At 35.5% G+C, this 72,089-nt stretch overlaps 4 protein-coding genes, 1 non-coding gene and 1 pseudogene across 5 annotated transcripts in view; all 6 read left to right on the top strand.

The window, feature by feature from the left end:
- The first annotated feature begins 15,958 nt into the window (after positions 1-15,958).
- Positions 15,959-18,772, top strand: LOC133879812 (succinate dehydrogenase assembly factor 2, mitochondrial-like). Its single transcript, XM_062318587.1, has 3 exons — positions 15,959-16,460; positions 18,187-18,255; positions 18,358-18,772. Exons 1-3 carry the CDS (start codon positions 16,131-16,133, stop codon positions 18,502-18,504), a joined length of 546 nt encoding a protein of 181 aa, XP_062174571.1. The 5' UTR covers positions 15,959-16,130; the 3' UTR covers positions 18,505-18,772.
- Positions 18,773-18,896: 124 nt separating this feature from the next.
- LOC133879811 (probable beta-1,4-xylosyltransferase IRX10L) lies at positions 18,897-22,750 on the top strand (annotated as a pseudogene).
- A 3,342-nt stretch (positions 22,751-26,092) lies between these two features.
- Positions 26,093-36,460, top strand: LOC133878976 (LRR receptor-like serine/threonine-protein kinase EFR). Its single transcript, XM_062317534.1, has 8 exons — positions 26,093-26,262; positions 27,167-27,239; positions 27,359-27,433; positions 27,676-27,937; positions 28,218-28,337; positions 28,981-29,036; positions 32,286-35,136; positions 36,084-36,460. The coding sequence occupies exons 1-8, from the start codon at positions 26,093-26,095 to the stop codon at positions 36,458-36,460; spliced, it is 3,984 nt and encodes a 1,327-aa protein (XP_062173518.1).
- Positions 36,461-50,689: 14,229 nt separating this feature from the next.
- Positions 50,690-55,921, top strand: LOC133880560 (chloroplast envelope quinone oxidoreductase homolog). Its single transcript, XM_062319514.1, has 4 exons — positions 50,690-50,948; positions 52,598-52,739; positions 53,060-53,151; positions 55,046-55,921. Exons 1-4 carry the CDS (start codon positions 50,883-50,885, stop codon positions 55,733-55,735), a joined length of 990 nt encoding a protein of 329 aa, XP_062175498.1. The 5' UTR covers positions 50,690-50,882; the 3' UTR covers positions 55,736-55,921.
- A 2,827-nt stretch (positions 55,922-58,748) lies between these two features.
- Positions 58,749-58,827, top strand: LOC133880785 (small nucleolar RNA R160). The gene has a single exon (XR_009902404.1). It is a non-coding gene; the product is annotated as a small nucleolar RNA R160 (small nucleolar RNA).
- Positions 58,828-71,773: 12,946 nt separating this feature from the next.
- The window catches only part of LOC133880403 (non-functional NADPH-dependent codeinone reductase 2-like), a 2,445-nt gene continuing 2,129 nt past the window's right edge, over positions 71,774-72,089 (top strand). Inside the window, exon 1 of the mRNA XM_062319351.1 lies at positions 71,774-72,089. This exon is cut by the window's right edge and continues 104 nt beyond it. Within this exon, the coding sequence (XP_062175335.1) occupies positions 71,853-72,089 (237 nt within the window). The 5' untranslated portion in view covers positions 71,774-71,852.

The following is a 72,089-nucleotide window of genomic DNA, read 5'->3' on the forward strand; positions in this document are numbered from 1 at the left end:
ATTTTTGTTATTATTTTTTATTTTTGTCTTTCTCCATCATCATGTGTCAAATGTTACTCTATCATATTCTTAATATTTTTTTTTTTAATTTAGGATTAATATAAGAGAGTACCTTCTATTATGATGGGCTGTAAAACCCTCTTTTACAGCATCCAATTATAAGAAGACAGCTCATTAAAACTCACAAAAATGCAATAAACATGGAATCACCCGATTCTTTTCGAAACAAATTAAAAACTCACCTGATTTAAGCGTTGCCCCGCCAGCCTTTGAAACAAGCCACCTACAGCTGCCTCCTCCGCCGAACGTTGCCACCGTACCGCCCCGCCAGCATAAGCGGAGAACCGGCACTTCGAGCTGTTCAAGCGGAGGTACGAGAAGTCGTACAGGTCGTAGGATGACCCGTCGGCGATCCACGGCGTGACCCAGTTCTCGGACCTTATCCGATCTTGCCAACCGAAGATCTTCCGGCCGATTTTGATTGGAGAGATCATGGAGCTGTTTCCGCCGTCAAAAATCAGGTACCCATTTCTTAAAAAAAAAAAAAAGATAAAAGGTTTTATTTTATTTTATTTTTGTTTGTGAACTAGTTTTGGTGTGGAAATGTTTGGATTTGATTTGTTTTTAAATTTATATTGGAAGTTGGTTTTGGTGGTTAATTTGTGGGGTAACATGTGTATTGGCGTTGATTGTGAATGAATTAGTGGTTGTTTTGTTTGTAGGGTTCGTGCGGATCATGTTGGAATTTCAGTACAATTGGGGCCATGGAAGGTGCTAACTTCCCTGCCGTCGAGAAGCTTGTTAGTCTTAGCGAGCAACAGCTTGTGGACAGTGATCATGAGGTTTGATTATTTTGCTCTCCCTGTCTCTCTCTGTTCCTGCAATATGCTTAATGTAGAAGTTGATGTTGGTTGATTTGTGTTCATTTCTCAAACCCACATAAATGTGCATTTGGGTATTTTAGGTGTGAATATCTAATTGCTATGTAATTGACAAGTGGTTTCGTAGATCTTGGTGTTACTCGCTTCGGAAATTGTGAGAAAAATTTGACATAGAAAGTAGTTTATTTGCACTACTAAATCTACTTTTATCTCAACTGGACTTGTTGGATTACTGGTGCTGAAGAACAATGATGTATTCGGGAGTGATGAATTGGAAACTATTTAATTTTTTATGTTCTGTTTCATGGTATTTAATTTAATTTTTTTTTTTTTTTTTTTTTTTTTTTTTTTTTTTTTATCATTATTCAATTTTCAGGTGTAGCTCTTGTTGTGTCTTGTTATTTTTCAAAGTTGTCTACTAAACATATGAATAAAGGTCATTCTTTATTTCTTTGCATTATAGAGCAAGAAAAGAGAGGCGAGAAAGAGTGGGGGACAAAGCAAGGCAAATGTTCAGTATTGTGCTGGTCTTTGTGCGTGTGTGTGCGTGTGTGTATTTATATGAGGTTGGTTGGTATTGTCTTTATTTTGGGAATTTATTATGACTAAACCATTTGCTCTACATATTGAGCCATGCTGATTTTCTTATGGGAGATTAATATCTTTCTTTTGACAATGTTGCTTGATGGGTACCCTTTAGTTGGGCGAGATTCAGAGTTTAAATATTGCACTTGTTTTGAACAAAGAGTCCCCTTTTTTTCTTCACCAAAAAGAAAAAGTACCGCAGCTATAGGATTAATGAGAATATAGTGAATTGCTTTAAGTTACTGCTGTTTTGCAATTACCTTGCTTGCATTGAACTGAGTCATTGTATGTACTATCTGTTGTAGGATCCTGAGTATTATGTTCTTAAAGAAGATACCCCCCCATGCATTTTTGGTTCTATTGAGAAACAGAGATGGTCCTATGCATGTGCAAAGCAATTGATTGAGAGGTTGATTTATGGTTAGCTATCTTTTCCATTGGCCGGGCTGCTTATGATCAGTATTTATAATGTATATTCTAACTTCTTGTCTTATTAATTACAGTTGAGGGTGTAGAGAATGGTCTCGAGTTCACAATTGTGAGACCCTTTAACTGGATTGGACCCATAATGGATTTCATACCCGGCATTGACGGTCCAACTGAGGGTGTTCCAAGGGTTCTAGCATGCTTTAGTAATGTATGATCAGTTTTTGTCATATCGTTAGTGAATTTCGAGATTTTAGATTTCTTTTTTTCTCTTTTGTTTTGTATTTTTGTTGTAATCATGTCATTTCTTCTTCATGTTACAGAATCTCCTGCGGTGTGAGCCACTCAACCTTGTGGATGAGGGTGAATCCCAGAGAACTTTTGTTTATATAAAGGATGCAATTGAAGCTGTTTTGTTGATGATTGTGAGTTCCGATATACTACTTTTCATTTTAAATTAATGTTTGGCATTGTGAGGAAATTTAATGGATTATGAATACCAGGTTGGGACCCCAAGACTTCGCTTTGGGACTTGCTTGAATCGACATTGACCTATCAACATAGGACATACTCTGAGGCTGTTAAGCAGGCCATTGCAAAACCGGCTGCCAACTAAAGCCAAAGGGGATTCTTGCTTATGTTGCTGCTGTTTAGCAATTCTTTCTAAAGAGGTCGTATAATATATGTTGCAACTAGTTGTGGTGAAGACAAAAAATGGCAAATGGAATGATTTCATTTCAAAACTGGCTGAAGCCACCGTGGCCTTGTAACTTCAAAAATTTATTTCTAACATCTGACAAATAAATTTTAAGAATACCTTGCTTGCTTATGTGACGAACAATTGCTTCTCATATGCCCTGTTTTTTTGCAAGTGCTACAAGTCCTTGTGGAGGCTGCTTTTTTTTTCTTTCTTTTGGATTTTTTGTCTTAAAGATTTGTGTCGTCCTCTATAAGGAACATGTACAGGATCTTGCAACCTGAATGTAATGTTTGACCATACTTGGCTGTTTAATACAAGACCATCGGCACTTCCTACATCACCATCTTCTATATCTTTATCACAATCATCATCCATTGCCAAAAGCTCATGACAAAGCTTTTGTAAACCAATGCCAAAATGTTTATACTTTTTTTTCAAATGGGACCCCAATTCTGCAACATCATCGAATTGCAACTTTAAGCTATTTCTCATCAAGGTGGAAGAATTTTGTGTCTCTACTTGTATTTCATCACTAGATATGCCATGTATAACGCGACTCTTGGCATTGATCGTCCATCTCTCTAAAACATAATATTGAGGAAGAATGTCCACCAAATATTTCTTCAAAAAAACTTGAAGAATGTGCTTACATAGTATTCCAACAAATTCAAACATATGACATGTACATGTAGCTTTCTTTTCAAGAACATCAAGTGCAACTTCGTAAAATAGACTTTGTCTCTCATGATGGTTCACTCTATATATCTTCTTCCCGACGTTTAGATGAATTGTATTTTTGACTTTTAAATAGCTCTTCTTGAAACATAAAAAATGACTTTCTTGTGTAAACCTTTGCTGCCTCGGCTTCCATCTTATAACATGTTTTTAAAATTGGTCAAGAAGTTTTGTCTTGACATCTTTTACTTTCTCTTTAAGATAACGTGCATTCAATGCTTTGTCATACCGATGGACAAAGTCACGCACCATTGTGCTCGAACGAACATAATCTTTAAAAAACTTATTCATACTCTCACTTCGTTGAGTTGTGGACATGCCGGCACAAAATGTGTTCCACAAGTAAGCTGGTACCCACTTTTCACGATGCATATATAGTTTATTCAACCAATCATTCTCTCTCAACTCATACTTGCTTACAAGAAGACTCCATTCCGACTCAAACTCTTCAATAATGAGTGTGTCATGAATACAATGATGAAAATCTACTTGGAAAGATGGATATTTATTATATATATGAGCAAAGTGTTCTGGAACTTTTTGTAAAATATGCCATAAACACAATCTATGACTAGTATTTGGTAGTACCTTTGCAATTGCCTTACCCATAGCCTTGTCATCATCTGTGATAATTGTAGAAGGAGCACGTCCGAGCATTGCCGTAAGCCATGTTTTCAACAACCATGTATAAGATTAAGCCGTCTCATTTACGAGTAAAGCACATCCAAACATTTGAGATTGATGATGATGGTTAACTCCAGTAAAGGGAACAAAAGGCATCTTATAACGATTTGTCAAGTAGGTAGCATCAAAAGTGACAACGTCTCCAAAATACTGGTATGCAGCTCGTGATCTAGCATCTGCCCAAAAATAATTTCCCATGCATCCATTTTCATCTACTTCGATTGAGAAAAAAAACTTGGGTTTTTTCATTGGCTCTCAAGAAAATAATTATACATTCTTTGTGCATCTCCCTTTTCCAATAAGATCTCTTCTTCTATTGCCCAAATAATTTTCAACATCTTTAGCAACACACCCAACATTGTAGTCACCACCGGATTCTTTACTTAACACCGACATTATCTTCCTTGAAGGTACACCGGACTCATTAAGCGTATCTATAAGATTTTTATTGGGCACATGTCACCACTCTATGTCCACAAAGAAAACGTGTACTTTTAGGTGTAAGGAGCTCATGATTATGTTTAATTGCGAACTTACTTACAGTCCATCTTAAACCTACTTTCTTTATACCCATCATTGTTTTACATCCTACACTTGTTTCTGCGGGCTCCGAATTTATATGGATTTTTTTTTTTTTATAACTCTTATGACGAAATCCTTCCCTTGAGCAAGAATAATCTACCCCAATCAATAACTTGTCATCTCCCTTCGATAGTCGAGTATGATTTTTTCTAATGCTAAAACCCTTTTTTCCTTGCATAAGCATTATAAAATATACGAGCATCTTCTACCTCATCGAATTCCAAACCAAGGCATGGTTCCAAATGACCATTATATGAAGAAGAATTGGCAGTTGACTGCTTCAAATCATTCCCAAGCAAGTTTATATCATTTTGATCTTCTATCATTTCATCATCAGGATGTAAATCTTCAATAAATTCATCACCACATGAGTTTATTTGCTCACAAATTGGTTGATTTTGTTGCTCCTCAACTTCATCCATTCTTCACCTAAAATGAAGTAATGTACCAGTACTTTTTGGAATTTAGCCTTACTAAATTGTACAGTGATAATATTGTAAATGGAGACTATGTGTCAATTATGGAGTGTTATTCCAATTTCATGAACTATATTTACCTCCTAGAAGAAGCATCAAAGAAAAAGTAATAAAGATGGTAACGGTAAGAGAGAAAGAAAGTAAAAAAAAAAAAAAAAATGATATTAATAAAAATTATCTTTGTTCACGAGAAGAGGACAAAACTGAAAGAAACAAAAGCAATAGCTAGGTTTATTCTGTTCATGTCATCTAATCAACCATTAGAAATCCTTGTTCATCAATAATTAAGATTTGTTATATGTTATAATAAAAAGAATTCTTATCTTTTAAGATTACCCATAGATCTTTATTTAATTTGTATTAGCAATTCTAATAATCTTTAGATTTGAATTTATAGCCTATACAAACTTGTTTTTATTATCTTTAATTGAATAATTTATGGAAGAAATTAGAATTGCTTGCCCGCATTATCTGTGAAGCAAAAAGCCAAGATTTATTTATATACAACTTGGGAACAGAGGAACATTTCAAACTTTTATCAAATCTCTCTTTGAATCTCCAATGCGTTTAGTCCATGTGAAAACAAATGAGAGAGAAATAATTTATTTCAAAAGAATACATATTTGACAAAGCTCCACCCACACCTTCAAAAAGCCAAGATTTTTTTTTTGTCTTTACTATGAAACCTTCAGCAGATTAAAACCTTCAGCACGAAAACCTTCAGCAGATTTTTTTTTTGTCTCCACCCACTAAAACCTTCGGCAGATTCACAGCTTCGGCGCAGATTCACAGATTCACTAGCAAGCGCTGTGGGTCTTCTTTGTAAAATATAAAATTCAAAAAGTTCTATTTTGTCCTTGGTTTTGTTTTTGTTTACAAATTTGGTGTTTTTATGTTTAATGTGTATTGCATATTTAAGTGATGTGTCAATTTATTATTGGAGGCTGTAAACCTCAAGTTTTACTGCTCATCTTTATCAAAAGGGCTCTCCTAATCTAAAGGTGAGTTGAGAATGCCTTTTCTAAAAAGAAAATACATAAATAAAAAATTAGCATACTCGGTAAACATATGGTCAATATTTGACTTTCACTTGAAAAGTGAAGACCCAAGAAGCAAAGAGTTAAGTTTCCTCGTGAAATGTGAAATCCATTTACGGGGTACTTTGGTCAATTCAACACCTGCGAATGGCACATGATTCCCTGGTGCTGACTGCTGAGGGAGAGTGAGGTACAACATCAATGAAAGACAGCATAAATCAGGCGTGTTTGGAGAGATTATTGAATGGTGTGAATTGTCGAAAGATCGGTGGGTAGTAAGGATTGGGGGACAAAAATTAGCAACAAATTTGTTTGTAACATTTATTTAATAAGTTGGTAAGTGTCTTAAAACATATTAGATGCACATGTGATTAAAATTTTGAATAAGCTTTAACAGTATTAACTTCTCGTTTGTTTTATTTGTTTATTTTTTCTTAAACCTCTCTTAGTGGTCAGGGAATCCTCTTCCAGCTGCCTCCCCCGACTGTGAGACAGTTGGTCCTTGGGTGGCCAGCGACCCTCCTTTGTCTGTTAAAGGAGGGAATTTATCCACATCTAGGCACCCCCCCAACCGTGAAACGGTCGGGTCCTTGGATGACCAGCGACCCCCTTTTGCCTGTAAAGGGGGGAATTTATCCTCATTCGGGCACCCCCAACCGTGAAACGGTCAGGTCTTCAGGCGTTCTGCGACCTGCCGAAGGCAGGATTTGTCCTTTACTCCTCTGCCTGGTCGTTTTCTGAATCAAAAAAGGTAATCTTCATGCATATCTTCAAGGAAGTAGAATCGTTAGCTATTTCTCTCTTTCAAATAAACTTGACATTTAATTCTATTAATCCCTCCTCCTCCTCCTTCTTCTTCTTCTTCTTTTTTTTTTTTTTTAATTTTTTTTTTCTCTCTCTCTCTCTCTCTAACCCTTTTTCTTCGTTTCTTTTATATCGTTCCGTTTAGGAAAAAAAAAAAAATTGGTCCGTTTACCAAAACTTTTTGGCTACTTGGCGAGCATTCTTTAAGACCTCCAAAAGGACACGCAATAAGCACCGGCAAAACTTTATTTGATTGAATCTACAGGAGGCAAAAACACTTAAAAGAGGAAATTTAACCATTGGTTAAAAACCATCCACATCCAATAATAAGAACAAGAAGCAATTCTCAGCATATCAAGTATTATATAGTGCCCTCTTTACCAAGTTTAAAAAAATCAATTTAGAGGCTAATACTTGTCTATCTATACCTATCTCAGTTGGGCAAATTGCTTCAACTATGTCTGATCTTCTCCAAACAGAACACCCACCAATCAAAATCCACCATTTAAGTTCCATTAAACAGAATCAATTCTATAAAACTTGAATCCTAAAAATTCTAACTCAAAAGCAACCAAAAGAAGCCCAAATTTTAATCAATAAACACAACCTAAACAATAACCTATCTTTTCAATTTAATCTGTGAAAATGAGGTTATAACTAAAAAACCAATGTTGAATCACATAGCCCTTTCCATGTTATAACAAAAAATATTATTTAAATAGAATAGTTAATAGTAAAATGTTGAGGTTGTTAGGGCTGCATTAAAAAAGTGACTCACCAGAATAAATAAAAGTAGTTTTTATCTATTTTAGCTAGTGAAATTTGGTGAAACTAATAAGAATACTCTTATAACACTCAGGATAAACTCTTCATATATAGTTTTTTTTTTTTTGTTTTTTTTTTTTTTACATTTTTAATAAAAACTACAAAAGTGTCCAAATAACATAGTCTTTAGCAAATGTTAAACTTAACATTTTTCAGATTTTCTTTTTATATTTAAAGAGCCAAAAACACAATGTTATAATTTTTTTAATAATACTTTTTTTTTTGGCAAACCGTGCCATTGTTCTCTCTTTTCCTAATAAATAAAAACAAATTCATGTTGCATTGTTATTATGCATGATTAAAAAATAGTAAGATGAGAGAAGAGAGATGATAGAAAAATTTTACATTAAGATAATATATAGGATGCTAAAGTGCTCCCAATTCATTGGTACCAAATATTTTTTTTATTCTATAAATTTATGTAATGTAATGATTTGATTGTGACCTGCCCTAAAAAATTTAACATGAAAAGCAGTTAGGGAAAAAAAATAAAAAATAAAAAATTGATGGTACAGAGGAGGCATCCAAACTTTTTTCACGTGGATGGAGGCATCACACTAGGACTGGCTCTCTTAAAAAAAAAAAAAAAAAAAAAAAAAAAAAAAAAAAAAAAAAAAAAACTGGTTTTCTATGGCGTCCAATTCAATAAAGCTCTCAAATTTTTTTTTTTTTTAACAAATAATATGTGCAATCATATATAACTAAAGAAAGTGCAAGGACAAATTATAAAGAATAGAGGGGCAAGACTGATAAATTTGATTTAAAACAGCAATTTAAACAAAATACAAACATTACATGAACAGCATTGAACCACTTTTTACATTTAAGCACAATCAACAAATAAAATATGGCAGATCTAGCACCTATGCCGACAAACAGTCCCGTAACATTTGGGCATCACAAAGGCAAATTATGAACAGAAAAAATAAAAACAAAACAGCTCAAAAACAGAAGTCAAAATAAAACCGGCGTCGGGAAACGCCGTCACCAGCAACAGTGCGTGTAGAACACGTGCCACCACTAGGGCCCATCCTCTGCAGCAGTTGACCACCGGAACCACCAAATAACCACCATTCACGCCTTGGAAGATAAGTTGTAACCTTCACGCGCTAGTCCAAGGAGTGACCTCCCTAGCGCGTGTTGGCTACGCGCCGGGCGGGAAAGGCCAACACGACCGTGGCTGGGGGCTGTTAGACCGAAAGAAGCCGACAACCACTGTGGAGAGACGCGTGTCTTGAAAGACCCAGCCGAAGTTTGTAGATCTGATCCCAATTAATAAATATTAATAAGAAGCTTTTTTATAAAAAAATAAAAAATAAAATAAAAAAAAATAAAAAATAAAATATTTGAAGGCATAATTATAATAAATATTCTTTAATTAAGGCCCTTAATTTTAATAATAAGTAATTAAGAATGCATTAATATCATTTAATTCTCCAACATTTCATATTTGAAATAAGTCTTAAAAAGTTGATAGTATTAAATAAGATAATCAAATAATATTAAAGACATTTTTAAATAAACACATTTTCTAACTTTAAATGTTATATTATTAGAAATAATAGAGGGAATGAAAATAATAATAATATTCAATTATGTTGTGAGTATAAATTTTTTGAGTTTTGTGATGAGCATTGAGCAGCCAAAATTTCAATAAGAATTTAAAGAGACAACAATTTTGCATTACAAAATATGATAAAATTAATTTTTAGATAAATATATATATATATATATATATATATATTTTAAAAAAAATGTCTCACTTAACCTAATCGCTTCAGGCCTCGTAAAATTAATCCCCCTCCCACACCTCCACCCGTCTATTTTTATTCAGGATTAAAAGATGAATTTTACAAGTAATATAATAATAATAATAATAATAAAGTAACTTAAATAGGGATGGCGATATATTTGATAACGTGGGGCTGAAAGAGACGCAAGACCTGAGTAACAAGTCTAACGGTCCGTTTGGGTTTGCAATTTCAAAAAGTGCGATTTGAAAAAAGTGATTTTTAATAACGCAGTTAAGCGTTTGGCAAAATTGCAGTTTAGCATTTAAAATTGCAAATTAGCCTTTAAAATTCGGCGTTTTCAAAAAAGCATCATCTTACCTGCAATTTGAAAAAGCAGATTTTCTCCGTTTTCAAATCGCAATTTTTAAAAGCGCAGTTCTCAAACGATTTATGTTTTACGATTTGGTTTAAAATCGCACTTATTGTCTACGAAATCGCAATTCCAAACGCACCCTAAGTCTAGTTTCATTTTGTCTTCCAGGAATGAGGAATCTTAAATAAAGCTTATACATATCATGTGATGTCCCAAATATTATTGGCTATTTTGGGAATAAAATTTATTAGGATAGACAATTAAAATTAACTAGACAACTAGAAAATGCAATGGGACGCGCAGAGAATGTTTTATGAACCAAAGAATAAATTATAAAATGAGAAAATGTGTGAGAATGAAGGAGAAATTGAATAAATGAAAAAATGGATTAAATAAATAAAATTAATGTGGCGCGTCCGGACTGCTCAACAGGCTCGTCCGGACGATACCTTATCACCACGTGGCAGACGCCTCATTCCACGTGTGTCCGAATGTCTGCTTTTATAGTGTCCGCAATGAGCGGTGCACGGTCTTCTTAAACAACGCGCGTCCAGACGGTAGTCGTCGTTTGACAAGATGGTCTGCTGTGCGGCGCACGTCTTCTTAAATGGCGCGCGTCCGGACGGTGATATATGCCCGTCCAGACGGTCTGTCTAAAATGGCGCGCGTCCAGACGATTTGAGATGCCCGTTCGGACGGGATTCGAATTAAAAGGGGCAGTATGCTCGTTTCTTTCTTTTTCTATGGTTTTCTTCACTGTTTCTCCACGGGTTTTCACTCAAAAACTGTGATATCTTGAAATCCAACCGTCCAATCTTAGATCCGATTTCGATAACGTAATCCTTGAAGCCCGATCTACGTTCTGACCGAACGTTTTGAGGTAAACAGTTAAACTCGCATCTTTTAGAGGTTTTTGTTAAATCTTGTAGAAATGAGTTTAACTTGGTATTTTCTCTAGGTTTAGTGTGGTTTGGAGTTGCCAGGAGCATCTCGAGCATTTGGTCACTGCTTGGTGAATTTGTGGTAAGTTTTCCATAGGCCTTAGTTTTTGGGTATTTTATTAAAATGCTATATTATTGTGGTTAACCCTAAGTTGTGCTTATAGGTTAGCAATGTTGGGATTAATAAAATACTTAGGAACGTTAGAGCTATATGGGTAAATTAATAAAATGGCTTTTGAGCGATTCAAAATGCCACTAGGTGTAATTACTAGTTGAAATACTAATTAATGCAATGTATTGTGTTTTAGCAGCACATTGCGGTTGAGCTTAGAGTTGTCTGGATATTGGGAGTACAGACGATCCAAGGTGGGTACCACTCACTGAGAAAAATATATATTTTTATATGTATTAGATTGATAAAAATATATATAATGTTTATGAAACCGAACTAACCATATGATAAATTATATGTTTTGAGATGATTTGATTAATTTCGATTATGTTCAAATGATATCAATGATGTTTAAGAAATAGTGTAAGAGTGAAAAGTATTGAATTGATTTAAAGTGTTATGTTCTACAGTTGGGATTTAAATTATGCAAATTGTTGAGAATATGTCATGCTGAAACTGTTTACGTTTTATGAAACTATGTTTTGAGTTTGAGAACATGTCATGTTGAAACTGTTCAAGTTTTATGAAGAAACTATGTTTTGAATGTCTTCAAAGTGTTGCATAAAATGTTGGATTTGTTTAGTTTTAAGGGAATGCAATTTATCAATTGCATGATTTCAGCATGATACAGTAGTAAAATATATACTGGTCAAGCACGGAACATAGAGCATGTAGTATAGAGCATACATACCCCACCAGTAACAGTATCAGCAGCATATCAGATTCAGCAGTATAATAGTATCAGCAATATATCAGTATCAGCAGCATATCAGTATCAGCAGCATTATTAGCCCATGTTCATGCATGTTATGTATAGCATAGTTTTACGAGTGATGTTTTTATGCTATAAGTAGGTTTGCTAGATGTATTAGTATGCATAAGAGTTTTAATGGAAAAGAGCTTATGCATATTTCTATCGGATAGTCATGTGTTAAGATGTCATACATTGAACTTGAAAGTATATGGATACATGACTGCCCAGGCGCGAGTAATGACATGTCTATGAGTAAAAAGGTTGACTGTTCTTGTTCTTCAAGAAAGACGTGTTAGCATGATTAAGTTTAACTCTAGTGGTCTCATGATCTACTGACGTTCAAAGCACAAAGCTGGAATACGATTAGAGATGGTGTTGCGAGTGTTTTGTTGAAGGATGTTATCCTAGTATGGAAGAGTAAGATGCCATGTTCTTTGCTTAAGACTTGTATGTATACGTGATATCTGTGATGGAGTGATCATGTGCACATATGTCTGAGCGACCAATGAAAAGTATTATAATAGAGGGGTCGGTATGTGGAAACTTCCAAGGAGAGATGACTGGAACTTCTACATATTTTCCCAGCTATTTAGTAGGTTTTAAATGGTTACTGAATAGTCGGTGTTTGCTGCATTAGCTATTGGTAAATTGTAGCTAATATAGTGCTCGCACGACTAAAAATAAAATAAAGGTTGGTTCTTTACGAAAACTCAGTTAGTCTTATACCACTGAAGTCTTAGTGTGTTTCATGCTAAGGCTGTGAACTCATCATGTTGCCTATGCGGATGTGGATACCACCACAACCGTGTAGATGATATTCCTGTGATTGCAGGTACTCATGAGGCGGAAGATGATCCGATAGCACACTACTTGGGTTACTACGATTGATGCACGTAGCGACGATCGTAGTGGGGTAGGACTATAGTGTCCATATTTTTGGGTACTTTTGTATATGGCTTGACGTTTGTGTCACACATTATTTTGTATAAGTCATTCTTTTGTAATAGTTATATGTAGTTAAACTTTAAACAGATAGACTTGTGTTATGGCTCGCCTTTGTTTAGATAACAAGTGTGATTATAGTTATGCTTTTCCGCTTTATTGATGGTATTATGATTTCTTCTGCTGTAGATGTAACTCTTTATATCAGGTGCATGTTATGGGCATGTGCCTATGTTGGCTGAGCGACATATAGTTAGGGTTGGCAATTTTTGACACGACCCATGAACCCGGCACGAAAAAACCGGGTTTAAGTTTAACATAATCGGGTTCGGGTCATAATCGGGTCAACCCGATTATGACCCGTTTATAAATCGTGTTCACGGGTCAACCCGTGAACACGATTATGACCCGGCTACTTAAAAAAAATAAAAAAATAAAATTGAAATGTAAACAGAGAACTGAGAACCCTAGCCGCACAATTCTGAGTTTTGGCCCTTATACTTTTCCTCATTTCTGCCTTCACAAAATCACAGCTTCATTCGTTCCCTGTTCACGCAGCCGGCAACGGCAGTCAATCAGTCACGGCCTACGACGCCTCACCGGCTTCAGCCTTCACGCGGCGCCCTTCACGCTTCAGTTCACCAGTTCGCGGCCATGGCTTGGATGCGATGCGATGGGCGTCAAAGACTCACAGTTCACGCTCGTCTTCTTCAGACGAAGACGAAGCTTCTTCAGTTCTTCTTCAGAGCTTCTTCAGGTTTGTGGGTTTAATTGGAGCGTTTGGTGTGAAGGACGCCAAGGAGACCGTGCAAGATTGCATCTCTGAGTTCATAAGATTCATACCCAGTGAGTAAGAGTACGAGATCGATATTTATTTTTGGTTTTATTTTTAGTTTTCTTGTTTTGTGGGTTTAATTGGAGGGTTTGAACTTTGAAGACTACATCGATCCGCTGGGCGTTGAGAAAAAACAATGAAATGCTTATCCTACATCATCTTTTAGTTTCTGGGTTGTTTAGACATTTGATTTGTGATGTAAATTCTTCCTGTTTGAATGTTTGATTTGATATTTGTGTTGTGGAATATTTGTGTGTTGTAGAATAAGAAATGATTGATGTGATATAAAATTTGAGAATGTTTTATAGAAAAGTGAAAAAGTTTTGTTTTGTAGTGAGTTTTTTTATTTGAATAATAATAAAATATAGTTGATGTGATATAAAAAGTGTAAAAAAGTTAGAATGTTTTTGATTTGATATTTTTGAAAGAAGTGAAAAGAAATAGAGGGAGAATGACAATGGGTTGCCAAACTAGCCCTTATTAACTCAAGTTAAAAAAACTACGAAGCTAAACTAGCCTCCAACACTATATTAACCATTCCAAACTTCTTATCTTTTGACATGAACACTAATAGCTTAATGAAGTAAGAAGCCTAGTTATTCGACAATAAACTTAGAATAGCTAATAACACTATTTTTTTTTTCATTATATATATATATTACCATGCCAAGGTACTCATCCGACACATCAACCAATTAAACTTTAAAACATAAAAAACAAACATATTTAGTTTCACATTTCGTGTCCCACAGCTGTATACTAGTATGCTTATGCTTAGTTTAAGGTAAAACAAGTGATATCATCACTTATCCAAAAATAAATAACCAATTCAACGTTCTTAATCAAATGATCATGTTTTCATTAGTTTAAACTTGCTAATGAGATGCAAATCACAATTAAAATTTCACCGCATTCTTAGAAATAACATTATGGTTTTTTATTTTAATATTTCAACACCAAAAAAAGAAAAAAGAAGTTGTTTTTTTTTTTCCTTTATTTATTTATTTATTTATTAAGATATCAAGAAAAACATGAAGTCGGAAAACAGAGAACAAGAAAAATACAAAGACAGAAAAACATTAATTGCAAAACAATTCTATCTTCATCTTTAGAGGGAAATTGTCTTTCACTTATGCTCCGTTTGTTTCGACGTAAAATGGTTTCCGTCGTAAAATATTTTCGACGAAATCAATTTCAAAAGAAATTATTTTCTCGAAAATATTTTTCGGCGTTTGGTTCGCACGAAAAAAATTACGAAAAGTGAAAATGCAACTATCGCCGGTATCCGGCAACGACCGGTCGCCGTCGCCGGAATCCGGCGAACATGTTTGGCCGGATCCGGCCAAAATTGCCGGATTCCGGCAGGAAACCACCGGGTCCGGTCAGATCCGGCCGGATCCGGTCATTTTGGCCGGATCTCGGCAGGATCAGTGGCCGGATCGGGCTAGATCCGGCCGGATCAGTGTCCGGATCCGGCTAGATCCGGCCGGATCAGTGTCCGGATCCGGTCATATCCGGCCGGATTCCGGCCATTTAGGCCAGATCCGGTCATATCCGGTCGGATTCCGGCCATTTAGGCCAGATCCGTCCGGGTCTGTGTCCGGATCCGGTCATATCCGGCCGGATTCCGGCCATTTTGGCCAGATCCGGCCTGGTCTGTGTCCGGATCCGGTCATATCCGGCCGGATCCCGGCCATTTTGGCCAGATCCGGCCGGATCAGTGGCCGGATCCGGTCAAATCAGGCGGGATTCCGGCCGGTTTCTGTCCATGGCCAGATTCCGGCCAGATTCCGCCGGCATTCGGCGCAGTTGCCGGATGTCGCCGGATTCCGGCGGCCGGCAGTATTCCGGCTGCCGGCAGTATTCCGGTGGTCGAATTCCGACGCCGGCATTATTCTAGTGACTTGATGATGCCGGATTCCGGTGCTGCCTATTTTCGAACGACCGACTATTGTCGGATTCGGACAGTCAAATATTAAACGTGCGTATAAGGACGAAGAATATAATTTTGGAAAACGATTTACGGTTTTAGAAACCGTAAATCGTTTTCCAAAAATTAAAGAAGGTTTTACGGTCAAACCGAAAATGATTTTCGTTGACCGTTATTTTCGCCCCTACCAAACACCGTAAAATACCGAAATCATTTTCAGGAAATCATTTTACGCCGAAACAAACGGAGCATTACTATTTTTTGGAAAATGTTAGATTTACAACACCAATACAACAACTGTACAACAATCTCTCACATGAGGGTGGATCCTACATACTGGGGCCCACCCTCATGTGAGGGGTTGTTGTACAATTGTTGTATTGGTGTTGTACAAGAATCAAATCCCCTATTTTTTATTTATTTTACCATTCCGTTAAATTTTTTGCTTGAATATTAATTTTTTTTTTTCAAAATATCTTCTTTTTTTTTTTTTCTTTAAAAAAGAGAGAATAATCTATCATCCATCAAAGTTTGCTCTTTGACCCCCACCACAGGCACCCTGACGTTAGCATAGAAGGACTCTCATGCGGACGAAGAACGGCCACGGTGTCCCCTAAAAGGAGAGACCCGGGCAGGCAAGAAGGCAAGACCTTCATTCTATCAAGCCATACGATTCTCGACGTCCTCAGTCACGCATCTGATTTTCTGGAGTGAAATGGCGAGTTTGAGAAGAAGTCTGATTAGCGTGCACCGAATCCTCAATTCCAGCCGGAGCTTTGCCGCAGCCGCATCGTCTCAGGCCCGTTTCAGAACTCAATATCGTTGGGTTTCTGGTTTTTCTCCGATTGCCAACAATAATACTCAGTCTCTAGATATCGATCTCTCCAACGAAGAGAGCAAGAGACGCTTATTTAACAGGCTGTTATATAGGAGCAAACAACGAGGGTTTCTGGAGCTGGATTTGGTTCTTGGGAAATGGGTGGAGAAGCATATTCATTCCATGGATGAGGACGGTGTTAAAGCTCTCGTTCACGTCCTTGACCTGGTATTCTTTATCTTTCTCTCTTCTATTCTCATGTTTTAGCTTTGATCATAAGCCCTTTTTTACATGAATTGTCTTTCTTATCACCCCAAGAGGACACGCCTTTAATAATTCAATATCGGTTCTTTATCTTTATTATTTGAAAAAACTGCCATTGTTGTATGCCTCCATGCGTCGATTGTTATTTGTCCAAAATTATGCTGTATGTATCCTCAAGTTAGAGAATTATGTGTGAAATTGTTGTCCTTTGAATATTCATAACATGGCTGGTAGAATCCTTCAGTTTAGCAAAGTGGTTCTTTTGATGGTGGCTGCAAGATAAATAATTATAATATTCATTGGATATTTGACATCTATATGTGTGTGTGTTGGAATGTTGCAGTTTGTGGCCTTAAACTGTCTGCGAAGTATGCATTTGCCTTCTTTCTATCTGTTGTGGAGAAGATTTGAATCATAAATTTGCATGTCTCTGATCTTACAGTCCTCCATCACCAAGTGGAAGACCTTGAAGAATTTTTGTGTACACCAATGTGCCAGTTTTAACCTCAAAGACAATTATACGAAGTTAGGCTTCTTCTTCAACTGTTTCCAATATCTAGGTTAACCAGGGTATTCCGTGAATAAATAGGATATTCATTGCTATATGGCAGCCAAAGTTTTGTTCAATGTAATTTGATAAGGTGTTTGTAGTTTTAGGAGATTTAGTCAATAATGAGTTGATCACGGGCCATATGTTTTACCAGTTTTGACCATTCCAATTTACATACTTCTAGTTCATGATAAAGTTTGGGAGACTCTCTGTAAGTTTTGTGCATCATGTTAAATGTTAATTCTAACAGCTACCTGAATCTGATAGAGACATGATCAAGTTACTGGTATTACACAATCCTAAACTAATTAAAATATGTTTCCTAACTAACAGTGAGCTAAAAGCATATGAATGCTGATTGTAAAAAGAGATTGCCATGTGTTTAATGACATTGGCTTGAAATGTTATAAAGACATTGGAAGCTGATCTTAGGGATTTAGTTGCTTTTGATAATGGTTTTTAGGTAAGTGACACTACGGAAGTTTGCTGGGTCATTTCTGTTTCTGGGGTAGTAGCTTTCTTCTTCAGCAATCTTCCTGAAGTTGTCTCCTTCATTTGCAAAAGACAATGCGTTAGTATTATTTTGAGTCTCTTTTTTGCTTGTGCACAATATCAGCTTCTTGCTGAATTAAGTAATCCCCATGTCCAATCTGAACTGGGTTTACTTTTAGGGGAAATGAGTTGAATCTTTGCTATGTTCTCCTTTCTTTTAAGTTCAAGTTACATAATTCCTAAGTGAGGAGATGCATGCAAGGTTTTTTTAGTTGAGTGTCAGTTTAGAAGAAACTGAAATATTTCTCATCTCTGAAGATCAATTAAAAATTTCTTAAGTGAGGGGAGGTATGCAATTTTCATTAGTTGAGTGCAGTTTAGGAAAAACAAATTGACGTATTTCTCAGTATTTATCATATGGATTTGACTGGACATTAGAATCTCAAAAAGTGAACAGAGCCCTACTTTTTCTTAAGGGAAATTGGGAATGCCTCCGGTACACAAGGAGGAAGCGGCTCATTTAGTGAGGTTAAAAGGCTTACTGGTTTCATTGGAGAGCTTATTTTGCAATTTCTATTGGAAAATGAATTACTCCCTGCGGAAGAGAGACTAATTACTCAATATTAATTTGGCATTTCTGTTTTTCAGGAAAACCCAGATCTCTGGAAGTGGCTTACAGGCCAGGAGCAACCCCCTGAAGCAGTGAAAATAAATCCGGTAAGATATGATCAAGAGTTGAAAGTCCAATTTAATAGTTTTCCTTTGCTTTTCTTATTTTTTGGAGTTCCATTTTCACTCTCAAGGTATCCAATGTTATAGGTGTTTACTTCAATGCGTGACAAGGTTATAAACAACCTCAACAGCTATGCTGCTCCAGAGACACGGGCAACACCCGGGCAGCCATGGGTAAGAGGGTGGGATGATATCAAGAAAAGTCCAGGCGGCCCTATAGCCGGGAACCAGTAGCTCTGCCATCACCTCTGATCTAGGTCTTGAATGATGTCTTCTACAACAATGTAAAGAAATAAAATGTGACTTTTTTTTTTCATTGCTATTTGTTTTCCCATGCCTAGCCTTCTCTAGATATAAATAAGGGCTTTGCTGTAGTGAATCAAACCATTACGGGAGCCTTGCCTCTGGGCTTTAGGCCCATGTGCTGTATCCAAAGTGGCTTATTGTAATGTACTCAATGTAGTATACTTCAGCTCAAATGGCAAATGCCCAGTTTGGTATCCGCACTCGTCCTACATATATGAAAATCAAATTTTCTCTGTTCAATCATAAGAATACAGCAATGCGCGAGTTATAGGCTCTTCTTTCTGTTCAATCATAAGTTCTGTTCAATCATAAGAAGAAACATTCTTGGTGATTATATATGTTGGAAGAATTTTGGTAAGTCAAACAAGGTAATTACTATAAATGTAGGGATGATCAAACCATATTTAGTGTGGTCATCTCCGCATCCAATCATTTTCATGGAATGTGATAACTTCCACGGAGGTTATAGAGAAACTATATAACTCTTCATAAAGAGTTATGTTATTCTTCTATATATATATATGTGAAAAAACAGAATGTAAGGGATTATAGAGAAGCAATATAACTCTTCATAGTTATATGTTTGAGGAATGGTGCGGTGGAGCAGGGCCGGACTCAACTCACTGAACGAATTTCAGGTGGGATTTCTTTGATCTTTTGTCCCTTTTGTTCATTTTTGCTGAATTTTATCTCTCTCTTTTTGGGTTCACCTATTCTATATTTTCGTTTCATATGGCAATTCAATTGATTAGGGGTTTTAAATTTAACTGTGGTTTACAGGTGTAATCGTTTGAATTTCGGGTTTTGATTAATGGGGTGTTGGGGTTTTTCTTTGTCCTGATACCTGGTTTAGGTTTGGTAGATTTTTGGGATCCGCTCTAGATTTAAGTTCAATGTAGCATTTGGTTTGCTAGAAAACTTGGAAAAAGGTCCAAGCAGTATTCAGAAATCTGAAAAGGGGATGATATCTAACTGGGCTACATGTTCTGGTACTATTTGGCTCAACTCAAGCTTGTTTGGAACTCGATTTGTGTTCCACATATGTTTTTGTTACTCTATCCTCATCCTATCGAGACTTGTAGTTGTAATGTGGTCTTGGTCTGGGTGAATCTATGATCAATGCTTATTTAGAATGAGAGATATTGGGATAGTTACGAAGATGTATATTGTTTGCTGAAGATGTTAAAAGTTAAGAACTTGGAAAGATGCACTAGAAGCGTACTGTTTGGGATAAATTCTGTGATATGGACACATTTACCCATGAAACCAAGTTCATACAAAGATAGAGAATAAGGAGTTCCAATATGACATGTGTAATGCAGTAAAAAGAAGTAAGAAGTAGAAAATACTGAGGCTTGATGCGGACATAGACCATTTAAATAATAATTTAAGCATTGTTGATTGCACTATGAAGGATTTATGTGGTTTAAGATGTGTCTACCAGAAAGGGTTTATATCACTAAGTGAGTTTTTCCAAAGAGAAGGCCAAGTTATTGTGGGTTGAAGTTGTAAGGAAAAATGACCTATTAATTTTTGTGGAAGTATGATGCTAGGTAAAGTAGACAGGAAAATCCGATTTTTGTTGTCAGAAGATAGTAGTGAGGGATCAATTTTCTTCTGTTGCTGTAGGCATTAGTTCTTATTAATAATTAATTAAAATTTCAAGATGTTCAATCAGTCTTATGTACTTCATTGTGTGTGCTTTGAGCCTTTTCTTTTTGGGTCGGTTGCACATGTACTTATATAAGTGGGTTTTGAATCTACAATGTCATCCTCCACCCCTTTCTTATGAGGGAAGTGCTATTTCATCCTGTTTCAAGAATACAAAGATAAATTGGTTAGCTAAATCCTAGTCTGTGAGTATTGGTTTGATTTATATTGTTGTCAAATTTAGTTTGTGTTATCAAGGATTTACTTTCATCATCCTGAAGAACAGATGTAAGTTATATATCACATAATAGCAGGTTTCTTTTAACTAGAATGTAGCTCCCAACAAACTTGCTAAGTATAATGCATTTTGACAATTTTTGCTATCCTCTTGTGCTGTGTTGCAATTGTCCCATTTAAATTGTAAACCATGAAAATGTTTGGAAACTATTTGGTATTCACTTGCGACAGTTTTCAAAATGTGAGATCTTATAATTAAGTTTTGGTTGCATTGAGTGTAGGTAGTGCTGGTGATGTCTTGGAGGACGATCCGGTGGGAAGGTTGAAGGTTTTTGTGTATGAGCTTCCAAGTAAATACAAGAAGAAAATTCTGCAAAAGGATCCGAGATGCCTCACCCACATGTTTGCAGCTGAGATCTTTATGCATCGATTTCTTTTATCTAGCCCTGTTCGAACCCTAAATCATGACGAAGCTGATTGGTTTTACACCCCTGTATACACAACTTGTGAGTTGACACTAAATGGCCTTCCTTTGCCTTTTAAGTCACCTCGGATGATGAGAAGTGCGATACAGCTCATTTCTTCTAACTGGCCTTACTAGAATCGGACAGAGGGGGCTGATCACTTTTTGTAGTGCCTCATGATCGACTTTGCAGCATGCTTCCATTATCAGGTAAGAAGTGCCATGTTTCTTTTGGCCTGATCTTGTGGATTCCTGAAGAGTCTATTAGAGGCTAATTATTTATGATGTATCTAAATGTTATCATTTATTGTTAAAATTGCTGTCTGTTGACAACTTAGTTTTCTCCTTATCATTATTTTGTATTTGATGACTCCATGTTCACTTTAAATTGTTGCAGGAAGAGAAGGCAATTGAAAGAGGAATTCTTCCCTTGCTCCAACGTGCTACATAGGTTCAGACTTTTGGACAACAGAATCATGTTTGCTTAAAAGAGGGCTCAATTATAGTTCCTCCATATGCTCCTCCTCAGAAAATGCAAACCCACCTGATTCCTGAGAAAACTCCTAGGTCTATCTTTGTCTACTGCTGAGGATTGTTTTATGACGTGGGAAATGATCCAGAAGGTGGTTATTATGCAAGGTATTTCGTACTAAACTTACATGCAACAAGAGGTTGTTTAAGCATCCAAGGTTTTTCCTTTTCTTTGCTTAGAATTTGAGGCCTTAAATGCATCCTTTCAATTAGATTGAAAGTCTAAGGATTCATTGTGGTAATTTTAGAATTAGGACAGGATTTTGACCTGCAGATTTTTGCCATATGATGAAATTAGAAACATTTACACATTCAAAATGTAGAATGGTTGTTCTCAAAAGTTATGGTAAAAACTGTATGTCAAAAGGGGAAAGAAATCATAAGACAATAAATAGAGTTTTCTTCAAGTTTTATATTATGCAGAAAAGAATGGTACATGCATGTTCCATGTTTTGTCCAATAATCCAAACATAAAATAGATTTAGATCATTCAGGCCAATGCATGTCTAAATCTATCTTCCTTTTTTGGGTAAGTATTCCTGAACCTAACCTCATTCTACAATTTTACAGAGGTGCACGTGCAGCAGTGTGGGAGAACTTTAAGGACAATCCATTTTTTGACATTTCCACAGAGCACCCAACCGCATATTATGAGGACATGCAATGAGCTGTCTTCTGTTTGTGCCCCCTTGGCTGGGCACCATGGAGCCCGAGATTGGTAGAAGCAGTGATATTTGGTTGCATCTCCGTTGTCATAGCAGATGACATTGTTCTACCTTTTGCTGATGCAATCCCATGGGAAGAAATTGGGGTTTTTATAGCCGAGAAGGATGTTCCGGACTTGGACCCCATTCTCACCTCAATCCCATTAGATGTAATATTGAGGAAGCAAAGATTGCTTGCTAACCCTTCAATGAAGCAAGCAATGTTGTTTCCACATCTGCTCAACCAGGAGATGCTTTCCATCAAGTTCTGAATGGATTGGCACGAAAGTTGCCGCACAACAAGAATATTTACTTGAAGCCGGGTGAGAAGATCTTAAACTGGACTGCAGGTCCAGTGGGTGACCTGAAACCTTGGTAGCAGCTAATGATATCGTGTATTCGACTCTAACCAGAATTGTCTTGGATTTGTTTTCCTACATGTAGGCTATTTTTTAAAGCCGATAAAGTTGGTTCAAGGTCTAACGTGATTACTTTTTTAAAGGAGTAATGCTACATATTACTCTTGTGTCTTCTTTTTGTCCTCTCAAAATTGATGAAATCATCATTGGATCAAAATTCAATAGTAGTCTATCGTAAGAGCCACATCAATTTTGAAAGGAGAAAATAAAGATACAAGGGTGATATATAACATTACTTTTTCTTTTTTTTTTTTCTTTTTTTTTTTAAAAAATGTAATAAAATAGTTAGCGTAGACTTTTTAGACAGAATCTGGCCTCTTTTAAATATATATTTGATAACAAACTTTTTTTTTTTTTTTTTTTTTTTAATGTATGACTAAGGTTCTTAAATGAACAATAAAAAAATAAAAATACAACCCATCGACACACTAGTGACTGATAACTTGGAAATTCAGAAAAATGCAACGATAATGTTAATTAACCACTACAAAAGATAATAAGATAACAAAAAATAAATAGCTAGAAGCTTTATTTAAGATTCCTCATACCTGGAAGACAAAATGAAACTAGACTTAGACTTGTTACTCATGTCTTGCGTCTCTTCCAGCCCCACGTTATCAAATATATAGCCATCCCTATTTAATTTACTTTCTATTTTTATTATTATTATATTACTTGTAAAATTCATCTTTTAATCCTGAATAAAAACGAATAAAAATAGACGGGTGGGGGTGGGGGTGGGGGTGTGGGAGGGGGATTAATTTTACGAGGCCTAAAGCGATTAGGTTAAGTGAGACATTTTTTAAAAAAAAAAAAATATATAACATTAATATTATATTTTTATTCAAAAATTAATTTTCTCATATTTTGTAATGCAAAATTGTTGTCTCTTTAAATTCTTATTGAAATTTTGGCTGCTCAATGCTCATTACAAAACTCAAAAAATTTATACTCGCAAGATAATTGAATATTATTATTATTTTCATTCTCTCTATTTTTTCTAATAATATAACGTTTAAAGTTAGAAACTGTGTATATTTGAAAATGTCTTTAATATTATTTGATTATCTTATTTAATACTATCAATTTTTTAAGACTTATTTCAAAAATAGAATGTTGGAGAATTAAATGATATTAATGCATTCTTAATTACTTATTATTAAAATTAAGGGCCTTAATTAAAGAACATTTATTATAATTAAGCCTTCAAATATTCTTTTTATTTTTTATTTATAAAAAAGCTTCTTATTAATATTTATTAATTGGGATCAGATCTACAAACTTCGGCTGGGTCTTTCAAGACACGCGTCTCTCCACGGTGGTTGCCGGCTTCTTTCGGTCCAGCAGCCCCCAGCCACAGTCGTGTTGGCCTTTCCCGCTCGGCGCGTAGCCAGCGCGTGAGGGTTACAACTTATCTTCCAAGGCGTGAATGGTGGTTATTTGGTGGTTCCGGTGGTCAACTGTTGCAGAGGATGGGCCCCAGTGATGGCACGTGTTCTACACGCATTGTTGCCGGCGACGGCGTTTCCCGACGCCGGTTTCATTTTGACTTCTGTTTTTGGGCTGTTTTGTTTTTATTTTTTCTGTTCACAGTTTGCCTTTGTGATGCCCAAATGTTACGAGACTGTATGTCGGCATAAGTGCTAGATCTGCCATCTTTTATTTGTTGATTGTGCTTAAATGTAAAAAGTGGTTCAATGTTGTTCATGTAATGTTTGTATTTTATTTAAATTGCTGTTTTAAATCAGATTTATCAATTTTACCCCTCTATTCTTTGTAATTTGTCCTTGCATATGATTGCACATATTATTTGTTAAAAAAATAAATAAATAAAATTGAGAGCTTTATTGAATTGGTCGCCATAGACAACCAGTTTTTTTTTTTTTTTTTTTTTTAAAGAGAGCCAGTCCTAGTGTGATGCCTCCATCCACGTGAAAAAAGTTTGGATGCCTCCTCTGGACCATCAATTTTTTTTTTTTTTCCTTAACTGCTTTTCATGTTAAATTTTAGGGTCAGGTCACAATCAAATCATTACATTACATAAATTTATAGAATAAAAAAAAATATTTGGTACCAATGAATTGGGAGCACTTTAGCATCCTATATATTATTTTAATGTAAAATATTTCTATCATCTCTCTTCTCTCATCTTACTATTTTTTAATCATGCATAATAATAATAACAATGTAACATGAATTTGTTTTTATTTATTAGGAAAAGAGAGAACAATGGCACGGTTAGCAAAAAAAAAAATATTATTAAAAAATTTATAACATTGTGTTTTTGACTCTTTAAATATAAAATGAAAATCTAACAAATATTAGGTTTAACATTTGCTAAAGACTATGTCATTTGGACACTTATGTAGTTTTTATTAAAAATGTAAAAAAATAAATAAAAAAAAACTATATATGAAGAGTTTATCCTGAGTGTTATAAGAGCATTCCTAGTAATCTCACCAAATTTTACTAGCCAAAATAGTTAAAAATTACTTTTATTTATTCTGGTGAGCCACTTTTTTAATACAGGCCCAACAACCTCAACATTTTACTATTAACTATTCCATTTAAATAATATTTTTTTGTTATAACATGGAAAGGGCTATGTGATTCAACATTGGTTTTTTAGTTATAACCTCATTTTCACGGATTAAATTGAAAAGATGGGTTATTGTCTGGGTTTTGTTAATTTGATTAAAATTTGGGCTTATTTTGGTTGCTTTTGAGTTGGAATATTTAGGATTAAACTTTTGTAGAATTGATTCTGTTTAATGGAACTTAAATGGTGGATTTTGATTGGTGGGTATACTGTTTGACGAAGATCATCCATAGTTGAAGCAATTTGCCCAACTGAGATAGTTATAGATCGATAGACAAGCATTAGCCTCTAAATTGATTTTTTTAAACTTGGTAAAGAGGGCACTATATAATACTTTGATATGCTGAGAATTGCTTGTTGTGCTTACTGTGGGAAGTGGATGGTTAAATTTCCTCTTTTAAGTGTTTTTTCCTCCTTTAGATTCAATCAAATAAAGTTTTGCTGGTGCTTATTGCAGGTCCTTCTTAGAGGTCTTAAAGAATGCTAGCCAAGTAGTCATACATTTTGGTACACAGCTACACTAAACGTTATGTACGGTCTGAGAGAAGTAAATTTGAGAGAGCAAAGAAAAGAAGAAATGGAGTTTCGAGTTTAAGTTGCTTGATATCCGTCCTCTATTTAGAGAAAAAATTATATGATTTCTCTGCATGGAGCAATTTACATCACCCAACCCCTTCTCTGTTGCTTTACTTCACATGAAATGCAGAGAAATGCTTTAATTTCCATCTCAAGAATAGGAGATTTTGGGAAAAAAAAATATACAGGTATATATTTTTCTTGAAAGTACGTCTTGTCTTTTCTTTATCTGCCATGTTATTTTTCAAGGTTTGCTTTCGGCATGTGCATTCTATATATATATATTATGAAGTCATATTTTTGGTGTTTTTCTTCAGAATTAAAAAGGCTAGGGACGATGTGGCTGTTGGAAGGATTGTCTCGGGCCCTTCCGTTGGTCATTCCCACAGGTTTTGGAAGGGCCGTCTCCGGTCCCCTTCTCTTCGTCGAAGGCGGGTTCCGCCTCCAAGCCAAAAGGCCAGAGAGAACTGAAAAATTTGCTTTATTAAGATGTTTAGTAGTGGAAAAGTAAATAGTACGGTAATAAAAAATTATTGATGTGATTTAAGTTAGAATGTTTTGAATTTGATTGTTTTTTAAAAAAGTGAACAGGAAATTTATCTCCCTTAGCCCTTATTTCTTTGCATTTTATGCTCGTGACAACAAGCGCTCGCATATTGTCCTCACATTCTCAAAACATGAAGCCAAAACCACTCAACCTCTTTTCTGTTGCTTACCTTCACATGAAATTGAAAAAATGCTTTAATTTCTATCTCAAGAATCGGAGGTTTTGGAAAAATAAAAATAAAAATAAAAATATACAGATATATATTTTTCTTAGAAGTATGTCTTTTCTTTTTCCTGGCATGTATGTTATTGTGGAAGGCTTGCTGCTTGCATGGGCTTTTTGGTCCAAATTTCTCCTATTTTAGTAACTAGATGACAACTCTTTATGGTTAGGGCAAAAAGGAACTCAATTTTATAGAATTTAAAAATCATTGCCTAGAGATTTTGTGAGACTTGTGGGATACAAATGTTGCATGTAACTTAGCTTGTTCACATTTTAGGACGTGATGCCTTTGACAAATATATATCAGGGAAAGCAGAAAAAAACTCTCTAAATGTACCCTAGGTTGTAGAAGCCTGTAACTGAGCTTAATCCACATTGTTATTTTTTTTTTTTTTTTTTTTTTCAAGTTTTAAATTAGTCTAATACACTTATTGTTGCGTTTTTGGAACTTGCTGTTTGAAACAATAAAGCTGGCAGCAGTAAATTAGTCTAACATACCTCTCTATTAAACCCAAGAAATTAGAATAAATAAATAAAGAAATAACTACCAAATAATAAATAAACATATAAAAACAGCAAGCAATCGTCATAAAAAATTACCCTATAAGTTTTAGGGCGCTACAGATTGATATCATTGTGTAGGAAAATCCATTTGGCAGTTGCCCTAAAGGATATAGAGCCTACTTCTATAATGGAAAAGGCAACCTCCAATTTGGTTGGTATCCTAATATCAAGACAATCTCATGATAACTGCTGTTTTTAATTATTGATATATGGAACATTTTAATTCATTTACAGAAAGCTTTCTCATTACCAACAGTTTTTGTTTTCTAGGATGTTCTTGCTAGTGGGAATTATTTTCATGGTGGGGAAAATGCTTCATCTTCTACTGAAGAAGGCCGGTGGCTTGTGAGTTGTGAATGTTATTTTTTAATGCTGATTTGCTAGCCATGAGAAGTACATTCAACTCATTTTTAAAACACACTCTCCATTAGATAGCCCTTAATATAGTTCTCCCTTTCTAGAGAGAGAAGGTCTGATATTTCTAGAGAGAGAGAGAACTCTGTGAGCTCTGTTCGCTGGGGGAGGGGGAGGGGGGGGGAGGCTCCACGTCTCCCCCTCCTGGTGCTGGTGTTTCCCCTGGCCGTTAGGTCGAGGGTGTTTTGTCTCCAAGCCTTTTGGCTGTTGGAGTTTTGTTCCTCCTGGTGCTTGAACCGGTGGAGGTTGTTGGAGTTTTCTTTTTTTCTGTAGTTTTCTTGTTGCAAGCAGTGATTTTCAGGTGCTGGCCTGTGAAGAACGGTGGGTGTTGGAGGATTTCCGGTGGAGTTATGTTCAACGCCAGATCTGTCAACCTCGACTGGTTTTTCTTCAACAAGAACTTGCCAAGTGCGGTGGCCGGCTTTTTCTGGTCAGGTTGGTTATTTTCGGAGGCCGTGCAGCTTGTCTCTGGCGGTGGGTGACTCGCACGCGCCGGCGTTTCAGTTATGTTTTTAGCGTGTGTGGGCCACAACTGCTTTCTCCGATCTCGGAAGGTGCCGATCTCAGCTTGTGAAGGTCGTCTGTTGCTAGGGAGGTTCCCGGAGAAGGCGCGTGTTTTACACACGCCGTCTCCGGCAGTCGTTTCTTGCCGGTGTCTGTATTTTGGGTTGCTGTTTGTGTTTTTTTGTTGTATATTCCTCCTTTGTATTCACAGTCTACCGTTTTGGTAGCTGCTTCAAATCAGGTGTTCCTGGTTTTGTGGGTAGAGATTCATTATCTCTGTTCACTGCGATGGCCTGCGGGCTCTGCTTTCTCGCCTTTGGGCGATGTGTTGGTATCTTGTGCTGTTGTGATTGTATCGTTTTTTTCCTGGTTATGTACCCCTTTGGGGATGTTTTCTCAAGAATGAAATAGAAGGAGAAGGTATTGTGTTCCAAAAAAAAAAAAAAAAAAAACACTCTTCATTTGTTGAGCCATGCATACATTCTTCTCTTTATATTATTTCATTTGGCCTCATTCCTTTTTTTTTCGATCTTCATCAAGTTGAGAATATTTTTTTTTTTTTTTTTTTTTTTTTTTTTTTTTTTGTGGTTATCGATCCCGTTAAATTACCATTTATTTTAAAGCCTTAGCCTTTAAAGTTGATAATAAATGATAAAAAATTAATGACTTAATTAATATTTTTACACTCCATATTATTTGTATGGGCTCAAAATCACCCAATAAATTAGTAAATAATTTTTTAATCGTTTAAATAATAATTATTCTAACACTTCTCTCTCATGTTTGAGCCCAACAAGTAAATTGTACAAGATGTTAAATATTAAATTTAAATTAAAGATACTGAGAAAGCGTTCTAACTCATATTTTTGCTTTAATATCCTGTAAAAAAATTAGCACTTATTTCAAAAGTTAAGCGGAAAAAAGATTGTTGATTTAATTATTTCCACCCTCTTTCTTTTATTTCTGATTTGCAGGATTTGTTGAAGCTGATCAAAGGGCCTACAGATGTGTGGGGACGTATGAGCTGATGGTTTGTAATAATCCATAATCCATAATCCACTGATGTCTTTTTTGATTCAGCAAATAAAGTTTATTAAAATAAATCAATAAATGAAGTTCCACAGTTTGAGAGCAAATCGGTAAATGAAGTATAAGAATTCTTACTCTTGCATGATCATGCATTTACAAAAATGTGAATTAGTTATCCTCTCATGCGTTAAGAGTGCATTTAGGAGTGCGATTTTACAGGTTAAGAGTTTGATTTTAAGTAAAAATATTAAAAAGCCTCAACAACTAACAACTGATTTTAAAATAGCCCAATAAATTTTCAAGTGTTCTAAAATGACCCATCGCTTGCAAAAAAAAAAAAAAAAAGTGACCCATCAAAACTACCGCCGTGTTTCAAAAATGTCACTTTTTTAATTATTTTTCTATAATATACCCTTATGCACTTAAAAACTAAATAAAACTATTTTTTTTTTTTTTTTTTAAAAAAAAGAAGGCAAAATCAATCCATGTAAGCTTAAATTATAAATCGCTCCATACAGAATAAAAAATAATTCAAAACACTTTACGAATTTCATTAGTGTCAACTTCAACACTAATGAAATGATGACATGTGTCATTCTTACTAAAAATAATATAAATATATTAAAAGAATATATACATTTATAAAAAAATTAAAAAAAAAAATGATGACAAGTGTGGCAAGCGAGCCACCCCCGCTTGTTGAGGATCATGCGCTAATCAAAGTATGCATAGCGGAATACAGATCTGAGAAATTTTTTTTTCAAGATAAACAAGATTAGATTAATTGAACTAACATATTCAGGATAATTATAATCGAAATCGACCTCTCCTAGGATATTAGGGCCAGTTGACTTTGGTTGATTTGCTCATTGCATGTTGAATGGTAAATAACGTGTTCTTTGTATTTTTTACTCAACCTCCAAATCTTTTCTCTGATGATTGAATATGATCGTGAGTATGGACTCATACAAAAAGCTATCCAAACTAACAGTCATTTTTAAAGTAACCCATGAACTTCCAAGTGTGGGACTATGACCCCCTAAACTATTAAAGAGTGCCAAAAAGATAATTTTTGTCAAAATATTTTTATAATACCCTTGTCACGTGTCATATATTCAATTAAAAAATAATAAAAATTTAAATTTAAATTTAAAAATCATAGAAATATTAAAAATATTAAAAAAAAAAAAAGTGTTTAAAACAAATTGAAAAAAGAAAAAAAAATACATATTAGGGGATTGTCCTTTCACGACTCAAATGCGGCCCCCTTCACTGATCTGTTTGAGCATTTCCCAGGCCCTTCTCCCCATGAAATTAGAGGGCAAAACTATTATAGATACAAATTAACTAATGTACACCGTCACCGATGAGAAGGTGCATGACTAGACCTGTGGACCTTTTAAGGGTCGTTTGACAATTTTAAAATAATAGTTTTAAAATGTATGGTTTGAAAAAGTAATTTTTAAAAGTTTTAAGGTAAAAAAGATTTGTTCAGCCTACTGACTTTTAGCAATAAATTTTTTTTGACCTGTAATTAGCCACTGTCCATAATAATTTTTGGTTCTATTTCGGAAAGCAACAACATAAATTTTTAGAATTATTAATGGCGTTTATATTACCATGGATCATTAATATATTTATCTTAACCAAAATGTTCAAATTAAGAGAAAAGTTAATAATCAACCGCAATTTGCAACAACAAAAAAAAAAAAAAAAAAAAAAAAAAAATTGTTATTCTTTGTGCGACATTGGTACTAAATTAATACAACCGAGGAACCATTTTGGATTCAGCCCTTTTTCAAAATTTAATGATAGAATGCTGGTGTTTATAGACCTAATATAAGACTCTAGAAGTCTTATAGACTAAATATAAGACTCTTGAAGTCTAGAGTCTCTCCACCATTAGACTCTAGATGTCTTAGAGACAAAATATAAGACTCTTGAAGTCTAGAGTCTCTCTACTATAAGACTCTAGAAGTTTCAAACTACGAGTAATTAAAGATTGAAGTTATAATTCAAAAAAAAAAAAGTCTAAAACTATGAGTAATGCTATAGAGAAGTGTTATAAACTCCTTTTAATGTCCCTCTATGTTGACATGGTACCCTGTTTTTAATAGGGAAATGATCAAAACACTCTCAATGTACAACAAGGCACAATGGAGTGGGGTCCATGTATGGGTTCCACTCCATTGTGCCTTGTTGTTGTGGCCTTGTTGTGCACAATGAGTGTAAGGATCACTCCTTTTTTTAATATTAAAAAAAAAAAAAAAAAAAACAACTACAGCTTGATTTCTCTCATGTTTTTATTAAAAGAAACAGGGTGTCATGTTAGCATAAAAGGACCACAGAAGGACACTAGAAGGAGCTCTAGCATTTCTCAATATTATATTGAAGACTCATATCCTCCTCTTATCTGCTCAAAAGTAGGGTTGACAATTTTTGACACGACCCGCGAACCCAGCACGAACATGACATGAAAATATAGGGTTTGGGTTTGGGCTAGTCGGGTTCGGGTCAAACCGATTAAAATCGTGCCTGCCAACACAATTGCGACCCAGTTAATTTTTTTTTTTACCAACCCGTTTATGGCAAAATTTGTTTTTTTTAATAAAAAAATAATTACAAATGGGTTGACCCGTCCCAACCCGATTATTAATCGGGTTGCTAATCGGGTCGTATTCCAACCCGCCAACCCGAATTGCCAAGCCTACTCAAAGGTGATATAACTCTTAAAATTACCGTTAGATCAAAATTTAATAATTATTCATCATAAATTTAATGCTAGTTTTAAAAGTTGTGTCACTTTTTGGGGGATAAGAGACTTGCATATAGCATTTCTCCTCAAACTATACCTAAAAAAAAAAAAAAAAAAGTCTCAAAGGCAATTGGCTTTTTTTCTTATTTGTCATCATCCCCCTTTCACAGAATTACTTGGTGCTTAGACTTCCGAATCACAAAGCCAATTGTTGAAGAGGAATATGCGTGGCTTAGACTTCCAAGTGACAATGCCAACTGTTTAAGAGGGAAAACCCACAACTTCAACTCATATCATCATTTCCTTTCAACTAATTTCCCCAAAGGATTGAAATTCTCTTATAAAAGCCGCTTACCACCTTATAATTTATCTCCATGCCTTCTTTTCTTATTAACTCTCTCACTCTCTCCCTCTCTCTCTTGGAACACAGTCATGATGATGCTAATAAAAAGGCCCTCCATTCTCTTGCTGTTGGGTTTTCTCTTAGTGCTTCAGTTGGCCCAATCCTCCACCAACTTTACCGATCAATCAGCTCTCATTGCCTTCAAATCCGAAATCACTTCTAGCCAAAAAGCAACTGTCTTGACTGGTAACTGGTCCACAACTACAAACTTGTGCAGCTGGATTGGGGTCTCATGTAGCCGATGCAGGCAAAGAGTCACTGCTTTGGACCTTTCCTACATGGGACTCCAAGGCGCCATTTCTCCACATATTGGTAACCTCTCATTCCTAGTCTCTCTTGATCTACGCAACAACAGCTTCATTGGGTTTTTGCCTCATGAGATCAGTCGCCTGCATCGCTTGAGAATGCTCATGTTGTCATCCAACCAATTGGAAGGTAGCATCCCTCCAACTTTGCATAGTTGCCTGAAGCTTCGGCAGATAGTTCTCAGTACAAACCATCTTATGGGCTCAATTCCATCGACCATTGGCAACATGTCGTCATTAGAGGTCTTGAGTTTGCAATTCAACAGTCTCACGGGTCCATTTCCTCTTGTAATCTTTAACATAACTTCTCTAGCCGTAATTGCTCTTACAGGGAATCACATCTCAGGAACTCTTCCGACGAATCTCTGCAACCATTGTCCTAATCTTCAAGGGCTTTATCTTTCAGAAAACGAATTCAACGGTCGGCTCCCTTTACAAATGAATTACTGTGGAGAGGTTGTAGTCTCAGACCTGTCATACAATAAATTTGAAGGGAGTATTCCAGAAAGTTTGGGGAGTTTAGAAAAGCTTGAAGGGCTATATCTTGGAGGTAACAGCTTAACCGGTAATATACCTCCTACCATAACTAACTTGTCGAGGTTATCTAGATTTGGCATTGAGGATAACAACATTAAAGGAAGCATTCCGAGAGATTTATGGTGGCTTCCAAATCTGATAATTTTTACATGTGATTCAAATTATCTCACAGGAGCAATCCCCCAAAACATTTTCAACATTTCCTCTCTACAAGAAATCGCCTTGTCAAATAATTCCCTATATGGCAATCTTCCATCAGATTCTAGATTTTCCTGCCATAGTCTTGAAAATCTACTTTTGGCTCAAAACAAATTTAGTGGTCCCATCCCATCGTATCTTTCAAATTGTTCTAACCTCGTCCTAGTAGATTTTGCTTCAAACATACTCTCTGGGCCAATACCAAAAAGTCTTGGAGACTTAAAATACCTCCAAATTCTTAATTTGAATTCGAATAAGCTAACAGGAGAGCCTGGAGATCAAGAGCTTAATTTCCTGTCGTCTTTCTCTAATTGCAGAGTTTTGAAACACTTGGTCATATCCTACAATCCCTTGGATATTACTCTTCCGGATTTTATTGGAAACTTTTCAAGTACCCTTAACACCATTCTTTTATACCAAAGCAAAATAAAGGGTCACATTCCTTTGAGTATAGGTTCCTTAAAAGGCTTGACATGGCTTGATCTGGGAAATAACAATTTGACTGGAAACATAGCATCCACAATTGGGGGATTGGAGAGGTTACAAAGATTGGACCTTAGTGATAATAAAATTGAAGGATTCATTCCAGGAGAGATATGTAAGCTAAAGAACTTAGGTGAGTTATATCTCACAAATAACAAAATCTCTGGATCCATCCCAAATTGTATTTCAAACCTCAATCTTTTGCAGAAGCTATACCTGGGTTTTAATAGGTTGGAAACACCAATACCATTAAATTTATGGAGCCTTGAAAATCTATTGTTTTTGAACCTATCATCGAATTTCCTTGGTGGATATTTGTCTCCAAACATGAAAAAGTTGCATGCTATTGAAGTCATAGATTTATCTCAGAACCAAATTACCGGAAACATTCCAAGCATCATCGGAGCTTTTGAAAGCCTAAATTATCTTAATTTGTCAAAGAACTCATTTCAAGGAGAAATCCCACACTCTTTTGGAGACTTGAAAGGATTGGATATCATAGATCTCTCTTACAATGATCTGTCTGGTGCAATTCCTAAGTCTCTTGAGGCACTTTCACAGCTCAAATATTTGAATGTGTCTTTTAACAAGCTATTTGGAGAGATACCATCTAGTGGGCCTTTTGCAAACTTCACAGCAAAATCATTCTCGGGAAACAAGGCGCTTTGTGGGAATCAAATTTTTGGAGTTCTACCTTGTCCAAACTCAGGCTCCAAAGGATTAAAGGTGAAACAAAGTCTACTCAAATATTTTCTTCCTACCATTGCTTTGGTCGTACTCTGGCCAGCATTGGTTTATATGCTCAAAAGACATCGAGAAAGTAACTTGCAGGTTCCAAGTTTATTTAATACATTGCCTGTATTTGAGCATAGAATGATATCATATCAAGAGCTTTGCCAAGGGACAAACTACTTTTGTGAAAGTAACTTGCTTGGAACTGGAGGTTTTGGTTCTGTGTACAAAGGGGTGCTTTTTGATGGGACAATTGTTGCTATTAAAGTTCTAAATTTACAATTGTCGAATGCTTTCAATAGTTTTGATGCAGAATGCAAGGTCTTACGAACAATCCGACATAGGAATCTTGTTAAGGTCATAAGTACTTGCTCCAACCCCGAGTTTAGAGCTTTAGTACTGCAATACATGTCGAATGGTAGCCTTGAAAGGTGGTTATACTCTTATAACTACTGCTTGAATCTTCTTCAAAGAGTAAACATTATGGTTGATGTTGCATTAGCATTGGACTATCTTCACCACGGTCAATCAGAATCTGTGGTGCACTGTGATTTGAAGCCTACTAATATCCTTCTAGATGAGGACATGGTTGTACACGTGGGTGACTTTAGCATTGCAAAGATTTTGGTTGAAAACAAGGATGCTACACAAACCAAAACTCTTGGTACACTTGGCTACATCGCACCAGGTACATGAATTTACCTCTACTTATTTTATTGCTAAGAGGCTATCTAATAGTGGCTAACATCAAGAACAACCATAGTTGCTAGTTTCAAGAATATATACCAATGTAGTATGTACATGTCAATTTTCCATAATTCAATTTTATATAGGCCTTATGTTCATATGTGTATGCGTTAACAATAAAATCTACTCAAACTATGATTTAGTTGATGGATAATTACCTATTTATTTCTCTTATGAATCGATTGCTAATTATTTTAAAATATGTTAAAAGAAATATTTGTATCAAAGCTATACAATTACGTTATATGATGCTTGCTCACTAGGTTAGTATGAAGTAATTCTAAAATATATATAACCACGATTTTGGTTTGCCTTGTCCTATGTCCACTCTAAAAACCCTGAGAATACACAATGTTTTGGAAAAGTTGCTCTAAAATTGACAAGAAAAGTTTGGTTTTGTTGATCCATCTCCTCGGCCATACCGAATTAAATCAAAATGAAACAAACACACAAATGTATATGCACGTATGAAGATCTATTTATGTTTGGGTTGAGACAACCTATTTTGACCATGTAAAAGCTATATTTATTTGTTAAAAGAATTTCCCAAAACAATTATTCCAAACAAACAAGAGTTAGCACATAAAGTATATGGACTTATCAAATGTTCTTCATAACATAATTATCATTATTCTTTAAGGAGTCTAGTTTACATATTTACACACATACAAATATATATATATATATATATATATATATATATATGGTTGAATATATGGGTACAATGAATGCATATTTAGATTTACAATTGCATATATGTAATATATATCAATATGTAAGTACACACTGTTTTTTCTTCTTTTTGGTTGAGATATGTGGATAGCTTCCCCTCTTTTTTATTTTTTTATTTTTTTTATTTTTTTTATTTTTTACATTACTAACTTAAAGGCCTTTTGCATAATTGCGAGCATTGGATAGAGTATGGTTTTGAAGGAAAAGTGTCCATCAAAGGCGACGTTTATAGCTACGGTATAATATTGTTGGAGATGATCACAAGGAAGAAACCTACCGACGACATGTTTTTAGGAGAATTGACTTTAAAGCGATGGGTAAACGCATCACTTCCTGATAGAATGATGGAAATTGTGGATGAAGGTTTATTGATAGCAGAAAACGAAAGAGACGTAACCGTCATGCAAAGTGTTTTTTTATCCATTATGGAATTAGGCTTAAGGTGTTCTGAAGAGTTGCCAGATGAAAGAGTAGATATCAAAGATGTGCTTGTGAAGCTTCAAAAAATTAAACTGGCACTTTTTGAAAACTGAGACAAGGGTGTCTAATATCTTCGATCTAGATCTTATATGGTTTGTCTTTTTGATTTCTTAAGGTGCTTACAAGTGGTGTACTTGTTTTATGTTTGATTGACTCTTCATGTTTAAATAAATGGCTTGGGATTTTCTAACATGTTTCTATTGAGCCTTTTCTGATCATTTTTTTTTTTGTTGCCTTACACTTCTTTTGAGATATATAAAATTTATGCAAGGTTTATTCTTTATGCATCATGTTCCTGGAAGCACAAAGTTGATCGTAAAGTAAATCTATCAAAAAGATAAAAATACTTTAAAATTTTCAATACGAAAAAAATATCCTTATAAATTAAAAAAAAAAAAAACCGTTGATTCGGCTGCAACTTGTCTTAGCAATGATCTCTCCCAGCCGTTGTCGTGATTTCCCTCTGAATACCATTCTCTGGTCTGTCAGAATTGATGAGGGTAGTCCACTTATCAAGCATTCTAGTGGTCGAATCCACCATTTTTTTTTTTTTTAGTGTTAAGGTTGCCGGCCATAACCTAGAAAGTTAACAATCTCTGGTTCTCTCTCTCTCTCTCTCTCTCTCTCTCTCTCTCGTCAACTTGTTTTTTCTGGCCCCTCAATGAGGTGTTAATTGGCTCGATCAATGAGGCATTAATTGGACATCCTAATTAATTAATTAACTTGAATAATCAAATCTTTCTTCACCCTTCGCCTTCCAGTAATACATAATATTAATCAACATATATACTTCACGTACTCCAAGTGAATCTCCTAAGAAGCCACTAGCTTCACCTTCAAATTTGCACACTTTACGTAGAATTTTCCTAGAGAATATGGATGTAGAGAGAGAGAGAGAGAGAGAGAGAGAGAGAGAATTTTTCTCTTTTTCCTGATAGAGTTCATGAACGTACGTAGTATCTCTCTACTAGAGTTCTAAGAATGGAGAAATTAGAGTAGAGAGATTTATGCATGGACTCATGATAATATAGTTGTAATAATTTTGATCCAAATTATTAGGGATTTATCAAATAAACTCCTCACCTACTCTTTAATCTCAATTTGTATTATAATTCTACTAACCATGTGGACGAATAATTGAAGAGGGAGTAGTCAATTAATTATTAGATCTTGCAAACGATGCAATGGTTCACCTCCACCATAAAAGCCGCTTAAAACACCCATTCTTATCCTTACGCCTTCTTTTTTGTAAACTTCAGCCTCTCTCTCTCACTCTCATAGTCATGTTATTGCTGATAAAAAGGCCCTCCATTCTCCCGCTCTTGGGTTTTATGTTATCGCAGTCATGCATCTAGCTCTTTCAGTTGGTCCAATCTAAAATCTTCTCTCATTGCCTTCACATCTAAAGTAACTTCCAAAATTATCTTGGCTGGTAACTGGTCCACAACTACAAGCTTCTTCAATTGGATAGGGGTCTCATGTAGCCGACACAAGCAAAGAGTTACTACTTTGAACCTTTCCTACATGAGTCTCAAAGGCACCATTTCTCCTCATATTGGTAACCTCTCTTTCCTGGTTTATCTTAATCTACGCAACAATATATAGCTTCATTGGTTCTCTACCCCATGAGATCAGTCGCCTACATCGCTTGAGAATACTCATTTTGGCATTCAACCAATTGGAAGGTACTATCCCTCCAACTTTGAAAAATTGTCGGAATCTTCGAGAAATACATCTAGTCAATAACCATCTTATGGGTGCAATTCCATCAACCATCGCCAAAATCTCATCGTTAGAAGTCTTGAATTTGCAAAACAATAGCTTCACTGGTCCATTTCCTCTTGGCATCTTTAACATACCCTCTCTAACGATAATTGCTCTTCCAGAAAATCACATCTTAGGAACTCTTCTAATGGATCTCTGCACCCACTGTCCTAAACTTCAAGGGCTCTATCTTTTGGTCAACGACTTTAGTGGTCGGCTCCCTTCACAAATGAACTATTGTAGAGAGCTTGTACACTTAGCCCTGTCATATAATAAATTTGATGGGAGTATTCCAGAAGGTTTTGGGAGTTTAGAAAAGCTTGAATTTTTATATCTTTTAGATAACCACTTAACAGGTACTATACTTCCTACCATTAGTAACTTGTCGAGGCTAATTGAGTTTGAAATTGCAAATAACAAGATTAAAGGAAGCATTCCAAGTGATTTATGGCATCTCCCAAATCTGTCGAGATTGAATTTTCAGTCCAATTATCTCATCGGGCCAATCCCGCAAAACCTTTTCAACATTTCGTCTCTACAAACAATCTCCTTGGTATTTAATTCCCTATCTGGCAATCTTCCATCAAATTATGGATTTTCTAGTCCCAATCTTGAATATTTTTCATTTATGCTCCGTTTGTTTTGGCGTAAAATGATTTCTGAAAAATGATTTCGGCATTTTCCAGTGTTTAGTAGGGGCGAAAATAATAGTCAACGGGAAAATAATTTTCGTTTGACCAAAATTGTTTAGTAAATTTCGGAAAATGATTTACGCTTTTGAAGCGTAAATCATTTTTCAAAGATGGCAGACGCATTCGACCATCTTTTAAATGACGCAGTTGACCACCACCGAAATCTGGCAGGTGCCGGAATCCGACAACGTCCAGTCACTGTCACCAGAATTTGGCCACCTTCTCCGGAATTCGGTCAGCCCAGATTTCGGCGACCAAACTGGTAGTAGTCCGGCCATCTGGTCGGAATCTGTCTAGAACGACAAGATTCTGGCCGCTGGCCGGATGGATCTGGCCAGAACAACCCAGTCGTTCTGTGCCGGATTCTAGCTGTTCTGGCAGGATTTCGGCCAAAACGGTCGGCTTCCGACTGTTCTGTGCCAAATTCCGGCCATTTTTCGGAATCCAGCCACTTTTGTCAAAATCCGGCCGCATTCTCCGGAATCCAGCCACATTGGCCGGAATCTGGCCGCTGGCCGGATGGATCTGGCCAGAACATCCCAGTCATTCTGTGTCGGATTCTAGCTGTTCTGGTAGGATTTCGGCCAAAACGGTCGGCTTCCGACTGTTCTGTGCCGAATTCCGGCCATTTTTCGGAATCCAACCACTTTTGTCAAAATCCGGCCGCATTCTCCGGAATCCGGCCACATTTGCCGGAATCTGGCCACTTTTTCCGGAATCCTGTCGGTCACTGTTGATCAGTGACGGAATCTCGTCACCGGTGATTTTTATATATTTTATATTAATATTTTTATGTTCTAAATAAAAATTGATTTTTATAGGTTAATATGATTGAATGAAAATATAAAAAAAAATATTTGTGATTTTCTGTACGCACCAAACACTGAAAAATGCTTTCGGCGAAAAATATTTTCCTGAAAATTGACTTCCTTGAAACCATTTTACGACAAAAACCATTTTACGTTGAAACAAATGGAGCATTAGTGACAACGAGTTTGTTGGTTTATTTTAATTAGCTCATTCTATTTTGACAAAAATGCTTCCATATCAGTGAATTTCCATTATTGGAATTTCCATATTAGGGACATCGAATTTCCAAAGGACCTCCAGAAGAATATTGCAGAATATATTTTTCAATATGGAGAGGACTGATCAGAACAAGAATCTGCACAATATATCACTAAGAAGGAAATGTCTCGGTGAAGGAAAGAATCTGGAAGATTTACAGCTCAGAAAGTTGTTTTCCCTACAGACCGTCCGGACGCCCAAGTCAGTAACAGTGTCCGAATGCTATAGCAAATGGTGGAATTAGTAGCTTGATGAGTGCCAAATATTGTGTATTTGGACCCCTTGATTTGCACTAGTTAGACCTTTAGCCTTGTTATTTTCTAATGTTTTGGTTAGTTTTTGTGTTTTCTGTTTCTGTAGGACAATAAGAAAGGAATGGCAAATTTCATAAGGAAATGACTGGAAATTCAGAGGTCCTGAAAAGTCGATCGATCGAACTTAAAAGTCGATCGATCGAAACTTTGCCCGAAGTCGATCGATCAAAATTTTCCAGAACCTGCTTTTGCAGAGCGCGCCAGAACACCCAATCAGAAGCCAAAAAGCAGCTCTCCCTCTGATTTTCGCAGCAGAACACGCTGGTTTCGTGTTCTTGGTTGTCTCTAGTAAGAGAGGAACCCTAGAGGAGGGTAGATGAGTCATTTTACATGGGTTTCTTGCCCTAGTTTTATTCTATAAAAGCCATAGCGATGCCTCCTTGTTGAGAGAGTAGAGAACAGTAGATAGGTTTAATTTCGTGCATTTTGTAGTGTATTTCAGTAGCTTTTGTTCTCAGACACTTTATCTTTGTAAAGCTTTTCTTTTATTTCCATGGTTGTTCATCATGTTCTTGTGGTGTTCTTAGTCATGGAAAGCTAGTAACCTCAACTAAGCTTGAGGATGAAACCTTTCCACTGATGACACTCACACTCTTGATGTACCACTTGCACATTTAAGTATATATATCATATTAGTTGTTCATGTTCCATTCATTTAATGCTTTATCTTTTGCAATGAATGTGGTTAGTGGTGAAAATAGGACATTTGATGTGTTTCAACCGATGGATACATTGTTTTATCGGTTTGAATGATGATATCTATTGTGATTGAATGATACATTGGATGATTTGATTTCAAATTGGTACTCTTTGTGACTTGTCTTTGTGTTGGATTCATTTAATGGTTCTAGGGTTTATGGTTGAGAAACTTGAATAACACCCTAAGCTTAATGTTCTTTGGGTGTTCAAGTGGAAACCAAGAGTGTGAGTTGTTGGATTTGGTTGGGTGGATTCCTTAGCCTTTGTTCCTTTTAATTTGCATATTTCATTCCATCTCTTTTATTTAGTCTTTTGTTCTTGAATCAATCTTCAAACCTTTGGAACTAGGTTAAAATGAGGTTGATTAAACAAGACACCAATATTTGACCATTTCCCTGTGGATACGATCTCGCACTTGCACATACACTATATTACAAACGATTCGTGCGCTTGCGAGTATTAAAATTTGCACATCATAGCTCATGGTCCGAACGAAGTTCAGATGGTCCAGCAGATGCTAAAGTCAGTAAGTTCCTGTCAACAAGAAGTCCGAATGATTATGCGGTGACTGCGGACGTTGGAACTACGTTATGCAACTGTCTAGACACGCTTCAGAGTTTTATGAAGTTTCAGTTGTAGGTCCAGATGCCGCATATGCAAACCCGAGTTTGAGTAGAATTAGGATTTCTGTAGCCTATTTAAAGAGGCTCATATGTTGTGTTTTTGTAAGAATTCTTTGGTTGAATTCTCATTATGCTAAGATAGGGTGTTTAGGCAGATACTGTTAGATGTACTAGCTCTCTTAGGGTTTTTATCTGTGTGATTTGATCAACCTTTTGAAGTCTAGCTTAGGGAGTAAGTTTAAACTAAATGAGTCCATTGAAGAACTCTTCAAACATGAAGTCTGGTTGAGAGGTGTTTACGTATAGGTACGTGTTAGAGTTAAAGGTACGATTACTACATCAGGGGTATGTGAATACAACTGCTTTGTAACTAGCTTTTTCTTTTGAATAGTATATTTCCTGGGTTTGGCTGCCCCGGAGTAGTCTTTCTCTTTGGTACAAAGAGTTTCCACTTCGTCACCAAAATATCTATGTTATTTACTTTCTGCATTTTATATTTTGGTTGATTAGTTGATCACACACACACACACACACACACAAATGAGTCTTTATTTTTAAGAGTTTACTGGTCCCATACCATCATATCTTTCAAATTGTTCCAAGCTCCTCCATGTGGAGTTTGCTTTAAAACTTACTCTCTGGACCAATACCAAAAAGTCTTGGACACTTAAAATACCTCCAAAGACTTTACCTGCAGAGCAATCAGCTAACAAGAGAGCCTGAAAATCAAGAGCTTACTTTCCTTTCATCTTTATCTAATTGCAGAGTTTTGGAATACTTGGATATAGCCAATAATCCCTTGGATATTAATCTCTCAAATTCCATTGGAAACTTTTCAACCACCCTTAGAACCATTTATGCATTTAACTGCCAAATAAAGGGTCATATTCCTATGAGTATAGTTTCCTTAAAAGGCTTGAACTTACTTGTTTTAGGGAATAACAATTTGACCGGAAATATACCATCCACAATTGGGGGATTGGAGGGGTTACAAAGATTATATTTTGATGATAATAACATTATAGGATTCATTCCAGAAGAGATATGTCAACTAGAGAATTTAGGCGAGTTAGATCCCTCAAATAACAAAATCTCTGGATCCATTCCAAATTGCATTTCGAACCTCAATCTTCTACAAAGGTTGTACCTAAGTTCTAATAGGCTAGAATCACCAATACCTTTAAATCTATGGAGCCTTGAGAATCTATTGTTTTTGGACTTATCATCAAATTTCCTTGGTGGCTTTGTCTCCAAACATGAAAAAATTGGATTCTATTGAATGCATGAATTTATCTCGGAACCAAATTAGTGGAAGTATTCCAAGCATTATTGGAGCTTTTGAAAGCCTAAGTTATCTTGATTTGTTAAGGAACTCATTCCAAGGAGACATTCCACAATCTTTTGGAGACTTGAAAGTATAGATGTGTTGAATCTTTCATATAAGAATCTCTCTAGTGTAATTCCTAAGTCTGTTGAGGCCCTTTCACATCTTAAGTGTTTGAATGTGTCTTTCAACAAACTATACAGAGAGATTCCATCTACTAGTGCTTTTGCTAACTCCACAGCTAAATCATTTTTAGGACACAAAGCTCTTTTCCAAGCCCACACTTTTAGGGATCAAAGGTGAAACAAAGTCTGCTCAAATATTTTCTACCTTCATTGCCTCAGTTATAATATGTCTATGGTTTATATGCTGAGAAGACATCTAGAAAATAAAATACAGCTTCCAAGTTTGTTTAATGCATTGCATGTATTGGAGCATAGAATGATATCATATCAAGAGCTTTGCCAAGTAAAAAACAACTTTTGTGAAAGCAACTTGCTTAGAGCTGGAGGTTTTAGTTCTGTCTAGAAAGGGATGCTATTTGATGGGACAATTGTTGTTGTTAATGTTCTAAATTTGCAACTGTAGGGTGCTTTCAAAAGTTTTGATGTTGAATGCAAGGTTGTACAGGCAATCCAACATAGAAACTTGTTAAGGTCATAAATACATGCTCCAACCTCGAGTTTAGAGCTGTAGTACTGCAATACATGCCTAATGGTAGCCTTGAAAGGTGGTTATACTCTTATAACTATTGCTTGAATCTTCTTCAAAGAGTGAACATTATGGTTGATATTGCATCAACGTTGGACTATCTCCACAACGGTCTACCAGAATCTGTGGTGCACTGTGATTTGAAACCTACTAATATCATTTTAAATGAGGATATGGTTGCACACGTGGGTGACTTTGGCATTGGAAAGATTCTGGTCCAAAACAAGGATGCTACACAAACCAAAACTCTTGGTACACTTGATTACATCGCTCCAGGTACATGAATTCACCTCTACTTATTTTATTGCTAAGAGGCTATCTACTAGGCTAATATCAAGAACAACAATAGTTGCTAGCTAGTTTCAAGGATACCAATGGACATGTCAATTTTCCATAATCTAATTTTATATTGGCCTTAGATTCTTATGAATATGCATGCATTAACCATAAAATGACACAAACTATGATTACTTAGTCGATCAATGGGTAATTACCTATTTATTCCTCTATGCATCGATTTCTAATTATTATTCTAAATTATGTTAAAAATAGAAATTTTTGTACCAAAGACAATCACATCATATGCTTCTTGCTCACTAGGTTGATGAGTAATTCTACATGTCATATAAGTATTCATTTTATAATGAGGTGGCTTTTAAAATCAACATTGGACATGTGATTGATCAAAGAGAAATGCTAGACATCCCAACACTTTTTTTCAGAATTTGGTTCCAAACTGATGTGTCACAATCCTATGAGATTGTTGCACACTTCCCAAAATGGTAGATCTCATGGGATTTTGACACTTCAATTTGGAACTAAATTCTAAAAACAAATGTTTGGATGCCTAGCATTCCTTGATCAAATTGTGATTTTAAAAGCCACATCATTATTTGATGAACATTTATATGACATGTAGAATTACTCTTAGGTTGATATTAAGTAGTTCTAAAATGCAACCATGATTCTCTCTCTCTCTCTCTCTCTCTCTCTCTCTCTCTCTCTCTCTCTCTCTCTCTCTCTCTCTCTCTCTCTCTCTCCTTCACGTGTGCATGATCACACAATAAATGCATATTAGTCATAGATTTGCATATGTAATATATATCTATATATAAATACGTGCTTTTTAATTTGCTGTTTGGTTGAGATATATGAACAACTTTCTTTCTTTTTATTTTGAGCTACTAACTTAAAAGGAATTTTTCACAATTGTGAGCATCGGACAAAGTATGGTTTTAAAGGAAAAGTTTCCATCAAAGGTGACGTTTATAGCTATGGTATAATATTGTTAGAGATGATTACAAGGAGGAAACCTACCGACGACATGTTTGTAGGATAATTGACTTTGAAGCGATGGGTAAACGCATGATCACTTCCTAGCAGAATGATGGAAGTTGTGGATGAAAGTTTGTTGAGAATAGAAAACGAAAGAAATGTAACCGTCATACAAAACGTTCTTTTATCCATTATGAAATTAGGCTTAAGGTGTTTTGAAGAGTTACCAGATGGAAGAGTCAATATCAAAGAAGTGCTTGTGAAGCTTCAAAAAATTAAACTTAGATAGGGGTGTCTAATATCTTTGATCTAGATCTTATATAGTTTGTCCTTTTGATTTCTTAAAGTCCTTAATTACAAGTGGTGTGTTTTATGTTTTTATGACTTTTCATCTTTAAATAAATGGCTTGGGAATTTCTAACATCTTCCTCTTGAGCCTTTTCTGATCATCTTTTTTTGCCTTATGCTTCTTATTGAGATATATAAAATTTATGCAAGGTTTATTCTTTATTCATCTAAGGTGCTAAATTAATATAATCTCAAACGCCAAAAAAAATCTTGCAGTTTATATTGTTTCACTTCATGTCTTTACTCCATTTATGAGAGAATGGAAAATAAAAAATGGTTCCCAAAAGGTAATGGAGCTTTCTTGTTTGTGAAAAATGATATTGATGAAAGCACAAATTAAGTTGATTGTATTTGTGGAGTAAATCTCCATTCGCCAGTTTAGTAAATCTAATAAAATCTAATCTGATCTAATCCGGCTAATCTAATCTATTGAACATTTAAAATTAAAGAGCAGGGTAGCTAATTATTTTGTCTCAATGTTTCCCTAAGCCCAAGAAAAAGATAAAAATGACTCTAAACATTTTTAATATGACAAAAATATCTTTATAAATTAAAAAAAAAAAAAAAAAAAAAAAAAAAAAAAAACCCAGTGGTTTATCACTATCTTCCCAAAACTTCCCTCATTATCGTCAACTTGTGATCAGTCTTGTTGGTACAATTTCTAAACAATGACGACGTGTTAATCATACACTCTGTCTTTTCGGGGTGACAATCCAAAGATGGCCGACGGGTCGATAGACTTGTAATCAGCAAAACAGAAAAAGACTCGTAGGGGATTGGCGGGCGACGCCTCCTTCGATGATTAAGTCAGTAGGGAATCAATGAAGAGGAAGAAGATTTAATGCAACTGAGAAGTTAGGTGTTACCTATTTGTGGCTCTTATTTATACCACCTTCTTTTTGTGGATTCGCATGTGCAATCTTCATGTTTCCAATACGAATGAACAGGGATTAGATTTGACAGAATTAGCGCTCATTTATGATATTATGCTTACCCAATGTAATGAACCGGCATGATCAGCAACGCGTGATACTGCTGCTCCCTTTGTCTTCTGATTTGATTGGACTTTCTGACTTCATATCTAATCAATGGTTAAAGATCTTAATAAATGAGAAGATCTTCCTTTATGGACATCTGCTACAATACTCAAGGTGAGTATTCGGTTTGGCAACAAGCTGCCCGAGCATGGTTTGTCCATATCCTCGGCACCGTCACTCCTTTAGAGAGGTTTCTCACCATACTGGGGCCTCATAAGGGGCGGGCCTGTTCTTCGGAATGGGCCTTATGATACCAATCCACCTTTGAGGCCCAATCCATTAACGTGGAGTATTATTACCCAACAAGTCTAATATCTACCAACACATGGATCCTCCACTAAGTCGTTGTCACTCCTCTGAATTCTGATGAGTTTATGGTAAATGGTTTTGCCTCTTAGGCCTGCCCTTCAATTTGACACCAAAAAAAAAACCAAAATTTCAATATTATAAATAAAAAAACAAAAAAAAAAAACAAATAGAGGTTTCTAAATTCACTAAAATTTATTAATATAATATTAGAGTCGATGTTTTGAGTTGACATATATTATAATGCCTAAGAAAATAAAATACAAGAAATACTAATTTAAGGATTAGAAATTCAAGTGCATAAAATACTGATTAAAAACACTAGCTAGCTTTGAGTTAGAGTACGGAAGAAAACGAGGTGTTTGGAGGTGAAGAGATGTATTTTGAGCTCGAAAATACACTCGCTTACTTATCATAGCTTTGTGAACACAACTCAGCCTGTGCATCGAAAAGAACGTACTTTTCGATTTGGGGTCATATGCATAATTTTGACAATTGTAACAAAAGTTATGACCGATTAAAATTATTAATTACCGACTTAAGTGCATATATTAACTTAAACATTTAGAAATAAACTAGAATAAAAATTATGTCCAATTGTCCGGACGAGGTAAATGCACCGTCCAAACAACACGCGCCGATAACAAAAATAAGGCGCCAAAATCTCATTTGTGGGGATATCTACTCTATCATTGCTTTGTGGAGAGTCCAGCAAAGGAGAAGGCATTTTTTTATTTTTTTATTTTTTTTTATTTTTTTTTTAGAGTATCATAGTTCACCTATAGTTGAATATTACCTTGGGCTTAACTGACCCATACATTATTTGAAAAATTTAAGTAACGTGATAAACAGACAACTCGTTAAAGAAATCAAGGTGAATATCCTAAAGCTTTGTATCTGAATAATATGAACGTGAATCCACCATCTGTATACTAATCAGACACAAATTAAATTAGCGGACAAATACTAGTGACGAAAACTAGTATATATATATATATATATATAATGCGTAGCTTTGGGGTAGTTGCTTTAGCCAAAAACTGTATTAAAGGTTTTCAATTTTGTCCTTTTTATTTAAAAGAATGTGACACCCATTCCATGAATTTAAACAAATGGATGGTTGAAACTTGAAAGTTTTGTATTCAATTTTTTTTTTAATGGGAAAAATATAATTTAACTCCCTAAACTACTATCTTTTTTCCGGATGGTCCCCCAAATTACAAAGGCTTGTACTCTGACCACCCAAATTACCAAAACCTTTGAAAAATGCTCACTTTGGTAAAATATCTCGATAATACTCCTGCCACGTGTCATTTTTCAATTAAGAAAAAAATTCAAAAAGAATTCAAAAATAAATAAATAAATAAACTAAAATTTTATTTTTATTTTTAAAAAAAGATGGGTGTTTGTGGTGGCGTTATTTCCCAACCGCAACCTGATCTTCCTGACATACCTCCGACCACCTTCCACAACGATGATAGACTTACTCATCGTTTGAAACAAAACAAAATTCAAATTAAAATCATTCATAATCTTCAAAAGATCAATATCATAAACATCGAAGGATAGGAAATTAGCCATGTCCACGTTCAGAGAGGCGGGGACGAGTTCGCCGAGTTGTAGGCGTGTATCGTGCCCAACGACGATGTTGGAAAGAAGCAATACGTCATCCAGTCGATTCAATATTTTTTTAAAAATAAAAATAAAAATATAAAATAAAATTTTAGTTTTTAATTTTTTTTAAAAAAAATTATTATTATTATTATTATTTTTTAATTATTTCAATTATTTCGAATTTTTTTTTATTTTTAATTGAAAAATGATGTATGGCAGGGATATTATGAGGATATTTCGCCAAAATGAACATTTTTTTAAAGGTTTTGACAGTTTGAGCGGTCAGAATAAAAAGCTTGATAGTTTGGAGAGTCATCCGAAAAAATTGTGGTAGTTTAGAAAGTTAAATTATATTTTTTCCTAATTTTACAAAGGGTAAATACCCTTCTTATCCCATCGGTTAACAAGTCATTTGCAAATAGTCCCCGGACTCCCCACACTATCATTAGTGACACTTTTTTTAAAAAATAAAAAATAAAAAAAACTACCTTTTCTTTTCAATTGGCACCCCAAGTTGATATTTTGTGTTAAAATGAAAGAAAACTTGCTTATGCGACCGGCTCAATTTTTTTTTTTTTTTTAAAAAAAAGATAAAATGTTTCAAATATCCTTAAAAAAATAAAATAAAATAAAAATTACCCACCCTGAACTTTTTTTTTTTTTTTGTCAAACCGCTCCCTTAATTCGAATGGGTGGTTCAGCTATCTTTAAAATTGCTTTCAGGATGGTGGAACCACTTAAGATTGTGAGGATAGTTTAACCATCTCCAAAATCTTCTTTGGGGCGGCTTATATGGGTGGTTTCTCTCTCTCTCTCTCTTTCTTTCTTTCTTTCTTTTTTTTTTTTTTTAATATTTTGTTGTTTTTTATTTTTCTTAAATGACAAACGCCTAAAATTGGGGTATTTTGTGGATTAGATTAAAAAAAAAAAAAAAAAAATACAAGTATAGCTCACATGCAACATTAAGTGTCACAAATAATAATTTGAAGATAAATATAAATTTGGTGGCAAATCAACGGGGCTAAATGAATTCTTTTCCAAAAGAAATAAATAAATAATATGATGATGGAGTAAAATAAGCCATTCTTCCTTTTTCACGTAGGGTACATTTTATTTCAGAAGTTCATGAAGAGGCTCATCATTCATGGAAACAATTAATGATGATAATTAAGTAATTATCAATACTCATACACATTGCTTTTTGTTAAAGCAAATTTTATGAGTGAAATTCATGATGTTGACAGATTTTTTAACTTAAGAAAATCATGATCTAGATAAAATATTTAAAATTTTAATCATTATTTTGAAACGAAATGACTTGAATTTTATTGTTTTAATGTATAACTAAGTAGAATACATTAATTAAAAAAGAATCTAAATGATTTAACATTAAACTACGGAAAAAATATAATTTAGTCCCCAAAAATATCACATTTTCTCTGAATGGCTCCCTAGACTACTAATGTTTGCACTTTGGCTTCTCAAACTACCAAAACCTTTAGAAAATGTCAAATTTGACAAAATATCCCCATAATACCCTTGCCATATGTCATTTTTCAATTAAAAAAAAAAATTTTAAAAAAAAAACTAAAATTTTATATTTCTTAATTTAATTTAATTTAATTTTTTAAAATGTGGGTGTTTAGGGTGGCGTTATTTCTCAACCGCAATTCGATTTTATCGACACTCTGGTCACCGTCCATTTCTCCGTCAGAAACCGATCGAAGTCTTCCACAATGATGATCGATTTGCTCGTCGTTTATAACAAAATAAAATTCAAATTGTGAAATCATTCATAGCCTTCAAAAGATCAATATCATAAACATCGAAGAATAAAAAATTAGCCATGTCTGCATTCGGAGAGGCAGTGACGAGTTCACCGAGCTGCAGGTATGCATCGTGCCCAACGACGATGCTGGAAAGAAGCAGTACGCCCTCCGGTCAATCGCAATATTTTTTTTAAAAAAATAATAATAATAATAATAAATAAAATTTTAGTTTTTTTTTTTTAAAAAAAAAAAAAAATTTCTTAATTTTTTTTTAAAATTTTTTTGAAAGTTTTTTTTTTTTTGAATTTCTTTTGAATTTTTTCAAAGTTTTTGACTTTTTTATTATTATTATTTTTTAATTAAAAAATGACACGTGGTGGGGGTATTATGGAGATATTTCATCAAAAGGTATATTTTTCAAAGATTTTAGTAGTTTGAAAAGCTATAATGTAAGCTTTAATAATTTAGGAGGCTACTAAAAGAAAGGGTTGTAGTTTAAAATTGTATTTTTTTTCTATAAAATTAATCCGGATCCAAATTCGTATTTTAGTGTGAAATAGAATGACGTGGGTCTTTTATTATTTTATTACGTGAAAATTACATATTTTTTTAATAATTTTAAAAAACAATTATTATTCATCGAAAAAAAAATTATTCGGGAGGAACACATCACCAAAAAAATCAAACGTCTGTAGCTGATTTCTGTCCTCATCTTAAATCTCTCTTATCCATTTCATAGATGACATACACCAAACAACCATCTTTTACATCTCGTAACGACCGTTGGAGTGGCCGGTGGTGCAGCATTATACGCGCGTCAAAGGAAAGGGCCGAGCGGTAGATATTGATATCATCGGGTATACGTGGCGCATTGCTCAGTTCAGACTCTCCACAGCCACACCTCCACTGATTTGTCCTTTGAGACTGGAATATGGCAGGGAAACTCATGAATGCAGTTCAGTACAGTGCCTACGGCGGAGGGCCAGATGGCTTACAGGTAATAATTCTCTTTCATTTTCCTTAGTTTTCTATTATATACTTTGTTTTTCACACTCTGCTTCCTGAAGTTCTTGAAACAGTTGTCTTTTTTTTTTTTCTTTTACAATTTGCTGGTGACTGATAAAGACGATGAAGTTTTGAATTAGATAGTTTCAGAATTGGGTTTGGGGTGAGGACCCAGTTGGTAAATTTATGCAACTCTTTCTTATCTTGGTTAGTTTTATTTGGTATGTCATGGTGGAATGACTTAGAATGGTCTGTATGGGAATTGGGTTTGATAGTGATTAAGTTAGGTTACAAATGGTCTCAAAAATGGTTGCATATCCTTTTGGATTTGTTACCCTTCTTATTTATATGAAGGGGTTGTTTTGTTAGAATGCTACTGGTTCTGTTGTTTTCCTAATTCTTGAGGATTTGACTGTCATTCCATTAGGCTTCCCTCCTTCCCACTCACAATACCTTGTTTAATTTGTGAACTTAATTCTAGAATTTGTTTAAATTTTCTGTTCTTTTGGCTACAGCTTCTAGGATATACAATTCTCTGTAAATATAGGCAGTGAGACAAACACTTCTAACGTCATGGGCACAAATATGTTGGAATTTGGGTGTGCGATAATTTTTTTTTTTTTTCTATTCTTTTTAACTTTTTCAAAATTACGGATACCGAGAAAAAAAAGTACAGACATTATGTTTGAAATGATGTTAGGGTGATAGTTGTTTTTGAAAAAAATAGAGAAGAAAAGAGAAGGGGGATGTTCCCAAACAGGCCTTAGTGTTGAGCTTTTGTACTTAGGAATAAGTTTAAATGTTTCTAGTGGAGTTAAGTGTTAAATTAGTCTTTTAAGTTATAGAATGATGGCAATCAGGCTGTAATTGAGTAGAGTATTGAATGTTTAAGCTATGTTAATTTAATTTTATTTCGAATATGAGCCGAGCTTGAGCTTATTACCGAACTAGATAATTTGTTCAAGCTTGACTCATTTATTTTTTGAACAAACTGGACCTTGTTCACGAAATGCTCAGTTAATTTATTCATTCCTTATATAAAGTAAATATAATGAATGTTTATTTTTTTTCATAAATTCATACTAATTATTGTTAAGATTATATCATTTGAGTTAATTAAACATATTAACTTGCATCTTAAATACTACAATATTGAGTTTATATGTATGTATATAAAGTCATTATGCGCGCGCACACATATATTTATACATACACACAAACACACATATTTATATCAATACTCACAATAACAATAATTCAAATTGTATCTAATTATGTTAGGAAGAGAATTCATTTTTACTTGAGATGTTCTAATTACGAAATTAAAATAACACTAAAATAATAAAAATAAAGTTATACGAGCTTGAACAAGTTGAGCCGAGTTTATACGAGTATGACTCATTTATAATCGACACTAATTTTGTATTCACGATCGGCTCATTTATTAAACAAACTGAATTCAAGTCGAGTTTATACAAACGGGTTGTCGAACAGACTTATTCATTTATAGCCCAAATGACAGCAAGTTGTCTTTTTTGTTTTGCTGCTTGCTTTACAAAGCAGTGATGCCACTGCTGGATAAGATTAAGATCCCATGGCTACCTCAACTGAATCTTTTGTGAATTCGATGCTTGTTTGCAGCATGTTGAAGTTCCAGTTCCCACTCCGAAAATAGATGAGGTTTTGTTGAAAGTAGAAGCTGTTAGTCTAAATCCATTTGATTGGAAAGTTCAGAAAGGCATGCTACGCCCACTTCTTCCTCGCAAGTTCCCTCACATACCTGGTAAATCAGTTTTGCCTTTGCTTCCAGCTACCCTTACCTCTGTTTTGATGGTGTTTGCTTTCTAATAATGAATCCTTACTGAGACAACCTTTTCCTTTGGGGATGCATTAATATTTAGACCTCTTTACATTTCAGAACCTTATATAATTTGGTTCTTAAAGTTGCTTTTCCATGCCAGTAAAACTTGTGAATGTGAAAACAAAAAGAAAAAAGATGTAAAAAGTCAGTACCAACAGATTTCGTTTAGTCATTTTATGGTTCTGCTAGAAAATCTTGAATAGCATTGTATTGTTCACTAAAGAAATTCATTGTTGGAACAGCTTCTGATTTGGCAGGCGAGGTTGTAGAGGTTGGACCAAAAGTAAAAAATTTCAAAGCTGGTGATAAAGTTGTAGCTATGGGTAATGTCATGGTAAGGTTTTGGTTATATTCTTTTTATTTGTTCTGCTGTTAGCTTAATTTGAAACTTTTAGCACTTCTAGCACTCTATTGAGGAAGAACAAGCTGAGACTAAAAACAAGACTCCAATGATGGGTGATTACTAACTTCGTAGTAAGAGAAATCTGGTGCCCATAGCCACTTACATTTCACTATTTTAGGCACCAACAAGACCAAGGAACTTACAGCCACACTGTTGATTGTGTTTTCTGCCAATCTAAAAGATGATATGATCAATTGGTCATTCCAGTTGGCTTGGCATTGGGCTATTGCATGTAAAGTGCAAAAGGAGAGCATTGTAGGATTCATTTGTCTTTTACCTTCATGAAATTTCAGAGAATAACTGAGTGATTCATGTTTTCACATTCTACAGGATCATTATTAGACACATACCTTGCAAAGGTGCAAAACACAAACATCAATTAGAGTTTGGTTATCTTGAAAAGAATCATTAAGGTGTCTTATGGGTACCAGAGAGTTTTGTCTGACTTTGGAAGATTAGTATTTATTGATTTATTCATGCAAGCAGAAATTTGAGCAATTTGGAACTTCTTTAATAGTCAAATATTATTTAATGAAAAGCTTTGCAGCATTGATAATAAGTTGCCTTTCGGTGTATGGAGGAGCATGATTTCCTCTTTCATTCCCATCTATGTTTGAGTTTCTAGCCCACATGGTAGTGTAGGCTTGAGGAGGTCATGCATGGTTGCATACTTGCACATAAATTGTTTAAACATTTTAATATTTTTGATGTAGGAGTAACTTAACACACTTTATTTTGAAGTTTCACAGTTTCATATGGTGTGACATTATGCACAGACTTAGCCATAAGCGTTTGCACATAAAAACATGCATTTATGTTCGTCGGAAAACCTATGATTTCCTTGTCTTGATCAATAATACTTCCTCAAAGGTTTATGCTCACTGATCACAAGCAACGTTATCAAACCCAGACTGTAATGACTGGTGGAACCGTGAAGCTGGTATCCCAGATTAGACTTTGCATCACTTGAACTGGCAAGCTTTAGGCGAGCTGGTGTAAACCAGGGTGAACTTTGTTTCAACAGACTAAGGCAGGGAACAAGTTATGCACTCATCATTGTTGAATTGTAGTTATATGTGTAAGTTCAATGATGATGCAAAAGAGAATAAAGCATAAAATTTGAAGATTATTTTTTGAATAAGATCAGCATGAGAATAAAAAGAATCATACAAAATATTTGAAGATTATTTTTAGAATAATATATTTTTTCTTTGTCTACAATAATTTTGCTTTGTCTCCAAGTTTAGGGATATTTTTGTATTCTTATTTTTTCTTTTTCTCCAGGTATTTTGCTTGGAGAGCATTGTAAACCTAGCCTATATAAATTAAAGGCATCTAGTATGGGTTACTTTTGAATTCAATTTTTGAGAATCAATAATATTTCAGTCTTCATAGTTTTTCTTTGTTTGCTTCTTTGGGGAGACTAGGGGCTTTCTCTTCCCTTAATTGTTATTTTATATCTTCCTCAAAATAATCTTAGTTCTGCCCAGCATCAAAAGATGAGATGAACTATCACACAATTTTTTCTTTTCAAAAAAAAAAAAATATATTTTATCATATCAGAGACTACATTTTTTTTTTAATGTAAACATTAATATTATGATGACCTTTTCCATATTTTAACACATCGGCCATATCTCATGATTCTCTGTTGTATACAGACCATGCTAATATTTTTATTCTAACTTTCTGATTTTTGGTATGACCCATAGCTGGCCTCTTCCAAGATTTACCTATTCTGGCACATGCTTTTTTTTTTTTTTTTAAATCTACTTCTGTAATTTGATGTCTGTTATGGTTCTTGAATGATATAAATGAATGATAGAATGGAGGTGGACTAGCCGAGTTTGCTGTGACCAAGGAAAGCTTGACAGTTGCTAGACCACCTAAAGTTTCAGCAGCCGAAGTTGTAGGCCTCTCCATTGCAGGTTTGACAGCTCACCAGGCTGTCACCCAAGTTGCTGGTATCAAGCTTGATGGTAGTGGCCAGAAGGCAAACATTCTTATAACTGCTGCTTCAGGTGGTGTGGGTCACTATGCAGTTCAACTGGCCAAGCTGGGAAATGCGCACGTGACAGCCACTTGTGGCGCCCGCAACATTCAACTTGTCAAGAGCTTAGGGGCTGATGAGGTTCTTGACTACAAGACCCCAGATGGAGCAGCTCTAAGGAGCCTGTCTGGTAAAAAATATGATGCTGTAATTCACTGTGCAACAGGCATTCCTTGGTCTACTTTTGAGCCCAATTTGAGCTCAAATGGGAAGGTAATTGATATTACTCCTGGTCCTAGTGCCTTTGTGACTTTTGCCCTGAAGAAACTTACCTTCTCTAAGAAGCAACTGCTGCCACTGTTCTTAATTCCCAAGGGTGAGAACCTCCATTGTCTTGTTAACTTGGTGAAGGAAGGGAAGCTAAAGACAGTGATTGACTCAAAATATCCCCTGGCCAAAGCCAGAGATGCTTGGGCTAAGAGTATCGATGGCCATGCAACTGGGAAGATCATTGTTGAACCTTAGGTAAAACAATATGCCTGGAATTGCTGAACTTGATGTCATTAGAGGAAAAGTGTGTTAACTGTTAAGGGCCTTGTATATAGAGACAGGTCTATGGCGGAAAACAAGGCATCTGGGGCTGTTTGCTTTGGCCTTGGCAAGTTGGTGCAAACTGATAGTACAAAATTACTAGTTCTGGTTTCATTTTCATGTTGCATCTATGGTCATGTTTTTCTTAATTGCAGATTCTCACACATCTTTATCTATGAGACTTTGTAACGACTCAGAAAAAAAAAAAAAAAAAAAAAAAAAAAAAAAAAAAAGAACGTTAGCCACATCTGCACTATTACCTTAAAAGGACTAGTCAATTTAAAATTTTCCTAGAATTCTTTATAAATCATAGTTTCACCTAATAACTAGGCAATGCGAGACTTAGCATTTATAATTATCTTTATAAATCATCCACTCTATATGAGTTACTCATCTTTTTTATATGGGACCAGGGTGTTGCAGACTTGGTCTCAAAAAAGTTTCGAAAACGTACAAAAAAATAAATAAATTGAGTAATCTGACTTAGATGAAGAAAAGCTACAATTGAAGTTTCAATGCTAGTATTTTTTAACACCTAATGTTTATCAACGTCAAATCTGGTTTAGATGGAGAAAAGCAAATGAAGTTACTTTAATAGTTGATACTAGACTGTTTGAACAAGGTTTTGTTGAGTATTATACTTTTTGGGTGTCAGAAATTTCTTACAGTTTGGAGATGTGTTATTTACAGACAAGAATAATTGGCCTTCCCTTTTTGTCTCTCCATTTTTTTTCGTTTTACATGTTCTGTTGAAATAAAGATTTTTTTAGTTTAACCTTTTTTTTTTTAACTTGGAGGGGTCGTGGAACCTCCGAGCCTCGGAGTGGCTCCACCCTTGGTTGGAATCATGTGATACATTGGGGGGTAGTCCTAGTCTCACTTGCATTAAAACTACACTCTTATTCCTACGTGTTGAAACTATTTTTCTCTCAGCCTGCTGAGCCTATAAATGAATAGTTCTGTAACTCTCATAATAAACCAATTTACTATAGTTCCTTAGTGTTTACTAAGAACTTAATATTCTTGAAGTATTCTCAAGAATAATAAAAAAAAAAAAAAAAGAGTATATTGAGAAGCAAGTTGATAGCCCACACTCTCAGTTATATTTAGTAATTGGTGCCAAGGAGTGGCTGAAATACCAAATACGCGTTTTCTGCTTTTACAGTTTATTTTAAAATAACATAATTCTTCACATGGATCTTGGTTTGAAAATTTTTATTTTTCAGTGTGCAGACATGTTTTTTGCAATTATATTCACAACACCAAGAGATGTGCAAATTCACTATTGAATTTGTAGGACCGCATATGGATTCCATAAATTCAATGGTAGATTTGCAAAACAGATATTAAAAAAAATGACATCAAAACACATATCATTTCTCTTTTTTTAATCTTCTCTTTGCCCTTATATTATTATTATCTATTTAATTGGCAGAACATAGACTAGCTAGAAACCATAAGATTAAGGTTGCATTGTAATCCTATTTAATAATTAATTAGGGACGTGTGGAATATTGTATCAATATATATATCGGAAAGCCCAAAGTGTGATAATAATATGATATGTAGATTATCAAAGATAGTATTAAATATTTTATAAAGAGAAAAAAGAAAATTATCTTGTCATTTTATTTTAGTTTGACCCCTCAAATATAAATTCTTAGCTCCCCACTTTAGATCTATCCAAGAAAATTATTTTTTGTGTTTTTAAAAGTGTTTTGTAACATTTTTATTAAAAACAAAACTTATAATTAAGATTTTATCAATTTTGGTTGCTTATATTTTTTTCTTTCTTTTACCACGTGCAAGGTGAGCTGGGTTACGGTGCATCTGGCATAGCGATTTCGTAGAAAAAAAAAAAAAAAAGTAAAATTTTAAATCGAATAGTATAAAATGAATCGTTTGGAATTTCAATTTGAAAATATAGAAAATTTGTGTTTACAAATTGCGATTTTTTTTTTCAACACATAATTTTAATGGCTAAATTGCGATTTTAAAGATCAAACTGCTATTTTACCAAACACTTAACTATGTTTTAAAAAATTATGTTTTCAAATCACATATTTTAAAATTATTATTTTTAAATCATACTTTTTGAAATCACAAACCTGAACAATCTTTTGGATTCGTTTAGGTTTGCAATTTCAAAAAACACGATTTGAAAAACTGATTTTTAAAAACTCAGTTAAGCGTTTTGGCAAAATCGCAGTTTGACATTTAAAATTGTAGATTAACTTTTTAAAATTATGCGTTTTCAAAAAGGTACCGCATTGCCTGAGATTTGAAAAATAGTTTTCTACATTTTCAAATCACAATTTTTTAAAATGGTAATTCTTAAATGATTTATTTTCTATAATTTAATTTAAAATTGTATTTTTTATCTACGAAATCGCAATTTCAAATGCACGTGTTATTGGCTAAATAATTTACGGCCGTAACAGCCATTAAATTATTAACCGCCGTAACAAGTAAGGAAACCCTAATTGGAAGCCCGCCGAACCGAAACAAACCCATCAGCATATCCCCCTATAAAACCCACTGGATTAATCGCAAAACGTCTCAGCCGTCAAAAGGTAAAGAAAGAAAGAAACGTCAAATGAGAAGCCACCCATTTGTGCTAAATTCTGGTAATTTGAATCTCTCTTTTTATGTTTGTTGGTTATGCACCAAATAGCCCCTTGCTTCTTCAAGTTTAGCGGCAAGGAAACTTCGAGAAATTGGTATCATTGAAGGGTGCTAAATTGAGACTTTGCCTCTAATAACCTTTGCACTCTGCCATGAACAAAATTTTTTTGTTTTGTGCATTTTATTGGGCAAACAATTTGTTTAGGAATTGATTTTCCTTTCTGGGTAATGCTCAGGAAGCTTGGGCTTGGTATTTGGTGCCTTAAGCTATCTATGTAATTTCTTTGTTGTTGGTTTCTGAGGATGAGCTGTTATGAAGCAAAGCAAAATGATGAGGCGTTTATATCTGAATCTGATGTAGAACCCCATACCATTTTGGTCTTCAAAGTTCTCTGATTGCTTTGCTGACCCAGCTCAGAAAAAAATAAAATTTTAATTTTTTTTTTTTAATGAATAATTTCTGTTCTTGACTCAAAGCTGAATAACAATCGTCTGCGCTTGCTGTATATATATGCCAAAGCTTAAAATCTTGAACCTAAAGAAAGACAACTTAACAAAATCATTAATTTATAGTCTAATAAGGGAACAAATGGGGGGTTAGTTGCTCAAAATAGTACTTGAGAAAATTATGATTGGCCCAAAAGTTATTTGAAATTTTTGGTTGGAAATGGAGTGGAAATCTTGTCTGTGATGAGATCCTTTCTTCATTTGGGGTTCTTCTTACAATCTTCCAATGGATCACTTATAGTTTCTGTTAACAAGTCTTGCTAATATGTAAATACATCTTATTCCTTCTAACCAATTTCTCAAATCAGTCTGAAGTCCTTTCTCTCTCGCTTTGAGAAGTCCAAATTGCTGCCATTGTAGGACATGCTAATAAAGATGAGGGATTTGGATTGTGGGTTCAGAAAGCAAGAAACTTTTATTTAGGGTGATTTAGAGGCCATCACAATCTTGACAATTAATCATGCTTTTATATCTTTCATGGCAATTTGAGTGATATTCTTGAACATTGTTCATGCCAAGGTTAGGAATTGGCAACATTTGATTTATAGTCAAATTGTACTATGGCAATCTTATTTTGATGTCTTTCCTAACTCCCTCAATCTCGAATGAATATTGGGAGCATGCACAACTGTGTATGTTTATCTTCACAACTGGGTATCCTCACCCTTTAATCTTCACTTGGCAATGAATGAAAACTAAAGCTTTTGATGGGAAATTTAAGTGAGTATTGGCACCAATATTCATAGTCTGTTATGTACTTATGTTTCAGACTGTACGAGCATGGTGCAACAAAAAAAATTCTTCTTTGTTTGTTCATTGTTGCTTCCCATGTCTTTGACAAATGACTGGTGGAGTGAAACAGGGGAGAGGACATGTTGGCTTTGTGATTCAGTAGCTATTTTCTATTGTACAACAAACACTAGATGATATATGTTTAGAAGATAGAATCTGTTCAAAATCAACTGTATTCTGTTTGTGATTATGGAGGTTCACTAGGCCTTGTATAGGATTCTGTAATTCGGTCGATCCCAGTAAACCTCTGATTTCAAACATGAATAGACTATGGACTCAGGTTTGGATTATGCATAGTAGCCTGCCAAGCTCATAGAAATTCAATAAGTACGGGACAGTAATAGACTGGTGGATTGATCTGAACCAGTATTTTAGTTTGGCTGTGTCTTTCAATGCAGACCGACTCACCATTTTGCCTCTATGAAGAAAAACTGGTTCAGGATCTTCTTTTAATTTTTTAAACATTTGGGATTCTCAATTTGTTAAATCATAGCCATGCATTACATCTAAAGGTTCACAATTTGTTAACTGTCCACAATAAGTGAAAATGTGAACTTTTAATTTCACTCCTAAGATTTATCATAGGAAAAGTAGTGAAAGTGTGGAATAGAAAAGGGGTGAGCTAAGAATTACATAGATATCGATTAATGGACAAACCCATAGTAAATCAAATTTTATGGCCCGTCCTCCGCTCACACACCCCACCATTGCCACCATCGGCCCCTTCTCCATCTTCCATACCCTCCCATCGCATGTGAATCCCATGCACTGATCGACTCCATGCGCTACCAACCTGGTTGATAGACTTTTGGATTTCATGTACAGTACTTCTCACCTTCAACTTCTTTACCTCTTCATAGCAGTTGTCCCCATTTTTGTCTATGGAGTTGCAAGATTTAATGTCCCCTGTGCAACAACTCTGCTGGGTACGTCAGAATGGAGGTCGATCTTCTTTAACACCTCCAGTCCAGTCAATCTCTATAGCAATCTTATGAAATTAGTCGATCTGGCACCCCTTTTTTTAGCTCACCCCTTTCCTATTCCATGCCTCTTGGCAGTTGTTATGCTACTAGTACTGTTTACTTGTGATTCCTTTCATAATAACGAGGCTTGAAAAGTATACTACACCTCTTTCCTATAGTTGTGCAATAATTTTCATTGCATAATAGGAATCAAAAGAAACCAGTAGCTCAGAAAAAAGGCAAAAGCAATCGGTGCCAAACTCCTTTTTGTCTGCCATTACAAGGAAGTTGAACACTAGAGTTTAAAAAGTAGTTTAAAACTTTCTAAATAAACATAAATTACAAATAATTGAAACTTTCACTTTGAAATTTTGACGAAAAACTATAAGGGTGTTACAACAACACTAATAATGATACAACCAGCTTCTTCTTCTTCTTCCTTTTTTTTTTTTTTTGTAATATATATTTATGATTATTATTACAGGAAGTTTTTAAGTTTTTTAAACTTCAAAGATCTGCTAAAATGACATATGACTTAAGGCTCATTTTTAAGTTTTTTTTTTAATACATATTTATGATTATTACGGGTGTCTATTTGATAGCACTAGGAAGAATCGGGTAGCACTATAGGCTTACAGGAGGAAAAATGTAGAGAGATGGAGACTGAGCTTGAAGGTCTCTTCAAGCAAAAGATTGAAGCTCAGGTTGCGTTCCTGGCAATAAGAAGGACGATGCAGAACATGAAGGTTGTTGCGGGTGATCAATTGACGCTGTTAGAAGAGCGAAGTGCTCTGGTTCTGAACAAACTTGGAGAAGTAGAAAGCAATGCAACAATGCTTAAAAAAGCAGAGGAAGAAGAAAAGTATTGTGGAGATATGATGCGGTGAATTATGGTGCGGTGAATTTGTTACGGGAATACGTAACAGATCTCGTAACTCGCATTGTAACAGGAAAAGAAGTCGGATTTAAATTCTTCTTCTTACTAATTTTGATAGATTATTAGGTTCCGAGAGAATTTAGATCAAAAACCTAAACTTTTTAGAATACGAAGGAAGCTAAACCTTTTCAAACAGGTTTTGATTTATTTTCTTTTTTGATGCATTTTATTCAACAAGGTGAGTGGGAGTCCTGACCCCTGAGCCTGCAACAAGGACGTGGCCACTGGCTAATAATAATGGAGACCCCACCTTGCTGGTTTCAAGCTTCGGCATAATGGTTATCAAGACAACACTAAATCCAAATCCAAAATTATCCGTAAGAAATAAATAAATAAATCTAATCCAAAAGAAAGAAAGAAATAAGAAAAAATGGACTACCGGCGGCTGGAAATTCAAAAGGTGGTGGGTTTATGGAGGGGGTTGGACTTGGGGGAAGTGGGTCAAAGAATTTTGGAATGACATGGATTTAATAGGTGGGACTGTGATTTGGCGGGACCCGGTTGGTGAACAAACAGATATTTTTTTTTTAGAACAGTGAACAAACAGATAAGAAAGTAACTGAAGCACAAAAATGGCCATCCACGTGGCCACAACAGCCTATACGTGTCAGCCACCTCCACTATCACCGATGGATTCGGTTTTCATGCAGTAATTTTAAAACTATCGCATGGGTGCTATACCGGTTTTCACAAAATGATACTATCTTTCACTTAAAACATTTGTCAAACTTTTAATAAATTTAAAAATTATAAAATAATAATAATTAAAAAAAAATATTAAAAAATAAAATAAAATAAAAGGTGGCCGGCCACCCCCAAAAGGCCAAAAAACAAAAAAAAAAAAAAAAAAAAAAAAAGAAAAAAGTTTGGGGTTTGGGGGGTGGCCCAAGCCTTGGGGGTGGTCGAAGCCACCCCCAGATCGGCCATATTGGGTAGTCAAAACCACCCCCAAAAGGCCAAAAAAAAAGGGGGGTTTGGGTTTTGGGGGGTGGTCCGCAGCCGATCTGGGGGTGGATGAGCCACCCCAAAGGCCTTTGGGGGTGATCCAGCCACCCCCCAAAACCCAAACCTTTTTTTTTTGTTTTTGATTTTCAGGCCTTTTGGGGGTGGTTTCGACCACCCCATACGGCCGATCTGAGGGTGGCCGAGCCACCCCCCAAACCCCAAACTTCTTTTTTGTTTTGTTTTTTGGCCTTTTGGGGGTGGCCAGCCACCCATTTTTTTTGTTTTAATATTTTTTGGTTTTTAATTATTATTATTTTTATAATTTTTAAATTTATTAAAAGTTTGGCAAATTTTTTTAAGTGGAAAACAGTACCGTTTTCCACTACAGCACCCATGCGGTAGTTTTAAACTATCGCATGGAAGCCGGATCCATCACCAATATCTTAGAACATTCTCAACAGCTTTTAACCATTTTTTTATATGTAATAAATAAAATCACTTTTTTTTTCCTAAAAAATAAAACATTCCACAACAACTTTCCTTCATTTTTTTTTCTATATTATTAAAATATTGTTTTCTTTTTTACTTTTACTTTTGAGAAATGCTAGAGGTACTTACAAATTCTTACAAATAGAATTTTACAAACTGACATGGCATCTATCTGGCATTTTATTAATTAAAAAACTCATTTATTAAAACTCAAAAGGGATCCGGCTGATTGATTTTTTTTTTTTAAAAAAAGGGGGATCCGCCTGGGACTGAGGCAACCAACACAAACATAGGCCCCAATCGAATCTATGTGCATCCTTTTCATCCAGGACCCGACCCCCACCATCGGCGAGCTCCGACAGAGACGGCGCAGAGATCTGGAAACCCACGTCGGCGAGACGATGACAGAGACGGGGGAAGAGGATTTGGAGGCTCGGTGGGAAGCAGGAGGAGGCACAGTGCGGCTGAGGAAGAGATTCAGACCTCGACCCACCAAACCCACACCAGCGTGGGTGGTTTCCGGCCGTATCTTCTAGTTCATACATCGTTGTCGGTGAATCACGATATTCAAGTTCGCATGCAGCGACGTCGTCGGAAACCGTCGAGATCTGGGTCAGGAAACTTTCGTCGCCAACCTTCAGGATTGCTGGGGACCTAGACCCTGACAGTTTCCTGACCAAGACGTCGATGGTGGTCGGGGTCTAGTCGGGATTGTTGGGACATCGCCGGTTTTTTAATTTGATAAGTTTTTTTAATTTGATCAAAAACCAATCTTACGTGGAATCTATGTGTCTAAATTTTTTAAATGATAAAATGTCACATAGGCTCCATATCAGTTTGTAAGCTTCCCTTAGTAAAGCTTTGTAAGTACCCTTAGCATTTATCGTTATTTTTATTAAAAGTAGGAAAGAGAAGATAAAGTAGGAGATAGTTAATATATTTTGTGAATAAATAAATGAATTGGAATGCTACAGTGTTTCCAGATGCATTGGGAAGCACTGTAGCATTCCTAGGGAACAGAAAAATATAGGGAAGCTGTTGTGAGTGACTTTTTATGACTTTCTTGAAATTTTTTCTAAAATTTAAAAAATAAAATCCCTATGGAGAAGCTGCAGTTAATGCTCTTATAGGATTCCTAAAAGCCTTCCTGTGACAAACAGGGGACAGTTTCCATATATTCTACATGTATTAATGGTTACACTAGGAATATGTTGCGCTTTCTTTGTGATAAATGCAACATTCCTCAGAATCATACGTGTTGGGGTAGCTCCTTTGCATCTAATCATTGCACACTTAAAAGGGAGATCCTTCGATTGCTTAGCTTCTAAGCTAAATTCTATTTTAAGAAAAATTCACAAATTTTCCCTTTCCCCTTTCTTTTTCTTTTTTCTTTTTTAATAAAAAAATAATAATTTTTTTTTTTTGTAAGTTTTTAATTCTTAATTTTAATATACTTGTTTATTTTTTATTTTTGGTTAAGAGTGGCACGTCTTGTTAGGTATTCGGCCAATCTCATATGCTACAGTACGGTCCACAGAGCAAATCCACAGCCAACGATCTCTAAGATCCACATCTTAACATACCACGATTTAAATGGCATGTGATATATTACGATTTGTGGGGTTGAGAGAAAGACTCAACCAAATCATCAACCACTTGATATCATGGGAAAGAGAAAGATACACAAAAACCATCCCTATAAAAGGGAAAACAGGTCTAGGTAAAGGAGATTCGAAAAAACTTTAAACTCATACACTCTAAAATACTTATGATTGCAAAATTTTCTTTTTAATGAAAAATATAACTTAAGCATCGAAGTTATCTCGGCCGGATGATCCCCGACATGCTCTAATTCTGGGCTTTTGTAGGTAAATCTTGATCCAATCCTTGAAGTGCTACCAAAGACGGAAAATTGCATCAACAATTTGGTGCCGTCTATGGGATCGACTACAAAGTTCCATATATAAATCCATCATGGTGAGCACGAGATCAAGAAGTACCCGTCTAGAAATGCCACTGGTAGCGCCCTGATAAGTCTTGAATTATTCGATTCAAGACCCCTTAAATTGCATTTGTTAGACCAAGTTCGTATTGTATATATAACGTTTTGTTGTAGTTTTGTTTTATGTCTTATTTTCAGGTCTTAGTTGAAATCTAATTCAAAACACTTGAATTAGACATGAAAATACATCAAGAGTACTTTAGTCATTTCCAGAGTTCGGGATTGTTCCTGCAAGTTGAAGAATTGGCTAAGACAGTTCGATCAATCGACATAATATTGGATCGATCGAAAGTTAGATCGATCGAAATAAAAGTCGATCGATCGAATTCTCCGTCTTTCAAAAAATCAGATATTTCCAGATCTTTGCATTCTTTATGCAATTCAAATCATAAGTTGGATTTTGTGGACAGAAATGGACGCCGACCAGCTCTGTTTGTGCGGCTAGAATTAACTCTTGATGGTCTTTTGTAAATCCAATTCTCTATATATATGAGATTAGGGATTTAGGTTTAAACATGCATCTTTTGGGGTTTGTTCGGATTTTCTCATGTGTATCACTTTAATTTCTCATGTTTTAGTTTACTTTGATGCACGTTTTCTGGGCTTAATTCCAGAGAGCAATTTCTTCTTCTTTTTCCTCTTTGTTCTTCATGTTCTAGCTTAGGTTTTTCTCCCTTTTTGTAATCCGAATTTCATAGTTTTAATATAGTTGTTTTTGATTCATTTCTTTCTTGTTTCTTTACTGCTTTCCTTTAAATTCATGCTTAGATTAGATTCAATTCATGTCTAGCTAAATTAGTTCTTAGGGTTTGATCAAAATCCAATCCAAAAACCTATGTAGTGTTCTTGAGGTTCTTAGGATTTTCTTTAGATGTTTGATGATTGTTAAGGGCTAGAGGATATCAAAACCCATGCTAAAAGGTTTTGGTATCAAGATTCCAATCTATTTATTCATGAAAAAGAGTTAAACTTGTCTATGAGTTTTCTTAGATTTCTTGAGTAAAACCAACATTCTTAGAAATAAGAATGATGTCTTTTGCAATGATTCTATATGACTTGATGTATGACTACCTATTAGAGTCACTTTATAGGGTATGCTAGGGAACACCGATTATTTCATATCTTTGGTAGTATAGAATGACTTTCCATTGTAGTTTAATTTTTACATGGAATAGATTGGTGTGAAACTAGATAACTTATCATTGTGGCCTAGTTAGGGTTTTCGTATATCTTGTATGCTTATTGGGATGTGTTTTAGAGTAGTAAGCTAGGGAGCATTAGTCACTCCACACCTTTGGTAGAGTAAATGTTTCAATTATAGTTTAATCTTTACGTGGAGTAGATTAATGTAGAACTAGGTGCTTTATAACTACGTCTTAACGAAAGTATTTTTGCGTCGAGGTCGTCGTAATGGTTGACGCCCATTACGCGCTCATATCAAGCATGTTAGGAAGATCCATATAGACTTTAAGCATTTCATTGGTTGAGGATTGGATAAGATCAACACCCTAAGTTTTCTCTTAGTTTGTTTTCAATTTCCGCTTTCCTTTGCCTTACTTGTTGTAGCTTCAATTCTACAACTCTTGCTTTTATTTTTATCTTTAAGTTAAGTTAAATACGCTCTTTAAATATCCTATTACGCAAAACAACTAATAATCTCTGTGGTTCGATCACCCTTACTATAGTACAATCGATACGTACTATTGCGAATGGTAAACTTATAAATTTAAAATCCACGTAGCCACTTGGCGCGCTACCACGCCCCCACCTCAACCTGCAAATCTTCAAAGAGGAAGAAACGCAAGAGCAACTTCCACAAATCCTCATGGACGAATAGCTTCATTAGAAAGATAAATGCAGTCTGGTGGCTCAAAACAAACAGATCTAACTTCAAATCCCCAGAGACACCAGGGAAAACAATTCACCTCCAGAAGAGAACCAGAACAATCCACCCCTAAGGGACAACTAAGGGGAGAACCAGGATGAAAATCAGCACGACGAAGAAGAAGATGTGCAAAATAGTAGAATACTAAATTTGGAAAAGGAATGTGGCTCCCATCACGGTAACTCCCGAGACAGGCAGCGTGATCCCAACAAAGCTCTGACTGACAAAGTGAAAGATGTAGAAGTGAAATATGATCAGATAATCCAGGAGATGGCGCATTAAATGCCGAGAAAGCGATCAATTGTGGAAGATTTATTCTGAAACACCATCCTTCCTTTCACCGAGCGCATCATAAACTTCCCTCTCCCAGAGAAGTTCAAAGTCCCTCGTATGCTGCTATTCAATGGTAGTAGCGATCCAATAGAGCATCTCGAGGCATATCGAGCACATTTGAGTCTCCATGGAACCCCTGACGAAATAGCTTGCTGGGCTTTCCCCCTCACACTCAAAGACAACGTCCGTGATTGGATTGGGAGGTTGCCCCCCAATTCCATAGATAACTTTGACAATCTCAAGAAAGTGTTCATATCACAATTCATCGCGGGTCGCAAACGTAAGAAGCGTTCAACTTATCTTTTCACGTTGAAATAGAGACAAACTGAATCTCTCGGGGATTATATCATCCGATTCAACCACGAAAAGTTGACCATTGATGACCCTAAGGAAGATTTAGTCTTTGTTGCTCTTTTAAATGTGATCCTAGCCTGAGGATTGTTAATGGGAGATTTAGCCCAAAGAACTCCCGCCTCACTTTCAGAACTCATGGATAAGATAGAAGAGTTTATCGATGTAGAAGATACAATGAAAGCCTTGCTAGATTCCAGGCAAGTTCCTGAGACAGAGTCTTGAGGAAAGCAAAAGGACAACCGAGAAGAAGGGAGAAAAATCTCGAATAAAATCGCTAAAAAGATGGAGGTAGTAGCTCCCCTAAGAATGAAAGCTCCTTAGGGAGAACTGATTTACAATCGGTTGAATTCTAATATAGCTCAGATCTTCATGGAAATCTGAGAAGACTCGGAGTTAACTTGGCAACCAAAAATGCCAACTCTTGCCAACAGAAGGTCTCGGAATCGATATTGCGAATCCCACAATGATCAGGGCCATGACACGGAAGAGTGTGTCACCCTACGTTTTGAGATAGAAAAGACAACAAAGAATGAGAAATTAATCTGCTTCCTTGCCGATGAACAACAACAAAGGCCTCGATAGGAATCTGTGAGATCGCTATCCTCCAAGAAACAATTGGGGTCGCCAGCATGAACAAAGGGAGAGATAGCCTTCCCCAAGGCATAATCCCTTGAGAAAACAGGAGCCTATAGCCGAGATTCATACCATATCAGGTGGATTTGCTGGAGGAGAAGAATCCATGTTGGCAAGAAAAGCCCATGTGTGACAAATGGGATCCTTGAGTGAAGTCTTTTCCTTGGAAAGACTCGCCAAAAATCTGAGGAAGGAGTCTGTTGAACTAACATTCTCAGAGGAAGACAAGATGGGCGTATCATTACCCCATGATGATGCCCTAGATATAACATTGACTGTGGCAAACCATGTTGTGCATTGGATCCTAGTGGACAATGGAAGCTCACCAGATATATTGTATTAGCTAGTGCTCCAACAAATGAAGATCAACCGAGACATGATGAAACCGATTCACAATCCATTAGTCGGTTTCGCGGTGGAGAGAGTTCAACCAATGGGTGTCGTTATGCTCCCGGTAACTGCTAGAACTTCACCAAAACAAGCCACAATTATGGCATACTTTCTGATAGTAGACCAGCCATCAGCTTACAACGTTATCATAGGGAGACCAACTCTGAACAAGCTAAGAGCAATAACTTCTAACCATCATCTAAAAATGAAGTTCCCGACAAATAATGGAGTCGGAGAAGTCAAAGGAGATCAACTAATTGCTCGGAAATGTTATAATAGATCTTTGAAAGCACCCAGGAATAAGGAGACCTTGTTAGTTGGGATAGACTTCTAAGATGAAGTAACGCTCCAACAGGGAAAACCAACATATGAGTTGATAGAGATCTTGCTGAAGGAACCGGGGAAGATTGTTAAGATTGGGTCTGAATTGCCCGCAGTTATCCGAGAAGAACTTGAAAGTTTTCTCAGAAATAACTCGGATGTGTTCACTTGGACTCACAAGGACATGCTTGCGATTGATCCTTTGGTAATTGTCCACCAGCTCAATGTGGATGAAAAGGCAAAACCAATTCAGCAAAAATGAAGAAGCTTCGCCGCCTAACGCAACCAGGCTGCTTCCAATGAAGTAGAGAAGCTACTCCAAGCCAATTTTATCCGAGAAGTACATTATCCAGACTAGTTGGCGAATGTAGTACTAGTAAAGAAATCTAACAGTAAGTGGAGAATGTGCGTAGAATTTACTAACTTAAATAAGTCATGCCTAAAAGATAGCTTCCCATTGCTTCGAATCGGCATGCTCATAGATTCAACTTCTGAGCATGACTTGTTAACTTTCATGGACGCCTTCTAGGGATACAACCATATCCGTATGCACGAGATGGATCAAGAGAAGACATCTTTCATAACCGAAAAAGACTGTATTGCTATAAGGTCATGCCATTCGGATTAAAAACTCTGGAGCAATCGATCAACGATTGGTAAACATGATGTTAAAGACCAAAGCGGAAGAAATATGGAAGTATACGTGGATGATATGCTAGTTAAGAGTGCCAAATCTAACGACCACATCGTCGACTTGAAAGAGACTTTCCAAACACTGAGAAGGTACGTAATGAAGCTCAATTCGGCCAAATGTGCCTTCGGGGTATCGTCAGGGAAGTTTTTGGGATTCATGGTTTCCCAGCGAGGGATAGAAGCAAATCTTGAGAAAGTATCAGCAATCTTGGAAATGCAACCCTCAAAGGACTTAAAGCAATTGCAGTGCCTAACTGGGCGAATTGCTGCCCTTAATCAATTCATATTCAGATCAACCGACAAGTGTTTGCCATTTTTCAAAATTTTGAGAAAGGCATTCGAATGGAACAACAAGTGTGAGGAGGCTTTTCAACAGCTAAAACTATACTTATCTAATCCTCCACTTCTCAATAAAGCAAAGGAAGGAGGACCTCTCTTCCTCTACCTAGCAGTCTCCCTTTCAGCCGTAAGCTCAGCCCTAATCCGAGAATAGAAAGGAGTACAAAAAATCAGTTTATTTCACCAGCAAAGCTCTCAGGGGAGTTGAAGAGAGATACCCTATAATTGAGAAGCTAGCTTTCGCCCCGGCAATTTCGGCCAAGAGACTACGACCATACTTCCAAGCTCATGCAATACGAGTTCTTACTGAGCACCCACTAAACTTTACAAACCCGATGCATCAGGAAGACCAGTAAATTGGGCAGTAGAACTTAGCGAATTCGATATTGAATACCTACCAAGAACAACCATTAAAGGGCAAGCCCTAGCGGATTTTGTGGTAGAATTCACCAATTTCCCTGAGACATATATACTGCCCACAAAAGAAACATGGACGGTTCATGTAGACGGATCGACCAACAAAAAGAATAGCGGATCAAGGACTATGGTGAGAACCTCGAGAGGAAAAGAAATAGGGTATGCCATCTGAATGGACTTCAAAGCCACTAACAATGAGATAAAGTATGAACCAGTCCTAGCATAGCTGGCCATTGCCCGAGAACTAGGAGCTAGCAGTGTAAAAATAAGAACCATCCCTATAAAAGGGAAAACAGGTCCAAGTAAAGGGGATTCGAAAAACTCTAAACTCATACACTCTAAAATACTTATGATTGCAAGATTTTCTTTTTAATGAAGAATCTAACTTAAGCATCAGAGTTATCCCGGCAGGACCATCCCTGACAAGCTTTGATTATGGGCTTTTGGAGGTGAATCTTGATCTAATCCTTGAAGTGCTACTCAAGACAAAAAACTGCATCAACACGTCTCATCATTCTATTGGTGCTAACGTGCACACTAATAGAATTCGTCATGTGTTTTGACGGAATTTGATTGCATATACTAAATTGTTATTTTGGCATACCTAGAGGACCTATGAATTATTTTTTATACTGCAAGAAGTGATTTATAATTTATGCCAACTATATAGACTAATTTTGCATTTATTATTATTATTATTCTATATATATATATATATATATATATATATATATATATATATATATATATATATATATATATATATATATATATATATATATTTGTTTAATATAGTTTTTCAATGACATCTTAGAGAGTCGATGCATGAAAATAAACACGTGAAAGTAGATGTCTTCAAATGGTTGTGATTCTTACACAACAAGATTTACACAATTTTTACACAACACACTCACATGGGGTGTGACCCATGTGGTGGGTCCCACTCACATAGGTCTCACCTCACGTGGGTATATTGTATAAATATCATTTCTCATCTTCAAATACTAGCTAAGTGGAAAAGGGAAGTGGGAAACAACTTCGAAAGGTCGTTTGGCTCACAATGTGACGTGATCAAAAATGACGTCACCCCTCACGTCCAAGACAAACAATAATAGATGCCTAGAAACTTCACATAGACGTAAAAAGATGTGTTATTTGTACACATTTTTTTATATATATATTTTGTATAAACATTTATATTTAGTGTGGAATTTATGTATATGAGATGGTCCCAAATTCAAAAAAGAAAAAAAAAAAATATGGTCACAAAATATGAATATGAATGCGTATAAAGTGCGTAAAAAAAAAAAAGTATGAAATGTCATTTGTCGGAATATAAAGCTACATGAATATAAAAAAGGCACACTCCATTTTCAGACCACCATCTAACATTTGGAGGTGTAGGTTCACCATATTCACCACACAAAATGGATTGTGCTGCAACAAATACGGCGAGTAAAATCCCAGAGGTGGTGCTGAGCTCCTCCTCCACCCGCAAGGCCATGCCGGTGATTGGCTTTGGCACGGCCACAGATTCCAAAGACGGCGCCGGCCTCATATCGGCGGCCCTGGAGGCAATCAAGGTCGGTTACAGGCACTTCGACACAGCTTCGTTATATGGGTCAGAGCAGGCTTTGGGAGAAGCTATTGCCCAAGCTCTTACT

The sequence above is a fragment of the Alnus glutinosa genome, chromosome 10 (genome assembly GCF_958979055.1).
Source record: "Alnus glutinosa chromosome 10, dhAlnGlut1.1, whole genome shotgun sequence".
Classification (NCBI taxonomy): Eukaryota; Viridiplantae; Streptophyta; class Magnoliopsida; order Fagales; family Betulaceae; genus Alnus; species Alnus glutinosa.

Coding starts and splice junctions, on each gene's coding strand:
- LOC133879812 (XM_062318587.1), top strand. CDS start 16,131: ATGGCGAGTTTGAGAAGAAGTCTGATTAGCGTGCACCGAATCCTCAAT. Junction 16,461..18,186: donor TCGTTCACGTCCTTGACCTG/GTATTCTTTATC, acceptor TCTGTTTTTCAG/GAAAACCCAGATCTCTGGAA. Junction 18,256..18,357: donor AAGCAGTGAAAATAAATCCG/GTAAGATATGAT, acceptor CCAATGTTATAG/GTGTTTACTTCAATGCGTGA.
- LOC133878976 (XM_062317534.1), top strand. CDS start 26,093: ATGTGGCTGTTGGAAGGATTGTCTCGGGCCCTTCCGTTGGTCATTCCC. Junction 27,938..28,217: donor GGCCGGCTTTTTCTGGTCAG/GTTGGTTATTTT, acceptor TTGTATTCACAG/TCTACCGTTTTGGTAGCTGC. Junction 28,338..28,980: donor CGCCTTTGGGCGATGTGTTG/GTATCTTGTGCT, acceptor TCTGATTTGCAG/GATTTGTTGAAGCTGATCAA.
- LOC133880560 (XM_062319514.1), top strand. CDS start 50,883: ATGGCAGGGAAACTCATGAATGCAGTTCAGTACAGTGCCTACGGCGGA. Junction 50,949..52,597: donor GAGGGCCAGATGGCTTACAG/GTAATAATTCTC, acceptor GCTTGTTTGCAG/CATGTTGAAGTTCCAGTTCC. Junction 52,740..53,059: donor CAAGTTCCCTCACATACCTG/GTAAATCAGTTT, acceptor TTGTTGGAACAG/CTTCTGATTTGGCAGGCGAG.